At 41.8% G+C, this 54,211-nt stretch overlaps 2 protein-coding genes across 6 annotated transcripts; both read right to left on the minus strand.

Moving 5' to 3' along the window:
- Positions 1–16,808: 16,808 nt before the first annotated feature.
- Positions 16,809–44,845, minus strand: SH3GLB1 (SH3 domain containing GRB2 like, endophilin B1). 5 transcript variants are annotated; one of them, XM_084755227.1, is made up of 11 exons: positions 44,444–44,845; positions 37,297–37,438; positions 34,829–34,957; positions 32,200–32,333; positions 30,520–30,612; positions 26,905–26,943; positions 25,084–25,107; positions 22,359–22,448; positions 21,835–21,935; positions 17,601–17,826; positions 16,809–17,268 (listed from the first exon to the last, which is right to left on the minus strand). In XM_084755227.1, exons 1-11 carry the CDS (start codon positions 44,513–44,515, stop codon positions 17,161–17,163), a joined length of 1,158 nt encoding a protein of 385 aa, XP_084611353.1. In that variant the 5' UTR covers positions 44,516–44,845; the 3' UTR covers positions 16,809–17,160. The 5 variants fall into 5 exon arrangements, with proteins under 5 accessions (XP_084611353.1, XP_084611352.1, XP_084611354.1 ...); XM_084755226.1 differs by having other exon boundaries at positions 26,857–26,943; XM_084755228.1 differs by lacking the exon at positions 44,444–44,845 and adding an exon at positions 43,651–43,672 and having other exon boundaries at positions 26,857–26,943.
- Positions 37,447–44,417, minus strand: LOC311582269 (uncharacterized protein). The gene is made up of 2 exons (XM_084755231.1): positions 43,992–44,417; positions 37,447–38,111 (listed from the first exon to the last, which is right to left on the minus strand). Exons 1-2 carry the CDS (start codon positions 44,334–44,336, stop codon positions 38,070–38,072), a joined length of 387 nt encoding a protein of 128 aa, XP_084611357.1. The 5' UTR covers positions 44,337–44,417; the 3' UTR covers positions 37,447–38,069.
- Positions 44,846–54,211: the final 9,366 nt, after the last annotated feature.

The raw sequence follows: 54,211 nt of genomic DNA on the forward strand, positions 1-54,211 counted from the left end.
TTTTAAAAATAACCATCTTGCAACTCTACCTTTATTTCAAAGGGTTCTATTTGACCGTTGACCTTATTATGATTGCCTGTTGTGATTACCTTGTTTTGACCACCTGTTATAGTCTGCTCTTTTAACCTTGCTTATTTCTGCTCTTTGGAAAACTCCTACCCTTGAACTCCACAGAAGCCTTGTCTTCCTCACATCCAAAGCTGACGTCTGAACCTGCCTTAGGTGGAGGCAGCCCATGTATGAGAATAGAAGAGCTTGCTTTAGTTGATTTGGCCATGGTGCCTTGGGATGGTGGTCTTTCTCCTCTCATTTTTGGGATTGACAGAGGCAGTGGAAGTTCTGCCTCAATGTTCAGAAGCAAAAGTAAAAAGTTTCTTTGCTCCAGTTCGCTGAAGTCATGTCATCTGAGAAAAGTTTTCCCTGGCTTTCCGCTTTTTCTTTTTCTTTTCTTTTTTTAGAGTCAAAGGAATTGACACAATTATAGAGAGAGTGGTCACAGGAGGGCACACTCGGGGAGTGGGGGGAGGGATAGTACCAGACAGGGCTAATTACTTCAGATGTCTCATTTCATTGCCACAAGTAGTCTGCAGGGGGGCATTTGTATAGTCCGTGTTTAGTTCTGCCTGGGAGGGAGCAGGAGAGGCCTCATGGAGGAAGCTTGTTCTCCACTGGAAGAAACTCCAACATCCCACTGACTTTCTTGTGCACCCACCTTCCTTTCCTGAAGACATAGAAGCTCGTGTGGCGAGCATCACCCTCTTTGCCATCTGAAGGGAGCAGAGGGATGCTCAAGGAAGTTGGTTTAGACAGCATAACACTGATAAGGATATGTACAATGGTCCAAAATGGCAGATGCTAGACACCTTGCGGTTATGAGTCAGTACACAGTGACTGACATCAGATGTCTGGGGGACCCAAAAGTAAACAGTGATGTAATCTGTTATATAACTATTCCTGGTAAAGCACTACTTCTGTGTAGTTCTCTATAAATACGGCCTTGAAGTCAGAAGGGCATGCCTTCACTTTCACTCTTTTCCTTTGCCTGTCTGTACTTTAAAGCCTATGTGCCAGCCTGCATGCCTGCCTGTGCCCACATGTGTACAGCTCACTTTATGCTGGTGTGTGCCTAGGTGGTGCCTACCTACCTGCAACAGTGTGTGTGGAATGCTGTTGAGCATTTGTGAAGTGTTCATTAACTATTGTCTAGGTGAATTCACCAGGGTTAATGAATAGCTCCGAATCCATGTTCGCTCAGGTGGCCCTGGGTAAATCCACTGGGTGAGAAAATAACTCAAAAAGACATTAGTGTGAGAAAGGCCTTGTCTGGGTGTGATGGTGGTGGTGGGGTAATAGGATTAGGAAGGAGATAGTATAATATGGGGGTGACAGTAATCAGAGTAAGCTATGTACATGGGGGAAATTGTGAAAAAAATTAAATAAAAATTACAAAGATGTTATCGTTGCTTACTATATTGTCATTGCATAGATTTAAGGAGTGTGAAAAGGTTCAGAGGAATTGAAGGGTTTTCCAGAATGCTACATTGTGTAACGGAAGTTTTGATTTCTCAGTTGTAAACTCAGTTGTGTTATGACAATATCTTTTTGTTCCAATGCCAAGCGTGGGATTTTAGTTTGAGCTTTGGCCTGTCTACACGTGTGAATTATCTCCTAAGGGGTGTGGCTTTTGCCAGCTGATAAGGCCTTCCTTGTGCAGCGCAGAGAGGGGCATGGTGTAGGGCTCTGAGGATGTAAATAAGAGCACAGAGAGAGCATCCTGTGGCTTGCTGTGTGGCTGTGTGGCATGTGGTGTGTAGCAGTTTGAAGAGAAAGAGATGCAAGGGGTCCTGCTTTAAAGCAGACAGAGGGAGAGGAACGCTTTGGGGCTCAGCAGCTCAGAGGAGACTGCTGGTTGTGTCTGCTGTGGACAGAGACAGTTATAGCCCAAAAGACCCTTTGACCCTAACTAATCAGAAGGAGTAAAGGGGCGCCCTCTCTCTACTAACTTTCTCTCCCCTAGGTAGGGTTGGGAAGTTGGAAGGAAGGCTGAGGCCTAAACACCCCAAATAAAGTAGAGTTTAAAAGAAAGAGGTCTACTGGTGGCGCCCAACATGGTTCATAAGATAAAAAAGGGCTAACAAGTGACACCCAGACATGGCTTATAAATAATGGGGAGCTTGGCTTTAATGCTAAACAGGAGAGGGCAGGTTATGAAGGAAAGAATGTACTGTTCCCAGATGTTGGTAAAAGGGGCTTATAGCAGCGGCTGCCGCTGGGGTCTCTCCAGAGTTGCTCCCAGAGGGAATTTTCAGGGTTTTTTGCTTTGTCTTCTTCCTGTATTCTTTTTTAATATAGAGTGGGAGAATAACTGATGACATAGGAAAAGTCAGAAGTTGTCGCTCAAGTCTCCAGTTCTGGAAAGGATTTCAGAGATGGCGGTCCACGAAGGCAGTTTACTGGTCGAGATGGAAACACTTCGGAAACAAATAGCACCTCTCATCAAGGGAGAAAAAGTGCTCAGACCTGGTGGTAACTCAGAACGGGAGTCCCCACTCTCACCGCCCTGGCCTGCTCCATGTACCTGGTGTTCGAGTACCTGGCTGCCTTCGGGGATGGGGATGAACAGACCAACAGCTTGGAGGAGACTGTTGGTTGCATCTGGGGTTGACAGAGACAGGCATGGCCAAAAGAACCCAACTGACTCTAAAGAGCCTGGAGAACTAGAGGGGCTCCCTCTCCCCACTAATGTTCTTTCTCCTATGTAGGGTTACAGGTAAGAAGGGAGGTTGAGGCCTAAATACCCATAAAAGAATTTAAAAGAAAGAACGTTACAACATTTTTTTTTTTCGAGACAGGGTTTCTCTTTGTAGCCTTGGCTGTCTTGCACTCATTTTGTAGACCAGACTGGTCTTGAACTCACAGTGATCCACCTGCCTCTGCCTCCCGAGTGCTGGGATTAAAGGCGTGCGCCACCATGCCCAGCACAACATTATTCTTATTTGCCTGTCCTATCAATTTTGAGGAGCATTATAGAGTCAATAGATTTTGGTGCGCTCACCTGGGAGCCTCATCAACACTTGTAGTTTGCTCTGAGCTTTAAGTAATTGACCCTCAAGGGACTCTGTACAAACAACTAAGTTAAGCTGAGCACACAAGAAAGGAGACAAGAGTTATTCCTGGTATACAGAGTTACTCCACTGAAGTTACTATTCTGAGTTACTATAGTGAGTTACTTATTCTGAGCTACTATAGTGAGTTACTATACTGAATTATTGGATGAGTTACTATAGTAAACTCACTATACTAAGTTACTATAGTGAGTTACTATACTAAGTTACTATAGGGAACTTACTATATACTGAGTTACTATACTAAACTTAATATACTAAGTTACTATACTGAGTTGGGATACTGATGTTAGTATATTGAAATTTCTATTCTGAGTTACTATTCTCAAGTTACCATACTGACTTTCCATATGGGTTACTATGCTAGGTTCTATACTAAATTACTATACTGAGTTACTATACTCAGATTTCTATACTGAGTTACCATAGTGAAATTTCTATTTTGACACTTCTATTCTGAGTTACTGTACTGAAGTTACCATATTGAAATCTCTATAGTGAATTACCATACTGGTATTACTGTGCTAGGTTATTATAGTGAAGTTTCATCCAAGAGGCAACCTGCTTAAGTGTTGCAGGTTCCTGAGGGAACAAATACAAGGTAAGGAATGAGAGGAAATGAAAGGAGCTTCCCGAAGAACTACCCTGGATCGCAGACAGCAGACTGCGTGAATCATCTGTCAGTTGCATTGCTGATGCGATTAGTCACTGTCCCTGTAGTTCTAACCCTTGCTGACTGATCTAAGAGTCCACCGCTGAGCTCTCTAGGGTAATGCCTTGGAAATGAGGAGACCTGGGCCAGAGCCCAGTCTCTGCCTTTGTCCCAGGCTGTGTGAGTGAAGAGTCATTTCCCCTTCTGTGGGGCTCAGATAAGAGGACGCCCTCCCCCAGAGAGGTAAATGAGATGAGTGTAATCACCTTTAGCCCAGTGCCGCTTTGCAGTTAAAGCTTAAATCATTATTTCACTTCTCTTGACTTGCAAGGTTTCTGCTGATGTGACCCTTTTGAGAGAAGGGTAGGGAAGACGGGCAAAGGAAGTTTTGCCTGGACATCGACCCTTCCTGTGGTCCCTGGGATTGACCACAAATGGAAGAGAGGCTTCTGTTGCAGCTTGCTGCCTTGCTAATCTGGACACAGGTCTGCTGAGAGCTTTGTAAGTTCTGGGTCAGTACTATTGGTTCTCTACAACACTAAAGGAGTGTTTAAGAAAGCATTTGGAGACTAGGGACACACTTAATAGTAGGGTACCTTGCGCATAAAACAAACAAACAAACATACAAAACAGAAAACCACATTGACCCTCTTTGGGAGTTGGGGAGATGATGGCTCCAGGGGGAAAAGAGCTCACGATGCACGAGCAGAAGGATTAAGTTCACATCCCCGAAGCCCACATGACAGGCCGGGTGTGGTGACACATGTCTGTAAGTCCAGGCCTGTGGGAGGGCAGAGAAAGCAGGATTCTAGGGTTCAATGGCCATTTGTTAGCTTCAGGTTCAGTGAGAGATCCTGTCACAATGGAATGAGGCAAAGTATGATTGAGTGGGACACTAGAGGTCTCTTTCTGGTTTCTATACACTTGCACACACATGTGGCTACACACACACACACACACACACACACACACACACACACACACACTCCAAATAAGTCAATAAACTGAAAAGCTTTTGCATTAGAATGTACAAGACATTTTAAGTAGATGTTCTTTGATCCTGATATCATCTTTGCAACTTGGACTTAGTGAGCACATGATTGCTGTGAGGTCAACCAGCTCTGCAGGGTAGCACAGTTAGGGTAGTGAGGAAGTCACTATTTCAACAAAACAGGCCGCAAGTGGGGCCGGTGTGATGGCTCAGTGGGCAAAAGCGCTTGCCTTGCAGGACAGGTGATCGCACTCAGCTCCCCTGGGATGGATGAGAACCAACTCCCAAAAGCTGTCCTCTGGCCTCCGCAGGCGCGCTGTGGCACCCATGCTCCATTCAAGCACACATGCAGCCGATAAAATGAAGACTGAAGCTAAAAATTACTCAAACCCACAAGGTCGATCCAACTCAAACATAATCATCTACTGAGTTATATGCTAATTGCCACATAGAAGAGCGAGGCAGAAACACTCAGATCTCTTCAAATCTGATCGCAGTTTGCTGACTTCCATTGCCTTCCTTTCTTGGTGTTCTCTGTCATGGCCAGTATTTCCGTTGAGCCCTTTCTCACATCTTATTACACCTTTTACACTGTGGCTTATCTTCCTTTTCCCCCTCAGGGAAATTTTGTCCCTTAGTCTCCGCACATCCTTGAGTCTCAGCAACAACCCTCCCTCCCCCTTAGGGAGGCTCTCTGGCCATTTGTGAGCTCAAGTTTGTAGAAATTAAAGTTAAAGTTATCCAGGGTGGGTGTAGTGTTGGTAATTAAAGGAACAGTGGGAACGGGCCCTGAAGAGAGGTCTAGAGTGCAGACTGTGCATCGGAGGGAAAAGCAACGAGAGGCCTTAGCATCTCAAGAAGAGACACGGAGGGAGGGATGGCCAGTGCAGGACACTGCGGCATCAGGAGACTCGGGGGAGCTGAGCAGAGTGGCTCTTTCTTAGCTGCAGTTCACATCTTAAGGAAGACAGCAGTCTCCAGCACACAGTGCTGTGTGTCACGGGGATGTGGTTGGATGATGTGTGTGAAGTGCTCCAGCAGTGGCTGGCGCCTGGTTCATGCCATGCGACATGACTATTTTATTTTAAATGCTATACTCCTATCCCACTGAACAGGGGCAGTGAAGTGCCTTACCACATACTAGCAATGGGCGAAGAAAAAAAAAAGACAGAATTCCCCCCAATGTGGGACTCTGCTGAGTAAGGTCCAAGTCTGACTTCCGTGCTAGGTCTATGAAGAATGGACTCCTTTTCTTAGTGGGTGGGTGAGGGGGTCTCACTCTGTCTGCTCTGGTAATTCCAGATTTTGTAAGGGGCGTTATATAGTCCGAAGAGAAAAATACAGGCCTGACCCCTTTCTGATAGGGAATTTTAACAAGCACAGGGAGTCCCGAGAAGCAACCCACCCTGTGCTGAGACCCTAGCCTCCAGCACATGGCCCTTAACTATACCTAGAAGTCATCTCCTCACACATAGGATAATCAAGCACCGTTTTCTCCTTCTTGTGCTGGGACCCGGTGGTATTGACTGTAAACAGGCACTGTATGTCGATGAAGTATCCTGGCACCCCTAGCCCTAGTGAAGAAGGATCAGCCACATTCACCCTAACTTCATCCCCACTGTCCAGGGTTTATACATCCCTGATTTACAAGTGAAGTTTTGCTTGTTTTCTCATTCCACCATGACTGGCTCAGATTCATCATTTCGAGAAAAGAAAGGCTCTTGCGGGATGTGCAGTGCTCCCAAGACTTCCCACCTCTTGCTAGCACTCGGAATACCGACTCAATGCCATCATGGCAAGACCGGTGCTGACGGCTGGGAAAGCACCCGTGGAGAATGTGTCTCACCCTGTCTGCCAGCAGATTTCAGGCGTTTGCCCGCCTCCCCTACTGTGCCTGGCGTGGTAGACAAATCAAAGGGCTGTGACACTTAGATCTTGTGGAGTTCCCAAGTCTCCCCTTCCTATAGAGGCCTGCGGTCTCATTCTGAAGAGAGCTAATTGTAACACCTGGCGTGGGAACTCATTTTTCACCTCCCCCAGAGAGGCTGGGAATCTGGCTTTGTGCCCAAGCCTCACCCCTAAAGCACTCTAGCCACCCCTGAATAAGAACCGGGGCCTCTGATCTGGAGGGCTTTCTGTTTGCATCTGGAAGCAAGAAGTGCCAGACCGACCTGCTGGGCGTGGGACCCAGACCTGCCGCGGAGGGACCTGGGACAGCACCCCAACAAACAAAATCCTAATTAAAAAAAAATCACATAGATTTCATGTTTTCATAATAGGCAGATAGAACACTCTTCTATTTTGGTTAAATGAACTTCTATTCTGTTGGAGTAAACTCTTTCCCCTCTTCTGGCAAAATTGTATTGTATGTGTGCTCCCACTTACTCAACAAGTTACTCATTAGCACTATAACTCCATCTATATGATTGATAGAGCCAGTAAATGGGTATTATTGCATTTCAGTTTAGTAGCTTGAAGTAATTTTTCTTTCAGGTGAAGCAGTTTTAAAGAAGAGACAGAAAGGGAGCTTTAGTTCCACATCCTTATTTGAACAAGTAGTTCTCAAGACAACACAGAAGAACATTCCAGCATTGAACATACGTCTATCAGTTCATCGGCATGTGTACTAATGGTATGAAACCCAAAGTCCAGCTACATGATAATTTGTCCTTCATGCCTTGACAGCTATGCTGAGTCACAGCATCCTAAAAATTAAAAAAAAAAACAAAACAGACGTGTGATGCTACAGTTGTGCTGGGCACGGGATGATTCCGCCCAATACCATTGAGATGCCTTATTTAAGGAGAACATATGGGTGATGACACAGTTAATTGTCCTGAAGTAAGAACCAGATGTCTGATAAAGTTTCACATTAGCTGCCCCCGAGTTTAATAGGCCCAAAGTGAGAAGAGGGCCTTGGGGGGGAGCACTTGTTGGTTTCATGGAGGAGGGTAGATGAATGGACCAATAGGGAAAGAGATGGTCAATTAGAAGAGGAAGGATTTGACTAAAATGGTATAAGTAAGATAACACAGGGATGCCTGAGCACATTACTATTATTGGCTTATAGCCCTGATGTGTTTGGTGTTTAATTGAATATGGAGTTTAGAATATTAAACATACAGTCATGCTTATGTGCTAGGGGCGGATACCCGTGACCTTCTGATTCTTGGGATAGTATTTCGAGAATCTCTAACTCAAACCAGCTGCTTTCTCTGCTCTCTCAGATGTGGTAGTTAATGAGGCTGGCAGGTCCCCACTTGGCTTGATGAACCACAGGTATTTTTAATTTAGTTCATAGCTAAAAGCGTCACATTTTCTGCCTCATAAAACATTTCTAAGCCAGAAGTTTAGGAAATAAGGGGATACTGGCCATGTTTGGGGTTAATACATCACAAACCATTATGTTATACTTGAGCCAGCGAGACGGCTCAGTGGGAAGAGGGGCTTGTACCAATCCTGAGGATGTTCCATCCCCAGAACCACAGGCAGGAGAAATTGACTCCTGCAGGGTGTCCTCTGACCTCCACATGCATGTGTCATGACATGACTATTCTTTATGTGTGCACACATAGAAGAAGAAGAAGAAGAAGAAGAAGAAGAAGAAGAAGAAGAAGAAGAAGAAGAAGAAGAAGAAGAAGATGACGACGACGACAGGGCTCTTGAGCTGGGAAACAATGTGTTCATTAGCAGTAGGTCAGATGTTAGGAGCACAGGATGTAGTACCCGTGTTTTCTAAGGGGATCCAGAAGGCCCTGAGTACATACGATGACCACTGCCTCTGTTCACAAGGGCCCATTAGGACCACTACAAAGTCTGAGCATGGACACGCTCTGAGGTGAGGTCTGGTAGAGAGGGATTTCCAAATGTCTCTTACCACAGGTTACTTGCCAGCGAACATTGTGACAGAGCAGCTTTGTAATTAAACATATAAGGGAAATAACTCCACCCAACTGCAGCCGCTGGGACAGTGCATACTGTTGGAGTGCGTAAGTTGGCTTAGTTTAGTTATTATGAAACCTGAACAACTTTGGCTTTTTTCAAGCATCTTGGGGCACAGGAGCTAGAAAGACCTTAGTGTTCTGAGGTTTACTATTTTTTCTTTTACCAGTGAGAAATCCTAGGGCCTATGAGGTTAAGTGAATAATTTGCCTTTGGTTACATAACCACAGATTTCCTGCTGGACTTGCTGTCCAATACTATCTAAAAGAATGGCTTATGACAAACGGTTCTAAACTCACAATCATTTTAATCCTCTGCAACATGTAACTGGTTTATATTCAGACACCCAGTGTTGAAGGTAAATTCGTTTTTCCAGCGTTGCATTATGAATTTTGTCAGGAGAGTTCATGGAATACTGTTCGTCCTGTCATGCATACATGATGAGATTGCTTTACAACACACCATGCAATTACGTGTTATTTGAGCAATTCCAAGCTAACCTGATCATGTTTGCAAGCTATGATTTAGCATGTTGAAGCTAAAGTTTAGCATCTCCCACTTTTTTTTTCCCCATATAGGAGCAAATTCTGGACTGTTTTCTGAGAAAAATCTCAAACTTTCTCTAATATTTCCCCTTTAAGGAGGTAGGATGTTCTATATAGATCTCTATGGTGGTCTCAATAGGACTGGCCCTTGTAGGCTCATATATTTGAATGCTTGGCCATTAGGGGGGATGGTATTACTTGACAGAGATTAGGAGGTGTGGCCTAGTTGGAGTAGGTGTGGCTTTTTTGGAGGAGAAAGTGTGTTTCTGGGGGTAAGCTTTGGGGTTTCAAATGCTCGATCCAGGCCCCGTCTTTCTCTTCCTGTTGCCTGCTGATCGAGATGTTGAACTCTCAGCTGCCTGTCCAGCACCATGTCTGCCTGTGTGCTGCCATATTTCCCACTGTGACAATTCAATAAACTTCTGAATGTAAGCCGGCCCCAATGGAATGTTTTCTTTTATACGAGCTGCCATGGGCACGGTGTCTCTTCACAGCATTAGAACACTAACTAGGATAGTATCACTTTTTTTTTTCCCTGAAAAATGCCATTGTCAGGATGGAGAGATGGCTCAGAGGTTAAGGGCACCGAGTGCTCCTCCAGAGGTCCTGAGTTCAATTCCCAGCAACCACATGGTGGCTCACAATCATCTGTAGTGAGATCTGACGCCCTCTTCTGGCCTGCAGGTGTACATGCAGGCAGAACACTTTAAATAATAAACCTTAAAAAAACTGCCATTGTCTTCCTGCCTCTTCTGCATTGCTCCCTGAGTCTTAGGTGTGGGAGTGCTTTGTAGATGTGCTATGGCACTTATCTTTACTAGCCATTGTTGTGAAGGTGCTCTCCTGGGAGAACTAGCTTTGTGTGTGTAAAATTTAAGTGCTTCTGTACTTACGAAGTGTGAGAACCCTTGGTTGAGCAAAGGAGAACTGTGGCTCTGACCTCCACCAGTCTTAGGCTGCAATGAGCAGGTACCAGGGGCCACGTAAGAGTGAGCAAGCGGCTGGGTTAAGGGTCAGTAAGAAGCAGTGTGTGGGCAAAGTCCCTGTCACTATGAGACTGCTAAGGCAGAGGGCTCCCATTAGTGTGTGCGCATGCACGCATGCCTGTGCATGCACACACACAACGTATATGTGTGGGAGGTGTGATGGGAGGTGTGTCACAGTGACTGTGCGGAGCCCAGAGGATTTTACAGTTTACTTTGGGACTAGGTCTTTTGTTGTTGGCTGCTGCATCTGGCAGGTCAGCAGGAACCTGCTAACCTCTTGGGGAACCTCTTATCTCCACCTTCCATCTCACTCTGGACACTGCGATTACAGATGATTGATACCATATTTGGCTCTGAGTGATGCTGGGGATCCAAACTCAGGTCCTTGGGCCTGCACAGACATTTCACCAGCCTTGTCTTCACTTTTTTCCTCCCTTTGGTTTATTTATGTATATGAGTGCTCTACCTGTATGCACACCTGCAGGCCAGAAGAGGGCATCAGGTCATGTTATAGGTGGTTGTGAGCCATCATGTGGTTGCTGGGAATTGAACTCAGGACCTCTGGAAGAGCAGCCAGTGTTCTTAACCTCTGAGCCATCTCTCCAGCCCCCACAAAGACATTTTTAAATAATTTATTGTTTGCAACGTGTAAGTTAGTGATAAGCATGTAAAATAGGCAAGTCAATGGGAATGTGGATAGTGGGTTTTATTCTTTTAAAAGTATGTGTTAGATCTATCTCTCTGTCTATCTATCTATCTATCTATCTATCTATCTATCATCTATCTATCTATCTATCCACAAAAAGGGCCTGTTTCTTAAGCCAAATAGACATAAATAGCAATATGTATGTTACACACACACACACACACACACACACACACACACACACACACGGCCTGATTCTTAAAGCCAAATAGATATAATAGCGCCTAACCAAAATCAATAGACCTTTTATGTAAATTGGAAGACTAAGGAATTATGGGTGTACTAGCTGCTAGGGTATTCAAAGTCCTTGTCCTTAAGATTCAGCTAAGTTTGCAAGTAACCTAAGGCAGCGTGTGCCACAATGGTGTTTGTGCATATAATTCTGGGAGAATCCAGAATATCTTTATACAGTGTTTGAACTTACCCTTGACAATGTAGTTTTAAGTGGAGACTGACAAAAGAAATTACATGCAAAAGGCAACAGGCTTTAACATACACACTGCTGGGAACTTCCCCAGTACGGCTCAGTTCAGACACTTCACTAGGAAATGAGACCAGGAGGATGTAGTTGCCCTAAAGCTCTGGGAGGCAAGCTCTAATAAAATAGAGCCCACTAGAAACATCAGTCCAGACCCAGCCCAGTTATTTGTCTTGTCCTCATGAGCCTCAAGGCTCCCACAGCTTCCCTTCTCTCCAAGCCCCACATGTCTCTTACTGGCCCTCATCAGCTGAGCAGTTTGGCTCATAATCAACAAACCAGAAGGGCAATTTAAGTGCACTAGGATCCACACAACTGTTATAATGAGCTGCTTCTCTGGGCTTCATTTGTACTGACGCCCTAACCCCAGAACAGGTACCTTTCTGAACACTGCCAGCAAGCTAAGTTCACCCACTTCTCTCAGTACAGACTACTCAGTTATGCGTTCTTAATTACCTTCAGGCGTGGTCAGAGGCCCAGCCTTCCCCAGCACACACGAAGGGCAGCTGCAGGGAGTTTGGCAGGCTGATGCCCTCCCCTCCCCTTACGAAGCCCACGGCCACTCTAACCCACTGCTGCAGAGGCATGGGAGTTGGAGGTCCCACCAGACACTTCTTTGAGACTACTCTGAATCTTGTCTGGCAAAACAAGACAGGGTGTGTAAACAGACGTGGTAGGTATTGTAGGACATACAAGACAATGTTCAGTCATTGTGACAGCTTTCATACGTTTTCTTTGCGGTGACTGATGCTCCAGAGGTTGGCGACAGCAGTTGTTCTGATAAGCTTATCTGGTAACCTAAGTTATCCATTACATATTGGGTACCACCTGCTCTACTTATAATATAGCTGACCTTTTCAATTCTGCCACAGTTTATATCACTTTCGTTCCAGAGACAAGGGCACCAAGAGGTGCAATGACTAACACCAGCTCAGGTAACCAAGGGGAAGAGGCAGCACTCCACCTGCTTCCCCAAGTGCATTGGGTGGTGTTTCTAAAACATCAGGTCTGTCTCAAAACCACCAGAGGATTCCAGTATCACCCCAGCAAAAAGGAGAGAGAGAGAGAGAGAGAGAGAGAGAGAGAGAGAGAGAGAGAGAGAGAGAGAGAGAGAGAGAGAGAGAGAGAGAGAAGGTGGTAACTTCCAGGGGACTGAGTAGAAGCTACAGGTAGGTTAGTAGTGTAAACACTTCCAAAGTATCACAAAGCTCATGCCAGAAGAGAGAGAAAGATGAAGAATGAGTATCGTTGAGTTTCAGTTTTCCTTTTCAAACCAAAGATCATCCAGTTGGAAGGCCCCTCCCATCTCTAACTACAGCACTCCTTCATACAATGCTGATGAAGAGTCTAAAGTGCTAAGCGTCTTCGAGGGGGCAGGGGCAGTGGCAGTGGCAGTGGCAGAAGTGTTTAGAGGTTGGTATACTGTTTCTACCAGCATCCCATTCTATAGCACTCAAGGAAATAATTAGGAACACAAAGGGTTAGCAGCACAGTGTTTTTCAAAGCAGTTTATTAGTGAAAAACTGGAAACCTAAAAGTTCAACAGTAGTCTAATGTGGCACATATGAAGAAATATCATGCAGCCATTAAAAAAGATGTAGAAATACATATGACACAGCAAGATAGTCATGGTACTGTCGAGTGAAAAAAGTTACAAAACAGCATGTACAATTTGATCCCATTTGAAAAAAAATCTATAAATGTACAGAATCTGGAGGCCACACACCTCAGTCATAGCATTTTTCCTCAGATGGTAGAACTGTAGGCCACTGTGTTTTTACCTCTAAAGTTTTTTTGTCAGCATATTATGACTTGTATTAATAAAAAAGCATTAACAATTCTTAAAAAGTCTACTCTGACGCAGGATTAAGTAGAGCTTAGCAACCTGAGGTACAGAGATGTACAGACGTTAGTCTGATCCTGCTCGAGTGGTGTGTCAGGTGTTCTGATGCTAAACACCAGTTTAAAGGCACTGTATGGAATATGGTGGTTAGAGCGCATCTTTAGCCCAGTGGTTCTCAACCTTCCTGAGGCTGTGACGCTTTACTACAGCCCCTCATGCTGTGGTGGCCCTAACTATAAAATTATTTTTGTTGCTGTTATTGTAATTTTGCTACTGTTATGAATTATATTGTAAATATTTGTGTTTCTTGATGGTCTTAGGTGACCCCTGTGAAAGGGTCATCTACAAGTTGAGAACCACTGCTTTAGATGGTGGGTCCACATTCCTAGAAACCGTCTATGTTACCCAGGCCCTGGCATTTTAAACAATACTTTTCTTACTGACACTTGGTAACACTTTTACCTTCATACCCACTTCTTAGACTGTCTCTCAGTACCTCAGCCAGTTAGAGTGGTGGGAAGGCTTACAGAAGGCAAGGGGAAATGTTCAAGCGTTGTCAATCGCAGGCGCCTGAGGGAGAAAGCCAGCTCTGGTAGCTCTGTAGTGGTTCTCAGACCTTTATGGTTTACTGTACAACTGTGGGGCCCTGATTCCAGAATTTGGCTCAGTAGGTCTTGTGGGGTAAGACACAGGTATTAGCATTTTTTTTCTTTTACCCAACAAGAGCCAAGCTGTGTGATGAGAGTAATTTATGATTAACAGAATTATAGTCTCTATCTTAGAAAGGCTACATTCTAGAGTGACAGGTACATGCTAAATAAATAAATTATAAAAATAACAACATAATTACAATTAATAGAACATTGTAAAGAAAGTGAGTATTTAAAAAGCTGTCACATGGAAGATTAACACTACTAATTCCACAGGGCCATGTAGATGAAAGTATAAATAAGATAGAATATTTGAAAACAGTTTAATTAACATTTTCAACGAGTTTCCAGGCAATGCTAGTTTAAAGTCTCGTACTTAGACAACATTTCAAATTAGGATAAAGTGGAAGAAGGGCAAGTCTGAAACTTTCTCTAGCTTCATAGTTTTATGATGAGACAAGTGCCACACAGTGACACAGAGGGCTTAGAGCAAATTCAGATGCCAGGCACTCTCCCCTTGACAGCTCTTCACTCTGGCTTGTGCACGTAGGCAACTCATTGTGAGACCTCCCTGCATAAAGAATACTGTCCCATCCTATCACCTTTACCTCAGACACACCCTTCGAACACCAGCTTTCTTTTATTCCTTTATTGTGAAGTTTAACAGACTGGGAGGACGGCTGTAGCCCGCTGGGAATGCTGCTCGAGGATGATCTTCCTAGCTCCCCAGAGTGAGGTACATTCTCATTTTAGGAACCTCATCTCCTGCAATATGATTTTTTTTTTTTTGTTAGCACCATGAAAAATGTTTTAACTAAACCTTGTGGGTTAGATTCCTTTAAAGACAAAGGTAGATAAAACCCATTTCTTTTTCAGTTTGCGGAGAGCCTATAAATACCTCCTTGTTTATTATTTCATGAATAGATGCACCTTCACTCATTACTGTGCTATTAAATTATGCTCAGGGTCAAGGGTTTATTTAAATAACTTTGAATTGCACCAAGAATTAATAGGCTTCACAAGAGTTTTCTTCTATGCTTAACAATCTCCTTGGGCCTTTACCTGAGCAAAACCTAAACACATAACTTTAAGTCAAAACCTAAATTAAAATACCCAAACAAACAATAAAACCTCATTAAAACAACAACAAAATGAAACAAAAGAACATGCCTAAGGGTTGGACTGGATCTGTGAGAGACAAAGGTACAAGCAGCCTTTGCTCCTATTAATACTACAGTATGCAGTAGGTGGGTGTGGCTTCAGGAACCAGCACTCCTGCTGCAGAGCCTGCACTGAGCACGGTGGACAGCAGACACAGGACATGTTCCCCCAGCCCAGTCACAGCCCACACAGCATGGGGCCAGGGGCTTTGAAAAGGGCATCTGTGTTTTCAAAATGTTTATATGTGCCAGGTCTTTGCCTAAGAGCACAAAACACAAAGTGACACTTGTGGAATAGTTTCCTGGTAGGTGGCATACATATCCCATTTTACTGATAAAAAATGGCAGCTCTAAATCTGAGCTGAATCCCAAGGAGCCTAATATGTGAGGGTACGAACACAGGATCAACTCAGCCCATGGTTAAACTTTCTCTGTACTGTTCAATTTCCCATACACTTAATCTGCAGAACTAAAGCTGCTGTTTAAATTCACCCAGATTTTTAGTCCCTTAAAACCTAAATTTGGACAAATGTAACAGATGGTACTTTAGGCTGTAAAACTTTCTGAGGGAGGAAAACCAAAACTTTATTCACTTGATTCTCTAGAACACTAGCCATCTCAAGCTGTCTTTGGAGTTCTTTAAGTATATAATTCAGCTGTGAGTCAGAGCCTTACACAACTAAGAACCTGCAGAGGAATTTCTCTTACAGCACAGGAATAAAGGGGCTCTTAGTGCTGGGACCAAGAACTACGTTTCCCATGTATACCAAGCTCTTAGGAGCTCTTAACACAAATGGATCTTTTAAAGTGCTATTTAAACATCCACCTTTTTAGAGCTCAAAAGTTTACAATTCAAGAATCTGACTGTATGAGCTACACCTTTGTACTTTACTACTCTGAACAAACTTATGCTCTCTTGGTTCCAGGCCTAGTACAACTCTGACTTCTCAGATCTGAACTGGTAATTCAGTACTTTGGATTTCTTCACAGTATTAATCCTGTTACAGGTCATTTTTTCCCCCTTTAGGAGCATCTTGTTCATAGCAGTATACTTGGTTGATCAACAAAGGACCCAACGCTCAACAATGTCTTTTGAATGGATGGATGGATGAATGATGAATGGATGAGACTGACGGCCTAACAAAAGGATTTCTCAGTTGGCAATTTACAGCAACTTCTGCTGACACACAGCATGGTCCTCACAGCAGTCTCTGGTTTGAAATGTGTCACTGATAATTTTTCAGAAGGTGTATTTCACAGAGATCCTGATGAATATAAACTACATTCATTGCCTATGATTTCCCCTGTAATGAATGCTGTTGTTTTAATCCGTATTTTCATACATATTCACACATTTCTTGTTCAACAACAAATCTTTACTGTAGTGTAGTATGTTTTTAATGGCTGCAATTCTAATTATGCATCAAACTGTGGCAACTGAATAATCTTAAGAGTATTCTTAGTAAATGAATTTTCCCCAGTGTTCTGTAACCTTAACATTATGAAATAAGGTAATACTTTTCAAGGACTCAGGTTTAAAAAGAAAATATCCAGTAGTGTTTAAAACATAAATAAACTGAACTCAATCCAACTTAACCCAAAACTCCAAAGCCAAGAGACCCTACTAAAGCATAGTGTTTAAGTCATCTGATTCCTACTGAGCAGCAAGGTAAAAATGAGACTTTACTTCATTCTTTGGCTATTGTACCTAATAAATGAGTCACTGGTAACATGCACGATAAATTTATTTGCATAAAAGAAAAAGCTTGCCGTTAATGAAAAATTCAGTAGAAAACAATTCTTTTGTTTTTAAGTTTGGGCTCAAAAGTAGAAGTTGTTTGTTAGTGAAACCTCAGTAGAAAGAATTGTATAAGAAAAGATTCTTGTCATGAAATTGCTAACATAGATTCTGTAATGAAGTATTAACCATGCAATTTTATTGGCAGAATGGCCAGTTTCTGATGGCTTCTAGTATTTCTTTTTCAGTCTCTTATAACATTACACGAAAGATACTTGAACCTGTTTCAGAGTTACTGGATATAAATATGGCGTCACGATGGTCATCTTTCACGGCCTCCCTAGTTAATTGAGAAGTTCTAAGTAGGTAATTGGCACCTTGCCCTTCTGATTTCCTCTCTCCCCCATTAGCCAGTCTGAATCCATTCCAATGACACTGAACACAGTGATTACCTACAAAATATAATATTTCCAATTATTAACTATATTAAAAATAAGCGTATAGCAAGCAAACCAGATTTGTATTAAATGTTTAAATTATTCACTATTTAAGGACTTTATCAACATCCATTTAGCTGAAAAATTACAGATTTTATCAGTGGCAATTTTATACATAAGTAAAACTAAACATTTTAAATATTATTTCTATTATCTACTATATAAAACAATGTTTTAAAGTGCCAATATTAACAACTGAAATTCATGAAATAAAAAACTATTCTAAGTCAGTAGTGAGAAATATTAGAGTAGGGGCGTAACTTTTTTCCTATACAGACATCACTCACCTCATCAGCCAGAAGTGACAGCTCAGTACTATTTGCAGCATCATAATCATAGAGAACCCTGGCCTTTCTGCTGCTGTTTGATTCTTTAAGGTCATTGAGGTTGGAAGGAGAGGACATTATTAGGCTACCCACTGGGGCCAGAGAAGGACCAGTTGCATTTGACAGCGCAGATGGCACAGGTGTCCCAGAACTCTGATTGTTGTTAGAAAGATAATTGGATGGAAAACTGTTGAAAAAACAAAACAAAGCAAACCTCAATTATTATTTTTTTAAAAGCGATTAAAAGTTCCTCACTATCACCACTTGGTGGCACCATTTACCAACTTCCCCTTTGGAAAGATCTAGAGACACTCAGGTTTTAGTGGTGTGCCAATGTAAAATCCTTAAAGGTTTACTTCAAAGCTGTCTCTCTCTATTGATTTAAATGTAAAGAATATTTTGGCTATCATTCATCCCTGGGGTGTATGTGTGTGGATGTTTATTCTTAAATGCTGCCAAGAATATATATGCCAATATATATATTATCATAATATATATTATCACACACACACATATATATGTATATATGTATGAGATAGTGTGTAATAGTAATCTTTTTTTCCTCTCTATGATTTGCTAAATAAAAACAAAGAAAAGCTAAATAGTAGGTAATACTGTAAAAGCGACATTTCCTTAATATTTTGGCAATCGTTTGGTTGCCTTTTTCATAAAACCAATATACCACATTTTCCTATGAGCCAAGTAACAAACTATCTAACATACATTGCTACTTTAAGCTCAAGACATAAGATGAACTGGTGTCACAGTTACTTTAAGGGACACACAAACTTAGAGATAAAACATTCAAATTAACTTATTATGATTGATAATTACGATGAAATATAAGACCCAACAGGAGAATACAGCATATTTCACAAGCTAAGTTTTCTATTACTTTTAAAGGAAAAATAAAAGTCCTATTATAGAAAAGTGACAGTGTAGAGTTTCCAATGCATTTTAAGACTATGTGCAGCGATACTCTGTACTGAACCAGCAGGCCTGTGCATGCTAAGCAGATGCTCTTCCTCCCAAGCCACACACCTTGCCTCATATGTACACTTTAGTCAATCTATTCGTAAAGCATGTAAGGCCTTCCATCTGGTAAGATGTATGAAATTCATGCCTCTGGAAAATATCATTTGTTCTTAAATTTTCATTTTTATTTTACATCAGGTGTAAGGATGTTTTACCTGCATGCATGCATGTGCACCACACATTCCTGCTGGATCCCCTGGAACTGATGGTTGGAAGTTACAGATGGTTGTGAGCTACCACATGGTGCTGGGAACTGAACCCAGGCCCACGCAAGGGCAAGGTCTCTTGACCACTGAGCCATCTCTATAGCCTGATGAAATTTTATGACTACTGTGCCATCTAAAACCAGCAACTGCAGGTAACACTCTGTGTATTACTCTTACTCCCTATGTCTCGTTTTTGTCCTGCACTGCTCTTATGGCTGACGCTAAGGCGAACAGTGCAGGGACCTGTGCTCCTCATCCTACTGTCTCTCACTGACTGCAGATCTTCACATTACTCAGCTATGTACTGTTCATCATCTTTTGTTGCCAACATCTGAAGGTGTTTCATTTTTAAAACATAACTCATGACTAAACTGAATGATACTACATCATAATTCTTGGTGATTTTAATAGCCATATGGACAATCTTCCACAACTTTAGCCCCGTACATCCATGAGCTTTACACCAGACCCCAGCTGCTATCCGTACTCACACTCACATCTAGACCTTATTTTCAGGATCTATAAGGCAGTTAAGCAGTTTCCAGACTCTACCCTCTGATCACTTTTTCCTGTAATAATTCCACTTAAAGCAGCGGCCAATTCATACCATTCTTTCTTCATGCCAATTACTGGAACCACACTGTGCTTGCATATTCTTTCACACCACTATATTCACTTGGGCAAAATCTCCCCAATTCACAGACTCAGTAGTAGTGTAGCCACTGTGTCAGGAGAAACACATGGACTCAGTAGTAGTGTAGCTACTGTGTCAGGAGAAACACATGGACTCAGTAGCAGTGTAGCCACTGTGTCAGGAGAAACACATGGACTCAGTAGTAGTGTAGCCACTGTGTCAGGAGAAACACATGGACTCAGTAGTAGTGTAGCCACTGTGTCAGGAGAAACACATGGACTCAGTAGTAGTGTAGCCACTGTGTCAGGAGAAACACATGGACTCAGTAGTAGTGTAGCCACTGTGTCAGGAGAAACACATGGACTCAGTAGTAGTGTAGCCACTGTGTCAGGAGAAACACATGGACTCAGTAGTAGTGTAGCCACTGTGTCAGGAGAAACACATGGACTCAGTAGTAGTGTAGCCACTGTGTCAGGAGACTGAGGTAGGAAAATGAGGAGGAAATATAATACTTCACAGCTATTTGAAATAAGGAGCCTAACCTCACTACTGGAAATCACTGCTGGTAAAACTCCTTACCCTAAGTAATCACCCATATGCAGACCCATACGCAGACAACTGACATCACTCCCAAGGTGTAATAAAGCCAGGCCAAGCACCTTCCATCTTACTGTTAAGGTCTGCATATAAAAGCCTATGCACATAAAAGGATATAGTGTTTTGTTTGTAAGCCATGTTGGCCTGCCTGAACCCAAGTGCAGGGATGGTAGGCCATGTGCCATCCGACTCTCTCTGTCTTGAAATACACTAAAGGGTTAATATTTCCCCCACTCCTGTGGCAGTAACAGGAGTTACTGAAGGTAGAGAGGCGAGTCTTTCTTCCCTAGGCAGCACTGGCTTTACTGTGTAAGGTGCTTCCCTTGAAGAGACTAGGGATGCTTTGTCTCAATGGCTGAGTGCCAAGGTACGCCCAGCCCACCTGCTGCTGCACTTGCCGAGTGTCTGTCCAGGTGACGTGGGAAGGAAGGGTCAAAGTTTCTCAGGCTTAAAGTGTTTTGCCTTTAGACAGTACTAACAAAACACCAAGTACGTAGAAATGTGAGCCAGGCCCATCTACCAGAAGACTAACAGGCTGCAGTTTATTCTGAAGATCTAAAATTAGCGTTGTCACGTGGCCTAACTTTAGTCTGGGCCTAAATCTGAAGGATAAATTTGCAGAATGAACACTGCAGTGACTCTTTCTAAATTGTATTTCTTGAAACAGTATTTTCATGTTTTTCCTTCAAATGTCACTTACCGTTTCTCTTAAGCCAAACTCCTTATTATGACTTACTTTCAAGATAATTCATGTGCAACCCTGTCAGTTCCTCCAGTCTCACAAACAATTCCTTTCTCCACTAAAACACTATGCTTTCACTAGCACGAAATACTGTCAGTTACCCAAACTTGCTGCTTCTCTTTCTCCTGTATCCTGGTTTGCCTGTAACATCCATGCTTGCCTTGTTCTTCACCTAGAAGGCTCTCACTAAAATAACTCCACCTGGGAATCTCTGCTGGCTTCAGCTGGACCATAATTAGATGTCCTTGCATCCTTACCTCTTACCTTTTTACATGGCTGATCTCGGACTTCAACTGTCTGCTGCAGGCTTTACTGCCAATGCCACCTTGTAATGTGGCTTCATCAAGGCAAGTACCCTAGCTTGTTTTGTTTGCTGATTTAAGTCCAGAACATATTTGGGACCTAAGGCAGGTATTCCGTAAGTATTTGGTATATAATGATTAAGTTATGTGCATTGTATACTATTTTGTTTAAGAGTATATTACCAAATTCAAAATAATTATGTAAAGAGCTTGAGGTCTTTGGGGTATTTAAATGTAATTGATTTTCTGTGTATCTGCATGTACACGTGCCGAGGTGGGCATGTCACCTTCCAGGCGTCCTCCACTTTCCTTTTACTATGTGGGTCCTGGGAATTGAACTCGGCTGAGCCATGTCAGCAGCCACCACATAGAAAAAATGTGAACATATTTCATCTTTCATCACTTTTATCCCAGCATTTTCATACATGTGTCATGCTTTGTTTTCCTTCATTTCTCTTCTCTAATGCTCTCCTCATGTTCCTGCTAGCTGGCCTAGGAAGTGGGAATTTCTTGTCTTTGCCTCCCATCTCGCTGTCACATGCTGTGATTACAGACACAGGCTACTGTGTCTGATTTACTTGGCTTATGATGCTTGTGTGCCTGTGCTACCCACTGAGCCCTCTCTTCAGACTCCACCCTTCTTTACCATGACTTTCATAATCAGAAAGGAAACTGCTACCTTCCCAGTTGTTTTTGTAGGTCTAACATGTACTGGTAACACTGCGCATAATAAGTCATCTGGGCTTCCACGAAGTCATTCAGACAGCGGAGATGATGGGCCTGTAATGGTAAAGGCACAGTCAGTTCTCAGAAGTTCTTCAAATGGCATAGGCCAAAGGAGAATAAGGACAGCACTGTCACGAGGGAGAGTAACCTGATGTGTGCTAATACCGACACTCCTATCAGGCTTATGAAGACTAGTTACTGGTTAACAATATATTGACAAACTTTGGTCCAACAGGAACCAACATAGGATTTATGAGGTGGGAAAAATGAGCAATGAGATGTAAGAGAAAATTTAAAATATTTTTTCAGATCCCATGTAAACTATGACCCTTAGCTCTCCTTGACAGAAAACTGACACGAGAAGCTCTGTTCAAAGGCAGCGTCTGTTAAGCAGTTCAGTGGCCTTCAACTCACAAACTCCTCCTCAGCCGCCTCATGCTGTGTCAGCGTCTTTGCTGGAAATGACTGAACACTCACGTGTGTACTGCTGATTCCCTCTAGCAGGAGTCGGGTAATCTCTGCTTGACGATCAAATTCACTTTGAGTTATTCTTAATTCCTGTTCAGACTGAAATTAGAACACTTTAGAAGACTCAGTCCATTTTATAGATACAAAAAAAAAAAAAAGAAAGAAAAAAAAAAAAGAAAAGAAAAAAGAGTCACCCCCTGACCCATGTACCCCAAATTAGATCTGATGATACCCTAATCATTTTGTGCATATGTCATAATTGGTTTTTAGTTTCTCGCCCTTTCTGTGGCACCAAACACAACCGACACAACTGATGCCTTACCAACACTTGACTCATACCAAAGACATATTATGGTGGTCAAGATTATCTGTACACCTTTCCTAGTATTTTACTAAATTGAGTGTTTTATAAAATCATAAGAATGCCATAGTTTTATAAGAATAAAGCAATATTACTTTCAAAACCCTCCAAATTATTACTGTGTGCTTTTCTTTCATACTGGGTTAACAACAGCCTGAAGTCGTGGGATGTCCATCTCTGTGCTTAGCTCCTTGTTGCTACCACAGGATCTTGGTTTCCATCATGGGATTCTTCCTCCTACACCTTAACTTTCTTTTGTAATTTCTCCCTAAATTGTGCATAATAGGCTTTAGACATTAGCATCATGAAGTTTAGGGCTTACGGCAGGTGTGGTGGTGCATGCTTTTAATCCTGGCGTTTGGGAGGTAGATGTCTGTGAGTTCAAGGCCAGCCTGGTCTACAAAGGGAGTTCCATGACAGCCAGGGCTATTGCACAGAGAAACTCTGTCTTGAAAAACCAAACGGGGGAAAGCTTAGGGCTTATGAGTTTTTCTACCAGTTACAGCTGGTCTTCAGTGTGCTGCTTGTACACAGATTTCAAAGGAAAAAGGAAGTGCTCTAACATCCTGATTTGCATGATATAAATACTTGCTGCGGTTGGTTTCAAGTTACCAAGATGAAGTCACTGACTTTAAAAATGAGAAGTAGGCAGCACTATTGGCTTCTGTCTACTGCTGGAACAAAATAGTTCACTGAAAAATTAACAAAGTCTAAACATACTAAAAACTGGCATTAAACACTCAAAACTTTGGTTGTAAGTAGTTGGTAGGAAAACGAGGAGGAAAAAGAAAACTTCACAGCTTATTTGAAATAAGGAGCTTATTGACCCCACTACTGGAAATCACTGCAGGTAAGACTCTACCTTAAATCACCCATTTGTAGACAAAGGACATCACTCCCAAGGCGTAATAAAGCCAGGACAAGAACTTTCCTTTCATAGCTTTCTTTATCTCTTTCACCCTTTGGTGACAAAAGCGCCCCCCATGAGCCAGTTGACAAGGAAGTGAATGACCAGCTGCTCTAACATCCTACTGTTAGCAGTGCAACTTCCTGTTCTCTCTCTCTGCTTCCTATGTATGGATGAAAACGTGATCAGCCAGCTTCCTGCGTGACAGACTCTCCCTCTATGCATAAGCCAAAATTACTTTCTACCTTAAGTTGCTTTTGGCCGTGGCATCCTTATTCCTACCTCTTGATTCTGTGGTTTAACCTACATTCTCTCACATGGTGCTCTGCCTTCTTTTCATGCTAGAGGTTCAAAAGAAATGAGAAGCCAGCGCGGGACCACACAGGAGGCTGAGACCTTAGTCAAGCACTTCATACTGCGCTGACAAACCACACAACCAACAGTTTGATAAATTATGCAGGAAACACACTGTAGAATCAGCAATTTTCTAAGTCATACAATAAATGTTAAGGCTTATAAAGCTATTTAAATATCTGAGGCCATGGTTTGTACCTGCCTTCAATTACTAACATTACTGTCATTTGAAATGCGAACTTTGGTAGGTCTGAGAATGGGGAGTAAACAACAAATGTCTGAAAATAATCTAAAAAGAGTTACACAAAGAAGCCCTGTCTTAAAAAACAAAAACAAACAAAAAATTCAAAATACAAAATACAAGAAAATCCCAAAACCAACCCCCCCAAAAAAAACCCCACACAAAAACCCAAACAACAACAAAATGAAATGAATCTGCACTAAAATCACAATTTTCTTCTTTAAATTCTTGAGTTACAATTTGATTTCCAGCCAAGACAAAGTGAAAGACGGTAACAGAGGCTGATGACAAGGCACATGGATAAGCTTTACAGGAAGCAGTATGACACTAAGGGGAAAAAACAAAAATCCAAAGACCCAACCGTCACACTGTATAATGCTGGATATCTGTAATTATGGCACTGGCTATAAAATATTTACTATGCTGTGTTTTATGCTGCTGTAAACTACACATTTTATGGGAATTTTCCATAAAGTGACAGAAAAAATCCATTTTGGTGCTCATGAGAACCACCTTTAGTTCCCTAAGACTCAGTTCTCTAATGATAAGGGGTCAGAGTACTCAGTATTCTTTAAATACAGAATATCACTGAGCTGTCGGTGAACAAGTGGAGTAGCTCACCTGTCTTCCAGCAAGGCACTGTATGATGCCCCATGTTTAACCTCATGGTGTACAGAGATTCTGGAGCATAATTCTACTGCCATATGGGACTGCTGTTAGTAAACAGACTTGGTAATTTCCTTCGTTTTCAGATTTTAAGAGTTGTAACATAATTATGAGTGTCTCCAAGGCTGATGCCCATCTAATGTTTACTGAATGAACGAATGACAAATGCTTATTTCACGATTCAGTAGCTTAAAATTTTACTTACTTTTGTCACTTCCTCTGCCCAAATCTAAGCAGCATTAAAAATTAGAGAGAAATATAGAACATGAAATAAAGTTGGAATTTAACATTTCCTACAACTTACTAGTATAGAAAAATGTGCTTTAATTTAAATGGCATACTCTCTCCCTTACAAGCTGAACACTAGTAATCTAAATCAGCATTGCTGAATACACTATGAAGTCTGTTTTACTACCGAGTTAAAAACTGTGTAACTCTACAAACAGGAACAACAGCTTTCTCAAACAGAGTATCTGACGTATCATAGAGAACCTACAGTCTCTCATGTAAAATGAGAGGTCTGAACTAAATGATTTTTAATTTAAGTATAAATTCTAAAACTTTAGAATATAAAAACAAAACAAGGATATATAGACACTGAATGCTACTGATACAACCTTTTTTTTTTTTTGAGAAACAATTTTAAATAGAATAAATTTAAGATTGCCAGCTAAATTTCTTATTGTAGGTAGATGATAAACAGCTGTAATACAAATGCTTTAATAAATCAAACAATGTCCTGCTAATTGTTTAGGATATTTTTTTTTTACCATAGACAGAAGGAAACCTATGATTTATACAAAATTAAAAGTGACTGAAATAGTCTCACCCTTCTCATTTACCTATAGATAAGACAATGGAAGTTAAAAAAATGCATTCTCTTGCTATGTAAACAGAACTACAATTTAGCCAGGCCTTTACAAATTAATAGCTGGAAGCAATTTTTTTCCTGCTTTTAGTTCAATGCTATAGTATAAAAGTAATCAATCAACGGCCCATTAATTATTAAGTATGCTGTCGATTTCTTGCCACTTTTAACAGGAATAATTTACTTAGAATATAATTCCAAGAATTATCTGTGTGTGTGTACGCAGTATATGTACTTGTTTGTGTGTGTGTGTGCCTGTGTGTGGTGGTACATACATGTAGAGGGCAGAGACTGACTTCACGTGTCCTCCTTGACTACTCTCCACCTTATTTTTTGGCCAGGGTCTCTCATTGAACCTGGAGCTTATGAAATGGCCCCAGGATCTTCCTGCCTCTACCCTGTCCCCACTGCAGGACCTGGATTTTTATGTGGGTGCTGGGAATGCCACAGCATGGCAAGCACTGTGCTGACTGAACCATGTTCTCAGCCACAACCACCATCATGCCTAACATGAATGCGCTGCCTGTAGTCACACCATCATTTCATTAAACAAACTGTAATAACTCACATGTCTTCAATTTGAGCTCAATATGCACATTAGCTATGAGAAACGATTTTTACTCTCCTATTCCAGGCCTACCATCATTCTTAAGTTCTAAGTGAGTTAGCACTGGATATGGAACAGGCCTGGCCACTGGAATCTGTCTCACCCTGGAATGGCAGGAAAAATAATCCTATGTTGACTTTCATTAACAACACAATAAATAATGAAAGCAATACAAAACAAAAAGCCCTATAGTCCAAGTAAGGTAAGTCTTGTTATTTTTCTTTGCTAAAAGTAATAATATATGAAATTTTAGCCTAAGCTAACACTAAATGAACATCTTTTACTAGATGCTTTACTCATGATTTTAAAATCTGTTTTTGGCATGACCAATAAATGTGGCTGTATAATGTATTAGCTCTTCTTTAAGTTTCAGTGTCACTTCAACTGACATGTGTGCTCAGCCATTATCAACGCTTAACGTCAGCCATTTAGACTTTACATGCAGCTAATAGCAAGAGAAGACATTTTATGTAAGATGTAGAAAACACAGTAGGCCAACAAACCTTCAGCCATTTTACATGCAGGAAGTTGAGCATGTAAGAGAAATTTACCATAATGTTATCTCCTTCAAGGCGGGCGGAGTTTAGTTGCTTAAGTGCACAGGTGAGAGACAGAGAACACATTATACTTATGAGCACACTGAAAGCAGTTACTTCTGCACAACAAAGCACATGCTCAACAGGCACTAAAAGCCCATGTTTCTTCTACTTAAAAAACCCAACAAACCATTTGTTTTTCTATATATTTCATGTAATAATGCCTACCCAAAGATATAGAGTTTTCAAAACAAAACCCAGTTGATATGTAACACTCATTTAGGGGAAACATACCTCTTTTAAGTAACACAATTAAATTTTAATCTATGTTACCCTACTTCATACCAACACATTTCCTATTTAAAGCTTGTTTCTGTCCTGCGAATTTTTGGCACCTCCAGCCATCTTCTGGCTCAGTTCTCAGCCAGATCTTGCTTATAGATATTAAAGACATGCAATGCCTGTATTTCTAATAAGCTGCAAATGCAAATATGCACAGGTAGAGTAAAGGTTCCATGACGGTGCTCTAACCTACTGGGGTTACAGGTTAAAGATCGACTGCTGTGGAAACACTTACATCCACACAAAGAACAGAAGCCACAGGAGTTATTTGAAGGACCATTTTTTTCCCCTCAGATACCTTTAAATGCTAGAAAACATTTTTCTTCTCATTAAACAAACATTATAAAAAGCTAATATTATGATTAAGTTACCAAATATAGGTACCTTATAATTTAAATGCACTAATTCCATTTTCTCCTTGCTTCTGACATGACTGTTTACTGATTTTCTTTGTTTTGTGTTTGAAGCAGTTTCTCATTCACCCCACGCTGACCTCACCTCAAACTCACCATGTAGCTGAGGGTGCTTAATTCTCAAGGGCTGTGATTACAGGTCTATCTATGTCTGGCTTTGTTTATTTAATTATTATTTATTTCTTTATTTTGTGATGCTAGGAACAGAGTCCAGGGAAAGTATTTTATGGCTGAGCCACACTCTCAGTAGAAGTCTTATTGTATCAATAAGCTATTATGTTTTCTCTTTCTCACTGAGCTGGTGGTACATTGTTGGGAAATGCCTTTGATGTTTTACCTTTCTTCACTATGCTACAGCAAACAGAAGGTAGACAATACTGGGTATAGATAAATTCTTTTTTAACTGATCACTAAATCACTAAAAAGTCTAGCCTACTAATTTGTGAACTGAGGGTTTAAGGGTAGCAGATGTTTTGCTTATTTGAGTTTATTAGAGTACATTTCACAGAATTAGCAATCAATACAAATGGAAGTTAAAGGACAAATCCAGGAAAACAGTGGATGAAGTATTTTAGAACTACTCTCAAACCTCATCACCTTATAGGCAGTCACAAAATAGCTCATGTTAAAAAGAAAACAAGCAAACACACATGCAAACAAACAAAAAGTGAAATTAAACAATATTTAGGGTAAGAAATACTCTCTTTTCTTGCCAATTAAAAATCAAGAAATATATCAGAAAGGAAAAGAAAAAAGAAAAAAAAAAACCAACTAAAGTTCCAGTGGTCTCTATCACTTTCGTTTACCTGAAAGACAAAGAGGGCAAAACCCAAAGGCTCACCAAGAACAGCACACAGCGCCCCTCAAGGCTGGCGCAGTAGTTAACTAAGAGGACTTTTCTTACCTAAAGTTATTCAGACGTGTGGCAATAAAGTCTGAAGAATGAATCACGTAGCAAAAAGAATAAAAATATAAATTTTGTTTGGGCTAATATTTTTATTATCTGGCTACATATAAATTTTGTGTAATGCAGTAATTCTAGACACCTTACATAAATCAAATTGGTGGATTATACTGCTTTTATCATCTTTTAAATTTGAACTTGCATTTTCATGGCTGTAAACAACTGCCAACAACTCTCCCAGATGTATCAAGAAGAATCGTTTTTGAGGAGGTGTCAACTACATTTAATTTCTATGTATTAAGAGCAGGGCTACAGTATTTTATATAGTATAATTTTATACAGCATAGTCACAGGGCAGTTATTAAGTATGTGCTTCCTAGCACTTTCTAGGCTAAAAAGCAGAGCATCCTCATGATGCTTGCTTAATAAGTGTTTGTATTAGAACCTTATACCACAATCATCAAGGATTTTTCTCTACTCCAAATATTTTTTCACTTTGTTAACAGAATAGTGATCCTTGTTAAGATTTTCCTAATTAAAAAATTAGTATCTTAAAAGTCAATCCATATTAACTTATCTATCATAACAACTAGAAACCAGTAAATTAATTTAGAGTCTTTTGGCATTTAAGCATTCATTTATAAAATTTTAATTATCAGAGAGTTTGTTTAATGAAAAGCATGCCACGATAAAATGAGAAGTGAAAATGAAAGTGAAATTGCAATAATATCTTATCAAAGTCAGCCCTTCCCCAGCAGCTAATACAAAGTATCTATTTCACTAGACAGCAATACTCAACCTTTCTTTCTCCAAAGAAAACTAAAGGACACCACTGGCATTGTAAGCTACGTGCTAATTATGCAATGGTCCTACCTGTGGCGGGGAGTCCTGATACCATGCCTCTTAATAGCACACATCCCTATGCTAACTGAGATATCAGCTTCCTTTAACAAAATGCTTATATTATACTATTTCCAAACTGTTAAAATTTAAGTCCGATTTAAGTATTGTACACAATGGAATGAAAATACAGACAGCATATCAATTAAAGCTTAAAACTAAAACCTTTCAACAAAAGTTACACATAAAACACTGTACTATCACATATAATACACAGGCAATTGAAAAAAAACCCTATTTTTTCTTTAAATTTATTCACTTTACATCCCAATCATAGCCCCCTCCCTTGTCTTCTCCCAGTTCCCACCTCCTTCCTTCTCTCCTCCTATGCCCCCTACCAAGTCTCATCAGGACTGCCTGCATCCTCTTCCTCTGTGGCACAGTAAGGCTGCCCACCAGGGGGAAGTGATCACAGAGCAGGCAACAGAGTCCATGGCAGGGACACCCCCTGCGCCCCTTAACAGGGGACCCATATACAGACTGAGCTGCTTATTGGCTACATCTAAGTGGGGTTAAAAAAAAAACAAACAAACTATTTTAAGGCTGGTTTCTAAAAAATATATCAAAAATTTATTTATCCATACAGGTTTTTTTCCTCTTCAAAAGAGCTACCTAGGAGAGCATATTAATACTATTTAATCTTTTTGGAACTATTTTTGGTGACAATTCATTTAATTGAGTTAGATGTGAAAAGAAAATTCATTTATTTTTTTTAAGCCATGGGCAAATATTCTCAAACTTGATTCATTTTCACGTTAATTAAAAAATCTTTTTCCATTTTCTACCATAATATATTTGTCTTGTAAAAAAAAAGCATATTATCCATACCCTAAGAATAAAGCACAGAGCAGCTTTCGGTGCCACATCTGCGTTGGTGTGAACCCCTCTTGATAATGAGCTGGATGCATTCGGTTCTGACCAAACTGTTTCAAGACGGAAATACACCCTGAACGCCACACCCTATTCCGCAGTCTGTATCTTACACAGTGCAGCAGTAAAATATGCCCCATCTCTGAAGCTGTTAAGCTGAAATGTTTCTATAGTAGACATAGATAAACAGGCACTACTTACTGAACTTTTAGTTTCTGCAGCTTTTGCTTTTTTTAGTCTTGTTTTTGCAGCATCCAAATCCAGTCTCTTATTCTGCAATAGTTTCCTTTCTTTCTACAAATAATCAAAAAGCACAACGTGAAGCTAAGACTCTAAACCCCACAAGACCGTCCACGCTTGAAGAATACCCCACGTGGACTCTGTGTCAGCTGACGAGGTCTGTGCAGGGACACCACAGGCACCTTTCCTTTTCTTGTTTGAAATGGGGTATTCACTACGTAGACCAGACCAGGATGGCCCTGAACTTGTGGCACTCACTGCTCCTACCTCTGGTCTCCAAATGCTAGGATTATAGGCACATTATACTTCCCATTTTCCCTTCCCCCTTTAAAACTACTCAAAAACATTCCAGATTCTGAATCGGAGGAATATAGAAAAGATGTTCCAGAAACAAAGGTGTATTAGTTTTAGTATCTTGCCATGTTCCCCTGCCACCAGGTTTCCCTCTGGGGAACATTTGACAGTATCTTCGGTGGTCACACTAGGGGGTGTTAAAAGCATTTACTGGGCAGAAGGTGGGGATGCTGCGAACCAGCCTACAATGCTCCCACACCCAAGAGTCCCGCGGCCTCCAGTGTCAGAGGCGGCCAGGCTGACAGGCTGCTTCAGGCTGTTAGAGGCCTACGACACGGTTCTGTGGAGTCCTGTGTGATCTCCCATACAGACTGGGCAGGCTGTTCTTAGTATGTCTCAGCAGCAAATGTACCTCAACTACTCCAAAACACAACTTCAAATTTACAGATGAAATAACACATAAACATATTGTTCCTAATAGTGATTCAAGTTACTATACAGTGCTTTATACTAACTGTAATAGTTTTTTTAAAATTTTTATATTTCATATATCAGACTTCATCCTACTGACATACTATTATTATTATTATTTTAATGGATGGGACTGAACCTGCCTTCATCTTGCGGGCCATCACCCTACCACTGAGCCCAGTCTTGGCTTAAGCTAGTTATTTCAATTTAAGTAAAGCCCAAACTACTTATGTACACAGAGATGAAACCCTGGTAAGCACATGAAACTTCCTAGGACCTTCTGTAGTAGGGAAAACACAAATTAGAGCTGGGGGTTGTGTGTATAACAGTGAGTAGCACCAAGAAAGTCCTATGGAGAAATATTCATTAAGAGCTTCATTTGCGTCAGTAATAAGAAAAGCTTTCTGGACTAACAGATTAAGTGTACAAAGAAAGTGACAACATAAATGATAATGTTTCAGCGATAAATAGCATTTAAAAAACAATACAGTTCTTGGAATATATTCCTAAAGCAGAGGAGCAGAAATACAATTTTCAATAATTAGATTTCTAGTTCCAGTTTAAATTAACATGCAAGTATACTACAGTGACATTTTATTTTCCTAATTATTCCAGGAATTTCTCCATAGATCTGAGTGTTGGTAAAACATGAAAACCAATGCACAGGCATACGAGCAAGGTAGGAGTAAAAACTGGGGCTTACATTGCTAACAGCCCTTTCTTGAGGCTTAGTTTGTGTTCTGGTGAATATGCACCTGTTTAGAATATTTAAACATTTTAATCTGCAACATTCACCATCACTAAGAAGGTAGATTATCCACTTAAAATGAAGCATAAATCTAAATTATGTGACAAAGGGAACATTTTCCAACTCACTGCAATTGTTTTGTAATCCCCTTCTATAAAGTTTCTTAAGGGAGTGAGGAAATTTAAGGCTGATGTCTGAATTAGCTCTCTGTCAGCTGTTCCGATTCGCTTCTGTGTTTCTCCACATTTAATAAGGGCATTGCCTGCAGATAAACAAAAAATTGTGTCTTTTTAGTGGTCTAGTAATATCATAAAATGAGTCGTACAACTTACCTACTTTATCTGCTTAAAAGTTAATTGTGAGCCTGTTTACCTCAACAGAATCAAACAGATTATTTGAAAGGTACACTTACTTAAAAGTAAATTTAAGGTAAATATCTAAACAAAAATGATAACCTTTCTGTCTATAATAGGTATAATTTTTAACAACGAGATTAAAGAGGACAGATAAGGGAAGACACAAGGCTGGCAGGGTAGATATAACTCAATACAAACAGAGTCCTGTAACCAGTGCATCAAGTCACAATCTGTCTTCTTCTACATCGATACACATCTCAAATTCCATAACTAAGGGCTTGCACCTAAGAAAAGCTCATATTGGGGCACCAGGGGGCAGCCTGGAGGTGCTGCAAAATGAGGGCAGAGTATAGCTCTTGGGACCCCTTCACTAGGCATGTGCCCATGGGCAATATGCACTCATAGGCCTCTGTTTTGGTTTGTTTTTCTCAAATCAAGGGGTTCTTTCTACCTTTTTGGACTCACTAGATTGTCACAGGGCTCAAAGGAAACCCTATACATCAAATCTGGAAAGCTTGAAGACATTTGCAAAGCTTTACGTGAGATCCATTACATTTTGTTATCATGTGCTAGAGTGATGGTTAGTGTTAATTATCGACAAGACAGAATCTGTAAGTGCCTGGGAGGGGGCCTCTGGGCCCGCCTGGGGAGGGCCTGCTAACTGACATGGAGGACGCATCTTCATTGTGGATCGAGCTCTTCTCTGGGTAGGGACTTGAGGCTCTGAAACAGAATGAGCTAAACACTGGGATTCATCTCTGCTTTTAATGCAGATGCAATGTTCCATCTCTCTTAGGAGTCTGCTGCTGCGACTTCCTGCCACGACCCCACTGTAATCTGCAAGTGTGAGCCAAAAGAAACCCTTTCTCCCTGAAAAGGAAGGACGGACAAACGAATGAGTGACCTCATGTTTCACACGATGACGTAAGCCCTAATATTTAACAGTTAAAGTAGCATAACAGACTTAGAGATTAGAGCAGACAGAAAGGAACGTGCAATCAGGGTTCTATTTCCAGTCCCACCTCCAATAAGCCTGGGCTCGGTAGATCTTAATCCTTTTATTAGATCCAGATTGGTACGGAGTTAAGAATTCCTGTCTCTGGCTACAGACATCTGTTAGCAGTATGTGCACAGATTATTTAGTCTCTTCAAACCTAAACTTCCTTGTTTTTAAAGGGAGCACTACAGAATTTCTACTACTAACAACATTACATAGCAAGACCCGGTCTCAAAACTCCAAAAATTACTAAAGCAAAATAAAACAAGGACTTACCAAAATAACAAATAAATGTATTATATTGTGCTTAGCCTAATGCCTGGGCTAGCCACTTTAGCCACTCTTTTCTAGTAATAGATTCTCAAAGTCTAGTTCCAATTATCAGATACGCTCACCAGAATTACTAGACATTCAAATAGACTAAGAAAAAGAGAAAATCTACAATATTTTAGTATTTATATTTTACTAGATCTGATAGGTTAAAAAAAAAGCGGGCATAACAAGAAAGCAATACATCGTATATAAATCATGAAGTCTTCCTTAAATTAGCAGTTACAATTTAATTTCAAATGTAATCATTTCAGATTTCTCAGAGTTATAAAGAATATACTGTAAACAATTTAATGTTTTACACACACACACATACACACACAGCTCTTTAATTTGATTAATGGCATTAAGTGATATTTAGGTTTATTTCTTTCTGACATAGAGACTACTAGCCATAGCAATCTCAAGTAGTCCTACATCATAAGAAAATTAGGTCTGGTAATAGAAACATGTTGAGGTCCATGTAGGGCCAGGGATGGCTCAATAGATAAAGGTGCTTGCTACCAAGCCTGACAGCCTGAGTTTGACCCTTGCAAGAAGAAGAGACCTAATTCCTGCAAGTTGTTTTCTGACCTGTGCATGAGCACTGTGGCAAGCACACATGTTCATATAGAAGCATACATCACACACTAGTACACAGAGGAAAAAAGAAAAAAAAAAGAAAAAGAAATATAGTAAAAAGTACAGTTTACCTGTAAACACGTGATAGAAAACATGAGCTAGAAATGCAACGCACGCTATGGATCCAGAGAGAATGACTACTAACATACTCTGGGTGCTGGCATCGCAAAAGTGAAAAAAGGCAACATGGTCTGGCCAAACATTAACTGTGTGCAAAGTACTTTTAACATACAATAAATAAGCAATGAAAGTTGTAATGTAGGTCTTAACAATTAGTACCACAACAGAGATAATAGAAGACCAACAAGAACAGGAATTCATTTATTTTTTAAATCTAAGAAAGATGTGACTACTCTCAATAAGTACATATTTTCTCATCGACATTTCAACATGATAAACTTGATGTTAACCCTGATTCTACTATAGCTTTCAGAACCTGTCCCTCTCACTTACCGTAAGCTGTCCCCGGGCCGAACTCAGTCCCTGCGTCAATCATATACTGTCCCAATAGTTCTGGGTTGTTTATGCGACTTGGTGCTTTCCTATCCAGTTTCTCATAAACAAACTCTTCTATCCTGGCATCTAGGAGAGAGGTTAGAAATATCAGTGTTTCCAAAGAGCGAAGAGCCAGGCACGGTGACACTGCCTGTGCCTTGGTTCTGAGGAGTCCACTGCCATACTCCACTACACAGTGAAGACCTTGACTCCTGAAAGCCAAATTACGAAAACAATTTTAAATAAATTAGCAAGTATTTCAAATGACCAAAGTTGTTTAATAGTTTTTCATCTTCCAGTCTTTTACTACCTCTTAAAAACACAGAGCTAGCATTTATTAAGCCTAACTATGTAAAATTATATATTGACTATTATATAATCTCTAAAAGTTTATAGTTCAGAAATCTAGTAATGTATCTTGGCACAACAACATTCTAGAGCCAGGTGTGGTGGTGCACGCCTTTAATTGCAGCACTCGGGAGGCAGAGGCAGGCGGATCTCTGTGAGTTCGAGGCCAGCCTGGTCTACAAAGCAAGTCCAGAACAGCCAAGGCTACACAGAGAGACCCTGTCTCGAAAAACCAAAAAGAGAAGGAGGAGGAGGAGGAGGAAGAAGAGAGGAGAAGAACAAAAGATTCTAAAGTTAAACTTGTTATTTGGGTATTCTTTGAGATTTTAAGTTTTAGAAGAGAAATTATAAACTTAATATTTAGTGAAGTTGCATTTAATCTACTCTGAAGTTATGTTTATGATTTTAAAATCAGAGATATTGAACTAGGGAAATCTGGCAGGAACAAGTAATTCTCTCTTACAGCAGTGTGAAACCTAAAACCTTTGTATGTGCCACACATGGTAGTCAGAGGCTGATGGTTGTTGTTTTCCTAAATTACAGTACAGACCTTTTTTTGTGTGTGTGTGTGTGTGTTTTTATAAAAGTTCTAAAAAATGGTAATGAAAATAGTCTAAAAGTTGGTTAAAATGTTAATTATAATACAGAAGAGGGTTAGTTTGATATATACAAAATATATGAATTAGAAGATTTCAAAATATTTGCATTTCTGGTAGTCTGCTGCAGAACCACAATAATTTTAAAGCAGAACTTAAAAACCTTTAATTAGGCGGGTGCATGCCTTTAGCCTAAGAACTGTGGAGGCAGAGGCAGGAGCATATCTGTGAGTTTGAGGCAAGCCAATATACTTAGCTCCAAGCCAGCCAGAGCTATATAGTGAGACCCTGCCACAAAACAAAAACTCCAAAACCTTGATGAAAAACCAAAATGAGTCATTTTGAAGTAAATGTCCATGAAACGCTGACCAGGGTTCAAATTTCTGATTGGGATTTTTAGCTTTAATTGCTTTTTACCTATATGGTTAAGAGTTAAAGGTGAATCTTACATTGATTTGATTCAGTAAATAAATATATATTAGTAAATACTGCGTCATTTCATTAGGTCACTTACCAGATCTGAAAATATGCAGGTATTCTTCGATAACATTATAAATTTATGCATATTTCATTAAAATATCTAATTTATAGGACTTTCAGGAAAAAATAAAAGGTTACTTAAGTCCACATAGTTTTATAACTGAGCACAAAACAATCAACCTGATTTGCTTTTGGAAAACAATGGAGAGAAAGATAATGCCGACACTGTGCTGTCCTCTCTACTTGCCAGTCACGGGCCTTCCTGGCCCTTCAGAAAAGCCAACCGTATGCAGACTGCTCTCCACACGTGGGACCCGGGGCAGAGTAAGAACAAGAAGTAGTTGTAAAGTCTAGCTGTGTATGATTTAAATGTCATTTAATGAGCAAGAAACATTGCCTGTGTCCACAACAAGCCTCACCCCAGGCTTCCACAGCTTACTTTTAGAGGTTACAACAGTCTAACTACAACGACACACGATTAGTAGTATTCTTATAATACTTGAATTTTAGACTATGGCATTTTTACAATGTGCTCACGGTAGCGCTAGGGAAGGACAGCATGCACTCTTGCCTTTTCCCTTTAGCGCAGGTATTTACAGAGGACCTTTGAAAGACTAGATGTCAGGACACTTGGTTCTCGGTGCAGCTCCACTTCAGCTAGCTCGCTGTGTTGCGTAAGAGGCCCACTCAGCGTACGAAGGAGTGCACATGCATCTGCAGGGCTTCTGCGTGTGTGCGTGTCCTCAACACTCTGTGGATGTCTGAGAATCAGGTGTAATAACTTAGGGAAAATATAAAACTTTAAATTTCAGGTCTCTAAAAAGGCCCTCAGGATGTTATTTGTAAATGCATTTGGAGGAGTACGTTGTGTTCATCATCTCTTTTAAGCTAAATCACACATACATAAAAAAAGTATAGACCCCGAAGACACAAATACTCTGCTTCCAAGCTGAAAAGCGCTGATGAGCAGTACTTAGGGCAGAGGAGAGTAAGGCGGCTTACTTGGATTTGGCTGCAATAACACTTCAGTCTGTTTCATTATTTTTTCTGTCCATATTTTGGTACATTCAGCTTTGCTAAGGAGGTTTTCCAAGTGGGCATCCAATTCTGTCTTCTCTGCTTGGCCAAGCTTTTCTTCTGTGAACTGTGATTATTTAAAACAAGTACATAAATATATAAACACACCTCACATACATAGGAAACTGTCAGTGAGTAAACATCAAATTCAAATCCAAACAAGTAAATGATTCCAGCCCACGCGTCTTTCTAAGGCATAGCTTACGAACGTTGTTTTGTGCCTGTATTCATCCATCCTCCTACAACCTGCCAGCACTTAGGACTTTCTTATGTCCTCTGCTAAGTAGCATGCTGTGAATTCTGTATTTCATGGTACATAAATATTTCCAACAAAAAGACTGGGGATTAAATAGCCTGAAGGTATGCTAACTGACAGGGGCAAGCTTTTCAGTATTTTTTCCATTTCATACCCTCTTTCATAAAAGTGACAGAACAGACTTATCCTTGTCAGAGACTTGCTTTTTCCTGCCTTAGATTCCCAAACGATGTGTGTTTTGAAAATGAAGTAAGACAGTCTATAGACACAAATCTCTCTGCTTAGGGCTTGGTAATTATTATTCAAATTAAATATATTTTAATTTTTCACGACTTACATATTTGTCAGTTTAAGCACACTCAAGCTACACAGTCATGGGATTGTCTAGCAAGTACCACTTGGGTTGTCTCTTCAGGGTGTGCTCCAACACTGTGTTTATAGGCTACTTTCTGCTACGTTGTTCATACAGGAAAAGTATTTTTTCCTAAGATTTTAAAAAAAGAATTTAAGTGTGTGTATGTGCATGTGAGAGTGCAGGTGCCCACAGATTCCAGAAGAGGGCACTGGACCCCCTAAAGCTAGAGCTGCAGGGGGTTGTCAGGCACCAGACACGAGTTGGGAACTGAACTCAGGTCCTCTGTCTGTAAGGGTGCATGCATCTTTATCTGCAGAGGCATTTCTCCAGCCCTAAAGTGGAGGTGTTCTCTTTAAAGACTAGAAAATGTAGTTGAATACATTGAACTTAGCCATTTTTATTATATATGCTGTGCTGGTGGCTAAGGAAAAGAAGGCATGTCTACATAATAGAGAAAAGGGGGTCTCTGATCATATGGAGCCTTCTGGATACATCCAGTTAAACAACCGATGTGACAGCTGAGGCTCTGAGTCACACGTAGTTTTTTTCTAGAATATATTCCCCTTCTCTCATTTCTTACAGTCCTTTCCTTTGTGTCCATCTCTTTGGACCTCCTTCTCCTCGGCTTAATACTTTCAAAGGATTATCAGCGCTCTTAGCTGAAGGGCTCTAGTCATATCGTTCGTCAAAGACCCCATGTAGGGCCAGAGATGAACTCAGTGAGTTAGCTGAGAACAGCAGTTGCAAAGCTACGGCCTCAAGACCCCCAAACTTGGCATATACTATCCACAGGCAATACACTGTAACTGAGGGGCAGCAATGGTGGCAAACCCCTGTCCCAAGGTTAGTCATGTGAACTGCAATCTCATTGCTAGGCTGGAGCCCGGCTCTTCACTTGTTCTTAAGGGTTCTAAGCAGCAAACCTTCTGTAGGGGCATGCAGATGTGAGAATCTTACACACTAAACTTTCCCTTCAGTGGTAGGTAAGCCTCAGAAAGCACAAGAGGAACAGGAAACACAATGAAAAGATCAAGAAACACTTCTCCTAGCTTGTAAAATACATGCCATTTGTTTCTTTATTCCTTTCACTCCAGCAAACATTTGTTTTTTCTTTAAAATTATGTTTTATTTAGTGTGTGCATGTGTGTATGCATATGCATATAAGAGGCAGTCAGGGGACGACTTGCAGACATAGGTTCTCTCCTTCTACCCCGTGGGTCCAGGGGTCAGAACTCAATCATCAGCCTGCTGACAGGTGCTTTACTGGCTGAGCCATCTCCCTGGTCTTCAACAACATCAAGGAACTATATATGTGCTAGTACTAAGATAAGCATTTGTATTTCCAACAAACCAGGCAAATTTTCTGTTCTTAAGAATCTGAAATTTTATAGGGAAGACACAAAACCTAAGTATTCAAGAATAAGGATGCAAAGGTTTAAAGATGTTGAACAGAGACCAACATAGGCGATTCTATTTTTTCCTGAGTGACATAATAAGCCTAAGTCCAGAAGAGTAGTCATTTGGAAGAGGAGGGATCAGGAGGCTCAGTGACTGTCTTCACTGGGAAGGAGTGGGCCTGGGAGCAGCAGGGACACCAGCCTGGGATGGGGGTCTGGACAGCTGAGTGAAGAACAGCTCACCTGCCACTGAAGTGAGCTAAGCAAAGATCTAAATGGGGAAGGGCATACAATGCTATTTTTCTGATGATTTCCAGGTGCTCTTTCTATAGGTTTATTATTACCATGTTTATGCATACATATTAACCATTAATTTCCTTATAGAAATCTCTATTATAACTAAGGATAGACTTTCAAAGAAGAGATTAATACCAGAGAAATCAACATCATTAATTTAACACTCATGATTAGGTCAGTCTTTGAGTGAGGTACTCTTCTAACTCTTAGAAGGTAGAACGTCAGTTTTCTCTAACATTGTTGAGTACTAGACTTAAAGGTACAGATTAGAAACTATTAAAATACGTTTATGACAGTGACTCAAGAAACAGTCTCTGAGTGCACTGAGACAAGTTAGGACTCAGGCAAGTTACGTGACAGTATCTGAGAGCTAATCATTAGGCAGAGCTGCTGACGGACTGTGAGCTCTAAGATACTCAGCCCTCTTTCCCAAGTTGGTTTTGATTATGGTGTTTATCACAGAAACTGAAAGCAAGCTGGGGCAGTGCCTTACACAATAAGAATCTACACAAATGAGGAGGGTTTTACTTTTTAGTTCAGTTACTATGAACAAAACAAACAAACAAACCCTCGAGAAGACAGTAACAGCAAACTCCTCCTAGTTAACAGGAAACTGTCCATAGGAGTGTGAATGTACAAACCTGTTTAGGAAACAGTTTGGGGAGTGGGAGTGGAAGGGGGAGGCCCATATGAGCAAGGTATTTAAGAACCAGCAGAAAACTCTACTTCATGCTCACATTCACTGTTCTGTTTCCACTATACTCACATCTCAGTAAACATACTTTTGCTATTTAGTTTTCAAGGTTTAACACATTTATTTACTACCACTACGACGGAGAGGCAGACAGCCACACTGTATGCACCCAGACCGACCTTCAATTCAATTTTCCCGCCTTCCCTTCCTGAGTTCAGGCAACTATACCCAGCTTACTTCTAAAATGTTTTCCCCAACCCCAAAAGAAGATAATGCATCTTTGTCATGCTTATGAACTTCCTAATGTCAGGGCTTAGTCTGTCTTCAAAAAATCCATATACTAATGTATGTATCTTATTTATATCAGATATTTAAATAAAAACAGGTAAGAACAACAGTTCTAGTGATAAATAAATTCAAGGACTGGAACGATTAAATACTATGTTTAAGTACTGGGACTGAATAATCACGTGTTTGATTTATGCTGACTTCGACAAGTTAGTTATTTTTCATTTACTCCCATTATCCAAATATACCATACTCTGTGGTTCCTTGTGCTGTGTATTTGTTTACGTAACTGTAGACCTATCTCTGCTTCTTACAGGACACTCAGTTAATTACCGAATTAAGGATGGCCTAATTGCTATCTTGAATTATTAAAAGAGAGAGAGAGAGAGAGAGAGAGAGAGAGAGAGAGAGAGAGAGAGAGACAGACAGACAGACAGGGAGGGACTGGGGCAGATAAATAATAACACTGCTAATGGTTTATTTCTAAATTGAAATAAATGAAATGTCTTTACCAAGATGTAAACTTATTAAAAAAAATAGAGTATTTTCCACAAACTTACATTTAGGGGTCCACCTTCTCAAAAAGTATAAGTACAGTTTTTCATACTGTTTCATCTGCAGCCCAGCGCAATGGCACAAGGTTAGAAAGTGTAATTCCTTATATAGTTCCTCTAAACACTGTTTTAAGGAAGGGATTGTCTGAGATGAGAACATTATCCTAGGCATTGGAGGAGTTAATAAAATTCAGTCACTTATATATTCTACCCTAACATTTTTTAAGTACCAAGACTTTCCTATCTATTTATATGCTTTTGAACTCATGTTTCTTTTTTAAAACAAAAAATAATTTCTAATAAAAACATCTAAGTAAAATGAAAGCACCTATGGAAGTTAACCAGAGAATTATCCATTTTTAAAAGTACAAGTTGATTTGAAAGGAAATTATTTAGAAGTGAGAAAGCTTAAATCTCTCTACTATTTTTGCTTATAAAGAGTCACTGGCACAGCTCTTAACCTATTCTTAGTGTGAAACTTGGCACTTTGGCACTGTAGCACCATAGCTCAGAGTAGTAACTCAGTTACTGACTAGATGCTGGAATAAGAAAATAGTGTTTTATCGTAAACTAATACACTAGCATTCTGGATTTCATGTTGTATTTTAGAAACACCCCTTTTCTTCCTCATAATTTAATTAAAAAACACCGTGGAACACATTAAGCAAACAAAAGACTAACAGTATAGTGAAAAGCAGTGTAACGAAATTTCCTAAGCCTTTACCCAGAATTCAAATTCAGCTTCAACAACCACCAACATTCTGCTAATCTGCTTTCAACTACCTGGTCTTCTCTTCTGAAAAACTGTATAGTTTCACCATATCTTTTCTGTATGTAATGTTGACAGTCTTAACACTGAAGGACACAATTAAAATCTCAGTTTTAATGTCCTCCTTAATAAATGGTGAGGCCACAATCCGAGAAGTCATTTTTCTCATACTCCAGGGCTAATCTGACAGCTGACACTGCCAACTAAGTCCCTGGGCCACAGCTCTCACTCGTCCGCTCTTCCCAGAACTTTTTGCACCCAGAATGTTTGGACTTGTTTCTTTTGTCTGGAATACCTTTTTTTTTTTTTTTCAAAATAAAAACCAACCAAACAGCAAAAATGACACACACTTGTGTCTCCATGACTTACTTCACTAAGGCCTCCTGGGACCTCATCCCATTACAATGGCATGCGTAACTCTGCTGGAGCTGCCGCAACATGGCGACCATCACGTCTGCTCTCACTCTGTTCACTACCACCACCTGGACAGTCACAGTCTGCGCTCTGCCGGATGGTAAGCCTCATGCGGAGAAGCACTTTGCTGACTTTAGTCACCGCCAATCAGTGGTGTTCCTACACTGAAGCTAACCATGGCAGTCTTGACTGACTGAAGAGAAAATCATTTGCCAACTCACACATTAGGGTACAACTTAAAAAACCTTTTTAGAAAGCACTGGAAACAATTAAACAATTAAAATTCATTTGGGAAGTGCAACTTTTACAAATTTTTCCAGGTTTACTTTTTAAAATTGAGTCTTTCAAAAATTTAGACTGAATTCTGTAAATGTGCCCCGTTGAGGCAGAATGTATTGTGTCCAAAACCTGACTGTATTAAACTGTGGCACTATGTAGTGTCACATTCTTACCAGAGTTAAGAGCTACACAGCACTAAACAAAACCACCACAGTCTGTGGTCCTCTACTGAAGTCAATGTTAAGTCTAAAAAATTTTCATCTCATCCCCCAAATATTTAACCACACACTTCTGGGGAGGAAGGTGGATAAGGGGCTAAGTATGGCACCTAGCTTGTCACTCATGCCATCGGTCCAGAAAATCAAAAGCTGGATGCAATTTCCCATGTCTAAGAGGTACTCGCTGCTGATAATAAAATGTTCAGAGTTTACCAAATGATCTTTCGGTCCTTTCCGGGCCACATCGTACTGCTCTCTACAGATCTTAGAACCTGCAGAGCTCCTTCTGGGAGAAGAGTCAGCGTCTAGTTTAGTAGTAGGTCAGAGGGCAACTGCTTTCCTACTAGCAGCTCGCCAAGTCAAAGGAGTTATTTACCCACTCGGGAGGCTGCTTCCTTATTTATAAGAGAGGGCTAACAATGTCTTTCTGGCAGAGTGACAGAGAGGGCTGCAGCCAAAGTCAAACATACAGCAAACTGCTCACCGCACTAATTTTTCATAAGATAGGCACTCATTCCTTAAGGGGGGGGGGCTCTAGAGTCTTTTGCCAAGGATAGTGCAATATGATATCAACGGTGCCAATAAGATTAAAGGAAACCAGAAATGAAGCAACACATGACATTTTTTAAATAGTTCGGTGTAATTGTGGCACATGGGGCATTGTTTTTGTTTTCTCCAAACGGAAGACAATGCTGTTGTTACCCTATGTCGCTAACTTAAATACCAGACTGTTTATAAAGACACGTTGTGAAACTTACATCTGTCCATAGCTTTAACTGAGTTTGCATAATATGGGTGTTGACTGTAAAAATCTGTCCAAGTTCCCTGTTGCTGACACTTCCTTGATTACAGAATGAGGAGACGCAGTGAACTTTCCCCCCTCCCCTCCAAGTGCGCCTGAAGCATACCAATATGACCACGGACACAACAACACGAATCCTGCCCTCCTCTCTCTCACCCCTGCCCTATAGCCCATTTGGGGAATGGGTCAGAGCACCCCTAATCCCAGGCGTCCAGCGTCCTTGGTAAAGTTTGGTTACCTACAGCGATCGGCGATCCCCATTTCCCCCACGGGTTGCTAGGCTCCTGGGCTACCCACCCTTCCCGGGGCAGAGAGGGCTGGTGGGAACCGAGCTGGCCGCTCCTCAGGGATGAGGGGCAGGAAAGGGAACCTCCCTTCTTGGACTCGGCCGGGAGGGCGAGGGCGGCCAGAGGGAAGGCTGGGGGTGGGAGTGGGGGTGGCGCAGAGGTGCTCGGGGACCCCCTGCCCCGCCGGCTCGGGCACCGAGGCCTCCGCCCCGGGGTGAACCCAAGGTGTCCCCGGGGTGGAGGACGCCGCGGGCCGCGTCCCGACTCGCCTCTCTCGGCGCGCAGCGGCGGTTGGGCGGAGCGAGGCGGAAACGGCCGGCCGATCGGCGGGGCTGGGGCTCCGGGCCGCGCCCATCCGCAGGCCGGGTACCCAGCGAGGGGGCGCCGCCGTCGCCCGACCAGCCGGCCGGCCCTCCCCTTCGCCGTCCCCGGCGCCGCCGCCCCGTTCTCCACCCGCCGTACCTGCACGGCCCGGCTGAGGAAGGTGCCCGCGTCGGCCGCCAGCTTCTTCACGTTGAAATCCATGATGTTCATGCCGGGCGGCAGCCGGGCGGAGCCGCCGGCTGTGCTAGCGGGGAGGCGGAGAGCGCCGCGGCGGGGCCGGGGCCGGGGCTGGGGCAGGGGCGCCGGCGGGGCGGACGTGGAAGGCGGCGGGAGGCGGCGCCAGCTCCGCGCAGCTGTCGTTTCCTGAAGGGGAGGCGGAGGGCGTGGCGGGGGAGGAGGAGGAGGAGGGCGGGCGCCTCCGAGCGAGCGTGCGCGTCGCGGAGCAGCCACCGCCGCCGCCGCTGCCGGGATGCTGGTGGCCCCGGGAGACGCCCACCGAGGCCCGGCAGCCCCGCGGTGTGGAGCCGGCTCGCCCGTGGCGGAAAACAGCCGGGCGCGGGGGGGCGGGGGGGAGGGGGGCGTGGCCTCAGCGCGGGTTGGGGTGTGTGTGTGTGTGTCTGTGTGTGTGTGTCTGTGTGGGCGGGGAGGGCCTCGCGGATACAGCGACCCCTGGCGGGTGGGTGGAGTCCCTGCGGAGGCTGTCCTGGGAACAGCGACCCCTGGCGGGTGGGTGGAGTCCCTGCCGAGGCTGTCCTGGGAACAGCGGCCCCTGGCGGGTGGGTGGAGTCCCTGCGGAGGCTGTCCTGGGAACAGCGACCCCTGGCGGGTGGGTGGAGTCCCTGCCGAGGCTGTCCTGGGAACAGCGGCCCCTGGAGGCGCCCACTAAGCCCCAGCCCAGGGTCAGCGCGTCAGTGGAAGTTCTTAAAGGACCCGGGGAGCCTCCTGGGCGGCTGAGGTTCACCTGCGATTCTCCCAGGGAGCCTCAGTGAGTTATCTCTGACAGAAAAGCGTGGACGAAAAGTTCCCTAAGAGGAGATGCAGAGCCGCTACTATAGAATCATTGGCCCGGATGTCCTGTGTGGGGTTCGGTGTCGAGGGCTTCCTATGGCGTGGGTGGGCGCCAAGCGAATCTTCGCTGAACCAGATTGTCATTAGTGTGCCTTGCCCTATTATACCTTCACTCACTGTTGACCTACTGTGTGTCAGACACTTAGTGGGTGCTGAAGATAGGTGGGTGATGGCTTGTGATAGTCTGAGGCATATTTAGAAATATCTAGGAGCCCCTGGAAAGGTATATGAGAACGTTTCAGAGAGACTAAATAGAGGAAGAAAGACAAGGTTCCTAGCCTGTTACAGGTTCATTCAATGCCTGGCAGGTCCTCAGCCTTCCAATTCCTGGTGCTGGGTTAAAGGCGCGAGCCCCTGAACTCAGCGGTTTAAATTCAGTTTTCTGGGAAAAGGCCTCAGGTAGCAGACTGGCTTCGGGTACCTGAGGGTGGCTTCAAACTCATCCTCCTGCCTCTGTTTCTGTTTTTTCTCCCTTGTCCCTCCCTTCCTGTCCTCCTTCCGCCTTCCCTTACCCTGGGGATCAAATCACTGTATATGTCAGATTCTGTTTTGTTATTCTCATCATGCGACTTTCATTTTGATGTCTCAAGATGCCTCGGGAACCCCTAGGTATCACATATATTCTCAACTTAAAAAGAGGATGGAGGGTAAAGGCAAAAGGTACACAGCAGCTCAGTGCTCTTTCTCTTTTTGACGTCAAGCATTTGCATTCCCACAGCTGGTAAACATTGATTTTCGTGCCGTTAGCTAGAACCGGGCCCGTCAGTTCTTCACAATGGCAATTCAAGCTAATAAATGTAATGTGCCCTGGTAAAAGACGGCGAGCATTTGTGAGAGAATAGTAGCTCTTATTTCTAACAGTACATATTGTCATCTTGAACAAAATAGAGCTTGTGCTAAGCAAAGAAGGAACGAGTAGTCGCAGGACAGGCAACCGTTAACATCTGCTCTGCTGTTGCCGGGCAAGAACTAAAGGGTCTTATGCTCCCCGGAACTTTGCTTCAGGTTTTAGGTCAGTTATGTAGTTGAAAGCAAAACTTATCAGGGCGTGGGGGTGGGGGCTGCAAGGGAACCCTGTTAAAAGGCAATAGGACAAACTGTAATTTCTTCTGTTGTTTATCTTTTGACTTGTGGTAGTATTTCTAAAATTTGCTATTTAATGCCATTCTAAACCAAAACTGAAAAGGTAAATTATTGGTGTGAATTTTACACTATACATTAATAAGGAACAACAGCAGACAAGTGTATCTGGTATGTTATGGTGTAGAAGGATTTAAAAATATGTATGTGGATGGGTGTTTTGCCTGCATGCACGTCCATGAACCACACGTGTGCCTGGTGCACCCAGAAGCCAGAGGAGAGAGCCTCTGGAGGTACAGACGCTGTAACCCCCAGTTACTGCCTACACTGGAGCACTGACAACTAAACTCTGGCCCTGAGCCAACTCTCCAGCTTCTCTTAATGAAAAAAAGAACAAAAGGAAGGAAGGAAGGAAGAGAAAGAAAGAAGAAAGGAAGAAAGGAAGAAAGGAAGAAAATGTGCCGTGGTGGCTGTGGGGAGAGAGTGCAGGGATGTGGAGTAGAACAGGCAGGAAGCTTTGATTTTGCATTTGTGTCTTTCTATACTGCAGGTGTTTTCAATTTCTGTACATCTAAGATGGGCATGTGTGTATATTAAAAATGTTATGTGAGTTCAGTGTTATTGGAAGAAGTAGAGAAACAAGGATTCTTTTCTTAAAAATTAACTTTTTTGTGTGTGGCATATGCATGTGTGTACCTGTACATGTATGGGTACATGAGCCCATGCATATGTGTACCTGTGTATGTGTGGGTACATGAGCCCATGCATGTGTGTACCTGTGTATGTGTGGGTACATGAGCCCATGCATGTGTGTACCTGTGTTTGTGTGGGTACATGAGCCCATGCATGTGTGTACCTGTGTTTGTGTGGGTACATGAGCCCATGCATGTGTGTACCTGTGTATGTGTGGGTACATGAGCCCATGCATGTGTGTACCTGTGTATGTGTGGGTACATGAGCCCATGCATGTGTGTACCTGTGTTTGTGTGGGTACATGAGCCCATGCATGTGTGTACCTGTGTATGTGTGGGTACATGAGCCCATGCATGTGTGTACCTGTGTATGTGTGGGTACATGAGCCCATGCATGTGTGTACCTGTGTTTGTGTGGGTACATGAGCCCATGCATGTGTGTACCTGTGTATGTGTGGGTACATGAGCCCATGCATGTGTGTACCTGTGTATGTGTGGGTACATGAGCCCATGCATGTGTGTACCTGTGTTTGTGTGGGTACATGAGCCCATGCATGTGTGTACCTGTGTTTGTGTGGGTACATGAGCCCATGCATGTGTGTACCTGTGTATGTGTGGGTACATGAGCCCATGCATGTGTGTACCTGTGTATGTGTGGGTACATGAGCCCATGCATGTGTGTACCTGTGTTTGTGTGGGTACATGAGCCCATGCATGTGTGTACCTGTGTTTGTGTGGGTACATGAGCCCATGCATGTGTGTACCTGTGTATGTGTGGGTACATGAGCCCATGCATGTGTGTACCTGTGTATGTGTGGGTACATGAGCCCATGCATGTGTGTACCTGTGTTTGTGTGGGTACATGAGCCCATGCATGTGTGTACCTGTGTATGTGTGGGTACATGAGCCCATGCATGTGTGTACCTGTGTATGTGTGGGTACATGAGCCCATGCATGTGTGTACCTGTGTTTGTGTGGGTACATGAGCCCATGCATGTGTGTACCTGTGTATGTGTGGGTACATGAGCCCATGCATGTGTGTACCTGTGTTTGTGTGGGTACATGAGCCCAACTGTGGCCATTCCTAACTGTGGCCATGCCTAGCTGTGGCCATGCCTAGCTGTGGCCATGCCTAGCTGTGGCCATGCCTAGCTGTGGCCATGCCTAGCTGTGGTTTGGCATGCACGCTCAGGATGCAGGACTTGTTCATCAAGTGATTTTTTACCATAGTATCAGCCCAGACAACCATTCTGTTTATTGTCAAGGAAGAGAGTGTAAACATCCTCTTCATCTTGCTTACATTTGATTATGGCTTATCCTCTCCTGTCATAATAAAAACTTCCTTCTGTCATCTGTCACAATCAGTCCTTTCCTTGAGTGGCCTGAATTCTACCTCTCCCACTGTCTAGCTTACAAACATATCCATATTTTCTTTTTTTTTTTTTCCATTTTTCACAGACTCCTTACCAGAATTTAACTATACTTCAGGATCTCCTGATTCTAACCCTCCACTGTCACAATCTCAAATATTGCTCATATTCACCATCACGACGCTGGCCCACTCTTGTCTCCTTCCTTCCCATAGTGGCCAAAAACCCTGAAAGAAAGATTTTTACCAATACTGCCTCTGTGCGTATTATATTCCATTTACCCTGGATCTCTTTAATGGGGTCCTTCTACCACTATTTCCAAGAACTGTTTGTTTGTTTGTTTGTTTGTTTTTAGGTTAGCAGTGATTTTTCTCCACTGTTTCCGTTTTGGTCATTACCATAAGAACCACACGTGTTGAGAATTTATGGGATGCAGCTTTGGTGTGCAGTATTTGCTTTAGACCCTCTCCTGCTTTGCCGGCATGATACAGCCCTCTGCTGACAGCCCTCTCTGTCTTAAGCAGGGCCTCTGATTTCCCCCCACGTGTGTGTTTTCTGGACTTTGATGAACTTTCTCAAGATCTCACTTGTCACCTTTCTTTTCTGTAACACTATTGCTTCCATTCAAGAGTCTGCTTATACACAGTGGGTCTAGCATTTTCTTTCATATTATCCATGGAATCTTTAGAAGATATGAACTTCCTTGTTAAGTATTACTGTAATGCCATCAGTACACCTAAAGAGGAATTAACAACGGCTACTCAGTGTTAGTAAATAGCCCACCAGAAGGCAACTTTCCAACTATCTCCTAACAAAATCCTTCCAAATTTAAACAACTGATGTTCTCATCAAGTTAATCTTGTGCTTTGAACCACTAATGTCTTCTCACTAGTCTTAGGATAAAGAACAAAATCTGGTACCTGACTGAAGGCCATCCATATTTTATTTAAAGGCTTAGCCACTCACTCATACCAATGGAATGGAACATAGGAATCTTAAGTGATATATCATGTTATCTTGAGTTGATATACAATCTATAGTATTAAAATTTTCATAGGGCCAGGTGTGGTGGCACATTCCTTTAATCGCAGCAGTTGAGAGGCAGAGGTAGGTGGATCTCTGTTGGTTTAAGGCTAGCCTGGTCTACACAGAAAGTTCCAGGCTAGCCAGTGTGATACAGTGAAACTGTCTCAAACAGCAACAATGACAGCAGCAGCAGCAGCAATAACAACAAACAGCCAAGCAAACAAAATATCATTAGTGATTAAATGATTAGTTTAAAAAAAAAAGTGTATATCTAGTATCTTTTGAGTGGCTGTAATCATTCCACTAGATGTCAGAGTAGCCTAAAAAGTTAATTGCTATACAATGAAAGTATTGCGTGAGATTGCAGTTAAGCTATTTGGTACGTTTCTGTTAGTTTAATGAAGAGAGAGACTTCTTTTGTCAATGCCTGGGAATCTGAGGTTGTACATGTCTTGTGATTGCATATTGAGTATGAACGTTGTAGTTCTCCTGTGCTATAGAAACTGTGGGGTTTTCACTAAGCCTTGAACTCTCAACTGTAAAATGGCTATGAAACATGAAAGCTATTAACATCTTATTGAGAACCAAATACAAGCCAGGTACTTTACTAATATTTTAATGTTGTGTCATATTTATCCTCAAGTCATGGCAATAATTAAGACTATCTCAAAGGCTGGCAAGATGGCTCAGTGGGTAAGGGTGCTTGCTGCCATGCCTGATGACCTGACCCTGACTCCTAAGACCCACGTGGGGGAAAGGAAAGAACCAGTTTCTGTAAGATGCTCTGGAACATGCGCACGCACACACACACACACACACACACACACACACACACACACAGAGTAAATCTCAATAAAATATTCTGAGTGAGATAATTTATTTTGAAAACTAGATTTTAAAGATGTCGAATAACTAGTTTTAGAAACTTTAACCTATTGTTTGTGATTATTTATAAAAATAGATACATATTTATAAAAACTGAAGATGTCTTAATAATGTGAGACTTGTTAATGCTCAGGATTTTGTTTGTGTTAGGCAGATGATGCTGTTGACTTGTGGCATGGAGTAGGCCGGTCATGGAATGAGCATCGTGTTTGTAATTAGACCCTGATTGTCAGCAACACCATTTGTAGCCTGCATCTGATTTGAGCAAGTCATTTCATACGTCTGATCTTTAGTTCTCTTATTAATAAAGTGGAGATACAGCCTAACGTCTGCTCTGCTATGATGAAATAAGGTTAAATAAGAAAATGTACACTACCTACTGTAGTGGCCATTTATAGTTCAGTAGGTCTGTGTGGTATTTTTGTGACTCTGAGAGCAAAGCAAAATTACTATGGATTAAAACCCCTACTATTTGAGTCATGGTAGCTGACCTAGTGTCTGTGCCCATGCATGTCTGAGTGTATCAATAGACAACTCACATATAAAAACTAATATTTAATTTTACAAAACAACCATGCTTCCATTGAAAAGCTAAGAATTACAATAACTTATTTTGCACTCAGCCAACATCTGTTTAAGTCAAGGAAACAAAACTGATACCATTTTTAGTGGGAGAGATGGTTTAGCAGTTAAGAGCATTTGTTGCTCTTACAGAGGACCAGAGTTCGACTGTTGGCTCCCCTATCAGGTGATTCTCAGCTTTCTGCAAGTCCAGCTTCAAGAGATCAGGCATCCTCCTCTGGCCTTTGTTGGCACCTGAACTCTAGTGCATATAACCCTCTGCCCCATGCACATAATTTAAAAAAATAAAACTTTTTAAAAATCCAATACTGTTAGCTTAAATCACCTTCTTGTCCCCATGCAAAGCATCTTGATGAAGAATTTAGTATGTTTCTTCCCTATTTCTAATCACAAACAAATATAGTACTATTTGTATTTAATCTCTGTGCGTTATATAACAAATTGCCTGTCTTTCTTCAGTTTTCCTTACTCAGAATTATACGTTTGAAATGTTCAGTGTACTTCCTTCAGTTTTGCTTTTGCTGGTAAGGTGTTTTTGTTTGTTTGTTGTCAACTTGATACAAACTAGTGTCCCCTGTGAGGAGGAGGACTCAACTGAAGACTTGCCTCTGTCACACTGGCCTTTGAGCTGTCTTTGAGGGCGTTTTCTTGACTGATGATAGATGTGGGAGGGCCCAGTCCCCTGGGGATGGTGTCACTTATCGGCAGGTGGTTCTGGCTTGTGTAGCTGAGCATGTCAGAACAAGAAAGTCAGTAAGGAGCTTTTCTCCATGGTCCCCACCCTGGGTTGTCTCAGTGCTAGACTGGGAAGGGCACATGTCAGCCAAATAAGTCCTTTCCTTCCCTCCTCAGGGTTGGTTTTAGTCAATCTTTCATTATAGCCACAGAAAGTAACCAGGTCAGTATAAGAGTTGATCAATGAGCTCCCATCTTACTTGTTGAGTTCCTTCTGAAATTTAGAGTTGTTTTTGGTTTTGATTCTTAATTTTTAAATGCCATGTGTGGCTAGGGTGCACATCTTTTGTGCATGTGTGTGTGTGTGTGTGTGTGTGTGTGTGTGTGTGTGTGTGTGTCAGGGTTTTTGTGTAGCCTTTGATGTCCTGGAGTCACTTTGTAGACCAGGTGGGCCTTGAACTCACAAAGATCCACCTGCCTCTGCTTCCTCAAGTGCTGGGTTTAAAGGCCTGCACCATACGTAAAGGGACTTTTATTTGCCTGTGTTGTTTGTTGTCTTGAAGTCTTAGGCCTAGTCCTGGAAGCTTCTGGGTGCCACATAGTCTAACCTGGGCCTAAACTGTTTTTAGCCTCCGAGACTTACTGCTTAATAAGCCTTTCTTGTTCTTCCTGAGCTCTGGGCTGGTTGGTTCAGCTCAGCTGTTCTGGTTCAAACTCCTCTCTCAGCTGACTTCCTCAGTCTAGTTTCTCTCTCAGCCCCTGAATTGCTCTCCTTGGCCTCAGACTAACTCCAGCAATCATTTTTAATCTTCTGGATCCTTCCTGTGCTCTGGCTTGTTCTGTCTTCACCTGTGCCTAGCTTGTTCTCACATTTAGCCTCTCTCTGTAAAACTCTCCTGGTAGAGACGCCTCTTCTCTTCTCTGCATCTTTGTGCTAAGGCTGTCAACCATTTTAAGGTCATTACCTACGTTATGGAGGTCATTTTATAAATGCTAATCACATCGAGAAAGTTCCTCAGTAGCCACGTCTTGTGTTTGAAGAGGCTAGGTACTGTAGCCCAGCCAAGTTGATACATCAGAAGAGATATAAATTATTAAATATAAGCCAGACACAGTGGCACACACCTGTAATCCCCACTCTCATGGAGGTAAAGGCAGGTGGATCTCTGTAAGTTCCATGCCAGCTCGGTCTACAAAGTGAGTCTAGGACAGCCAAGGCGAAAAGAAATCCTATCTTGGAGAAAAAAAAAGTCATGTGCACTGATATTTTGCCTACACGGATGTCTGTGCATCTCATGTGTACAGTGCCCACAGCAGTGGGAAGAGGGTGCTGTATTCCCGAGAGCTGGAGCTCCTAAGGCCATGAGCCTCCATGTGGGTGCTGCAAACTGAACCTTGGTCTCTGCAAGACCTACCCAGTGCTCTTAGCTTCAGTTCTCCAGCCTTCTGGTCCCGATTCTTAAAACCAATCTGCAATTTGTCTATTTGATGCTTGAGATGATGTTTTTGCCATCACTCAAGTGGAGCCCGCACTGGTCTTCATCTTGTGATCCTCCTTCCTTAGCCTTTCGAGTATTGGGATTACAAGCATCTGCCATCATATCCAGATCTAGTGAGTACTTTCCTTAACAGATTCTGGAACACAAATGCAAACACACACACACACACACACACACACACACACACACACACACACACACACACCCACACACCCACCCCTGTAAGCAGTGTGCATGCTTTCATACTTGCAAATTTCCTCCACCAGAAAGCTCCCGTTCCTTCTTCTTTTTTTTTTTTTTAATCAAAACTGGACACATTTTTTTTTCAGTGATAATGTGGTCATGCACAGATTTTTAAAAATATTAACTCATTTTTGGATTATGGCATGAAGTCTACTCCGTACTATTGTTTTTTCATGTGTTCTTTTGAATTTACCTTGTTGGTATTTCATGATTTCATGGTGCTTCTTTTAGTTAAAAAGTTCTTGAAATCTTGCCTCTAAAGAAAGGGCTTTCAAGAGGCTACAAAGATGGCTCAGGGGTTAAAAGCACTGGGTGCTCTTTCAGAGGACGCAGGTTCAATTCCCAGTGCCCACGTGGCAGCTCACATCTATCAGTAACTCCAGTTCCGGGGGATCTGACACCCTCACACAGATATGCATGCAAACAAAACATCAATGTACATAAAATAAAAATCATTAAAAAGGGGCTTCCTCTAATAAAGCTTTCTTCCTCAGGAAGGGAATACCAGAACAACATTACTAGCTTAATTTTCATTGTATTAGCTTATAATTCTGTTCTGAAACTTTACACTTTAAGATTAATGCTATAAAGTGGATACTTTGTATTTCTTTAAGTTCTCACATTATCACATTCGAATAATATTGTATGTGTATTGTTGATGTGATTGGGCCAATTTGTTTTTTTCTTTGAAAGTGTAAAAGTATTATTTAGCAAATATTTATTGGATATCTACTACATATTGAGTTTTGCCCTGCTCTAGTTGCACATCTTGGTGATGCTCTTAAG

The sequence above is a fragment of the Acomys minous genome (assembly GCF_964271855.1).
Source record: "Acomys minous genome assembly, chromosome: 14".
In the NCBI taxonomy this organism is placed as follows: Eukaryota; Metazoa; Chordata; class Mammalia; order Rodentia; family Muridae; genus Acomys; species Acomys minous.

Bases quoted from the DNA above. Each gene is read 5' to 3' on its own strand.
- LOC311582269 (XM_084755231.1), bottom strand. From the start codon at position 44,336: ATGGGCGCGGCCCGGAGCCCCAGCCCCGCCGATCGGCCGGCCGTTTCC. The intron at 38,112-43,991 runs GTGGGTAGCCCA...TTAAAATCTTAG, and splicing joins CCCTCTCTGCCCCGGGAAGG to GAAAAAATACTTTTCCTGTA.
- SH3GLB1 (XM_084755226.1), bottom strand. From the start codon at position 44,515: ATGAACATCATGGATTTCAACGTGAAGAAGCTGGCGGCCGACGCGGGC. The intron at 37,439-44,443 runs GTACGGCGGGTG...AAATAATCACAG, and splicing joins TCCTCAGCCGGGCCGTGCAG to TTCACAGAAGAAAAGCTTGG. The intron at 34,958-37,296 runs GTAAGCCGCCTT...CCTCTCTCCTAG, and splicing joins GTTATTGCAGCCAAATCCAA to ATGCCAGGATAGAAGAGTTT.